The following is a 72,089-nucleotide window of genomic DNA, read 5'->3' on the forward strand; positions in this document are numbered from 1 at the left end:
TGGTCTTAAGTTATATGGATCTGACCCACCCAGGTCTAACCCAGGTCCATATAAGTATATAACCCATATAAACCCTTCGCAAGAAAAAAAAATCGAGAAGGAGGAGACCACACCAGAAAAAAAAGAAAAGAAAGGAGAATAGAAGAAGAAGAAGTAGAAGAAGAAGAAGAAGTGTATGAAAACGTACCTGGTAAGTTCTCTAATTTCTTTCTATCTTCTATCTTCTTCTTTCTTCTTTCTATCTTCTATTTTCTATTTTCTTCTTTTCTTGTTCTGTACTGTTGCTGTTTTTTTGGATCGAAGGAATCATTATTATTTCCGATTCCTATGATTTTGCGATTCGAATCCCGATTTTTTACCGATTACTGTCATTAACAATTTCCTGGTACGATTCTAATCTATTGAATTACGACTCAACTCGAGTGACTTTGATAACACTGGTTGTAGTAGATGTCACGAAACAAACAGACTCTGAATATATAAGGAGATATGTTTTGCTAGAAAGAGCTTTTACTTTGTAGGTCAGGAAGTACGTAAGGTTTGTCTAATGCGCATTGCAAAATGCACGACTGCTAAGTTAAAATACTTAATAGATGTTTTTTGGTTGTAATAAGGCTTAGGCTTATATTAGGCAGACCCCTTCCTGCAGCTGTATTTGCTTCTCTATATACACATGTAAAGTGACTACAGTGAAGCAGCTCACTAAATCATGAATAGCAGCTGTGACATTGTGGCAGTACCATGGTGAATTCTCATGTTTATTCAGGCTCTGAACAGCTCTTTGACAATCTGTATCTACCACCACCTTCTTCTGTTTAATCAGTTTGCAATTTGTAGGCCTGCTAGGTTAGCTTTTAGTTCTTGAATAGGACAGACCTTGTATCACCGTCACATGTCAGTAATATGTCTCCACACCTTGAGTTGGACATTGCTCCATCACTAGGAAGCTTAACTGTTCCCTTCTTTGGACCTGGTCCACACACATTGTGTTTGTGGTTTTATAATGAAACGTTTTTGGTCCATACTCTTTTTCCTCGTTTCATTTTATTTGGATTGCAATAACTAAGGTCTGTTAATATCTCAAAGCATGTAGGGTCTGTTAATATCTCAAAGGATGGCTGAAGTCCTTTTGTTAAACTTTGGCTTCTTGTGAGCTGCATATATTGAAACTGGTATGTTGTCAGTCTAATTTGATTGTACTGATGGATTCTTTTTGTAACTTATCAGTACATTAGATTGGATTGGAATGTTAGTTGCTGTGTGATTCTTAAACAAATATATCAAGTAGGAAACTGAATATATAGTATCTGATTGCACTCTTGCTTGGTAGACCTAGTTAAGCACTCTTGGAATATATAGTGTTCCTATATGTTTATGTGCTTAGTGGTTTTTTGCTCTGTAAAGGAGATACATTTGAGACAAATAATTTATTGTTCCATAACAACTTAGTTTGCAGAATTTAAACCCTTGCTTATAGAGAACGTGCTACCAGCACAATTCTAACTTTAAATGGCATGTTAATTAGCTAGCTGTATAAATAATTGTTTGTTATAGTAGTTCGAGTGTAGCCTTGTGTGGTGCTGATTTCATGAACAGGTTTCATAGCAAAAGAAGTTAAAACTAAAACTGATACAATTTACAACAAATAATCATGTAATAGATACTGCTACACATGATTGTATGTGCACTTCCAAAATCACAGGAAACAAACATGTACATAGAGAAAGGGACCTTCTTCGTAGCTAGATTAGAATTTAAAATCAGCTAGTTTTTTTAAATTTAGCCTTGTCATCTGTACCAATGATATTCATTATTGACTTTCGTTACTGTAACGAACTTGTTTTAAAAACCTTCAGAGGGGGAAACTGGAAATCACATGGTATTAGATACCCAAGACCTTGGTCATGTGAAAACAGGTCATATTATGTATGCTTTGCTTATGTGAATACATTGTTGAATGTGATGGATTCTTTAACTTATCAGTATATTAGATTGGATTGGACTGTGGGTTCACAAGTTGACTGTGGAGTGAGTTCAAACATAAAAGAAGGCACGGTTAAAGGTAGCAAGTAGGAACTGTTATAGAGTGTGGCACAAAGTTGAATGACATGTCAAGGCATGTTTTATTATATGGATATTTGATACAGTAGGTAGCATTTTTTCCATGATTGTATTTTTTTTACCTTTCTTTTGTTCTTCTCATAACTTCTTACTTACCGTTGCATATATTAGTGTCAAGGGTTATTATTTGTGACTATTTAAAGAACTTGGGCATTGTTCCTGACGAGTTAGAACATTTAGAATTACCATCAATAGTAGAAGTTATGAAAGAAAGAGTTGAGTTTTTGCAAAAGATTGGATTGACCATTGATGATATTAATGAGTATCCATTAATGTTAGGGTGTAGGGTTAGGAAAAATATTATTCCTGTTTTAGGCTATTGAGAGAAAATTGGGATTAAAAGGTCAAATATGGGTGAGTTTGTTAAGAACTATCCACAAGTTTTACATGCTAGTGTGGTTGTTGAACTTGTTCCTGTTGTTAAGTTTCTTCGAGGTCTTGATGTCGATAAGCAGAATATTGGTTATGTTTTACAGAAGTATCCTGAGCTTTTAGGGTTTAAGCTCAACGGTACGATGAGTACTTCAGTTGTGTGCGTATCTTGTGAGTATTGGTGTTAGCCTAGGGATATTGGACCGATGGTCACGCAATATCCTTATTTGCTTGGAATGAGAGTGGGGACTGTTATTAAGCCGATTGTGGATTACTTGGTTTCTTTAGGGATTCCAAAGAAGATTTTGGCTCAGATGTTTGAGAAACGAGCTTATGTTCTCGGGTATGATTTAGAAGAAACTATTAAACGAAATGTGGATTGTTTGAGAAGGCTTTCATGGCAACAAAGTCTTCAACTTTCTTTATTAGTCATCATAGTTGGCGTGGTCTTAGCTATAACCATTCAAATGAACGCTTGCCCACTTCTTCTCCTCGGTTAATACTCACTTCTTGCAAGATGCGGCAGAGAAATTTGAGGTACTTCTTGTTTTTTTATTTATTTTGTTGCAATTAAAGATTTGTTTTTGATTGATTGTAATAAGCAATGGGGCTGTTTTGTTTTGTGCATTTGGTAGTTAGAAATTGTTGATTGAATGTTATATACTTTATACACAATGGGTTAATAGGCATTCTTTGTTTTTGTTAGAAATCTATTGGTTCTTTTTGTACTTTAGTCTCAAGAACTTAATGGGGTTGTTATTATTACTCAAAGTGATTAAAAGTGAACTGAAAATACTTGTGTTCCTATGTGGAATTGCAGAATTTATCTTTTAGATATGCTTTTTACTTGATAAAAGTGGTCATTATCAGTTATGAACAGATTTTAGCAGAAATCCCGACTGCATCCTAAACTTAAGAGCATAATGGTTCCATGGTTTTGTAAAATGTGACGTCTCTGTGTTTCTTTATTATGGTTCAAGTGGGATGAATTTGGGATACAAATTTGCCTTGTACAATGTCTAACATTGGTACTGGTAGGAACTCTTTCACTAGATCATTCAGGAACTTGTGGTGTCTCTCATCAGATCTGTTTTAAGTTTAGAGATCTCGACTATGCGGTACATTGTTCACTTTGGAGGTGCTTTAGTTACCTCAATAAAGATTTCAGCCTTTAGGTTATTCCTTTATTGTTAAATGGGGAATTTACGTTATATAGAATTTACTGGACTTTGCTGAAGATTTATGGAAGAAAATTTTGGTCGACATATTGCCATAGTCAGCTTAGTTGCGAAGCACATCATTCATGACCACGAAGCTTCTTATGGAGCTCAAATGCTCTAGTAGCAAACCTTATTAGCCTGCTATTGTAAGGAAATTTACAGATTAACAAGTGGATTGGGTTTACTCCGAAGACAGGGAGTGCACGTTGGTGCCTGGGCAATCTCATTTCTTTTGTATATCAGTAGTAATGAACAAATTACTAGGCCTATCAATGCATTCTTAAAATTTTACCATAAAGTAAATGTTGTTTAGAAAGTTAGATGTAGTAGCAGTAGGGGCTACGGTTTCAAGATGGATGGAACACTTTGGAAAAGATGGTTAGTCTATATGGCCTGATGCAACGGCTTCACAATTTCCAAGCTGCAGATTAAAAAGATTAAGGAAATACTTAAAAAATTGAGCAACACAAAAGATAGAAAGATTAACAAGATTTGGTGAATCAGCACTTAAAGGCAAACTCCAGAGGTGGTTATAGTGGGACTGAGAAGTCATTGATTTTGCGTTCTGCAAAACAGAGTATGCTTCAATGGAACCTATCTTTTCAAAATGAAAATAAGTTAGTCATCCTGTTCAAAGAACTTCTTGAAGTCTCTATATATTTTCGCAGCTTTGACATGAAAGAACTGGCTTGTACGTATACTTTTTATTTGGATTCAGTGGGTTCCTGGCTTCTTTTAGCTTCTCATCTATCTGTTTTTTATATCCGTCTCACTATTTATGACTTTTGGTTGTTCGAAGCAAAGTAGAATGTTTGTATAAATTGTATTTTGATGTTTTTGTGCTTTTAGAATTTTAGTTCATCTATTTTTCTTTTATGTGCTCAATTGGTGAAATATTACAATTTTTTCAGCTTCCGAAATAAGACGCAACAGGCAAAGAAAGTCTCTCCTGGACAACTACCAGTGAATGAGAGTTTCCAGTCAAGTTGTGATGAGAATAATACTGATGCAGACGGTGAAACTGCAGATTCACCCTGTGAAAACATTGGCGATGAAAGCACTGAAGTTAAAAGTGACATAGAATGTACAAGTTCATATAGAGAAATTTCGATTGATGAAGAATTCCAGTCAAATGATAGGAGCCTCAATGTTAAGAGTTCTACAGTAGACCATACCTCAAGTTCACAACAGGAACGGATGGAGCAGATCAGACATTTCCATTAATCATGGCTAAGTAGTTCTTAAAACCAGTCAATACAGTCTGTTAGGTGTCCTAAGTTTCTGTTTGGCAATTAAAGCACATGATATACTACTACTTGGTTGGACCTGAAGTCAACTCTTTGAAATAATTGATCCGTCCCTCGAAATCATTTTGAGCGAGACGTCTAAACTCTTATATATAGAACCTGGAGTGAAGCATTCTTACCATACTGCAAAATATTATTGAATTGTGCAGGATTAACATCATCATGAGTTAGTGGATGGAATTAATATTCTTTGTACCTTAGTTTTACAGTGTATCTGTGTGCACATAGGCTTTCCAATTTTAGTATACTGATAAACCATACCACGTTGAAGCCTAGTATATCAGAAATTGAAATGATTTTTTGCATGTTCTGCCCTCTTATAATGTGCTTTTGTTAATTACTGCTACCTGATTGTTCCCTGAAGTGGGTTTCATTGAATTAATGGGAGTTTTGTTCTGTTCAGATTGAGAATGCTCACAATGGAGAACATGTTCAACTTGGGGATTTGATAAGAATGATAAAAGTAGCCATTCTTCTCTGCTAGGCTACTAGAGGGTTATTAAAGTTTGTCTTTCTGTTGAAATTTATTTTCTTTCATTGAGAAACTAATTTCTATATTTTTTTTTGGAATATTGTTAGATATTTTACTTCTCAAATAAGCAAGGGTTTGTACACTAGGAAGATCTTGATAAGATTCTTATTGAAAAGGAGGCTTTGCAAGAAGATGTTAACACCTTGGAGATGAGGTTGGCAGAAACCGATGCACGAATTAAGGTCGCAGCACAAGAAAAGATACATGTGGAACTCCTTGAAAGTCAATTGGAGAAATTGAAGAGTGAATTGTCTGAAAAGGGAGCTACTGAGGGTAGTAAGGAGGGTATCGATGAGAAGAACATAGTTTCGAATAAGGATAATGGTAGCTTCAATTCTCTAAGTAAGGAACTCAGGTTATTAAGAAAAGAAAACATGTCCCTGAAGGATGATATATGACTACTTCAAGAGCAATTAAGTAACGTCAATGAAACAGATCAGCGCGTTATAGCATTAGAGAGTGAATGTGTGTCTTTGCAGGCTACCCTAAAGAACTTGGAATCTAGACTTGTAGTTGCTCAGGTTGATCTGTTAAAACTCTCTCCCCTAAAACTTGAATGCAAGGACCTGTGGGTAAAGGTTGGAAGTCTACAAGAACTGATTAATAAGGCTGCGAAACAAGCTGATGAAGCTATTTCCGTTCTGCAACAAAATCACGAGTTCCGGAAGAAGGTTGATAGTTTGGAAGAATCTTTGGAAGAAGCAAAGTTGCATCTATCATCATCTACAAAAATGCAACAGAAAATAAGACATTTAGAAGAGAGCCTCCAAAGATCTGATGAAGAGATACATTCTCATGTTCAGTTATACCAGGAATTGGTTCAGGAATTTCAAGATGTACTTAATAATCTGAAAGAGGAAAGCAAGAGAAAGGCGTCGGATGAACCTGTTATTGATATGCCGTGGGAGTTTTGGAGTCGTATATTGCTTATGATTGATGGTTGGTTTCTTGAGAAGAAAATATCATCCAATGATGCAGAGTTGTTGGGAGAAATGGCATGGAAAAGAGACACGGATTTACGATGCCTACTTGGCTTGCAAAAAAAAAAACGAAACTGAAATCGTGGCAACCTTTCTTAGGTTGATAGCATCACCAACAAGGTATGCAGTATTTATTTCTTTTCAATGCAAGCAATAAATATAAAGCTTTTATAAGGATGCATATACACATATCTGGCGTTTTTCATGCTTTGTGTTGGTATATGCAGTCAAGGATTGCATATTATTCATATTGCAGCAGAGATGGCACCTGTAGCAAAGGTAAATTTAGTCTCACTTTATTTTCTAACAGATAGGCGCAATACGATTTTGCAATGATGTTCTATTAGTTTTGGGTATCCAACTTAAAACCGATTGACAATGAGTGGAGCAACCCCAGGTCTTATATTGTTTGTTATACGGAGCTCTAGATACCCTATACGGGATCATAGATCTTTCTTATAGAATTCAATTTTATAGGACCTTCTTTGATGATAATAATTTTCATAAAATTTACTATTTTTATAGTATTAGTTAGCAAATATTTTGAATTCATTAGCTGGTTAATATTACTTGGATTGTTTTTTCCAAATTATAATCTGTTGATTGCCTCTTCAATAGGTTGGAGGTTTAGGGGATGTTGTGTCTGGTCTTGGTAAAGCATTACAAAAGAAGGGACATCTTGTGGAAATTGTTATCCCCAAATATGACTGCATGGAATATGACCGTGTTACTGACTTGAGGGTATGACACGCAGGTTTTTGTTTCTTCTGAATAATGATTTTCACGCAAAACAGTGACATGGTTACTTTTTCTTTTTTAATTTGGAAGGTTTAGATTAGAGATTGAACTGTTCATGCAGGCCTTGGATATGGTGCTAGTCTTATTTTGATGGATGATTCTTTAAAAATAAAGTTTGGGTTGGAGTTGTTGAAGGTATTCACTATATCCTAGATTCCAACTCGTATTACTGAGTGCTGAACACTTCATTTTTATTTTTGTTTTTTAGTTTTAGTTTTTTCGTTTTTGGAATTTGGTGTGCATGACTGGTCTCATTTGGAAGGTCTTTGTTGATAACCAACTTACCAATGGAACGTTATGATATTGCGAATTTGAAACACAAAAAAGTACGATAAAGCCTCTATTTTCCCGCCTTTCCTTCTTTAACATTTTGATATCTGTCTTTTGTTGTCCCCTTTCAAACTCCCTTTATTTACACTCTATTTATGCGACCATGCCATCTGCCCCTCTATTACTGCACACATTTTCCTTCCAAAGGAACCAATTATAGTATGTATGTACTTGTATGCTAATTTAATATACCTACCAATTAGTATGCTATTGAATGCTATATGCAAAGAACATGTATATTCTGGATGGATTATAAATATAGCTAATATGCACGCCCTCTGGGCGTCAAAATCTCAAAGTCTTGGGATGTGTTTGTTCAATGTTAACATTCAACTTATCTAAGATACTTGTAATTGCCTAGTAACTGTACCATCTTCTTAGCACTTAGTATGGGAGAAAATTTTGAAACAACATAATTAATTTATCAGTTAAAACAAAATCATTTATTTTGTCTACACATTCAATGTCTTTTTTTTATCGCTATAATTTTAAGTGATAATATGGATATATGAACAATAAACTACTACAATATTCATATGCAAATGGATATATAATATAATAAAAAAATTCATAGTATTCCAGTTTAATACACATTAGACTATATGCATGCGGGTCAAATAATCCCATCAACAGTGACCTTCTCTCTTCTATAGTCATCAACAAACTCTTCGGGTTCACGTCCCTAACACTTCAAGATTACATAATATTTCCGCAGTACACAAATTGTAGTACACTATGTGCATGTAGTGCACACAAATAAGAGCGAGACTTTGTGCATTTGTCTAATGTATAGTAACTAAAGAATCCAAAGTCTAAGCAAGGCAGAAGTGGTGGTGTTGAGTTTTATGTTGCAACTCCATAACGTTTGGAAACCTGCAGTTCATATAAAAGTTGGATTTAGATAGTGACCTCCAATCTATCAACACATTAACACAAAGATTCTACTTGTGATGGACTCACTCTTTTATTTGTCCAAAGAATTTTGATAAAAGTTCTTGACTCACTCTGTTAATGAAATTTCTTTTAAGGATCTTTAGTTCCGCAATCTGCATAACTAAAAAAAAATTCTCTCAAATAAATGTTGGATTTAATAAAACAAAAAAAATATCAGGATTTGCAGTCATGTAAAAAAAAAATGGGGTGGGCATGCACATAAATTTTAGTTACATGCATCATTCAATTGGAACAGAAGAAAAAATAATTAGTTACATATAAAATGATACATAATTACCCCTATCGGAATGATGTTTTCTAGTTTCTACTTTCTACTCAGTACCACCAGAAATTATCAATCTTCAAAAGGTTTCCGTTTCAATTCTTACAATCCTATTCCTAGCCAAGTGTTGGGCATCACCGTTGTAATTGTTTACGAAAATTGGTTTACATAAATGCTGTGGAGAATATGACGTTGTGGAAGCCATTTGCCGTCCCTTATGTATGACCACCAATACTGCAGAACTTTAAAATTGCATCAATAAAAACATTCCCAACCAAAAGAAGCAGAGGAAGGAGAGGAATGAAACACCACCAATTTGACAAATTTTAGAAAATCAAGTTGAAACCTCACAAAATGTTTAGTGCCTAATCCTAAATAATACAGTAACAATATTAGACCAACATAAAAACAGCAAAAGGGTAATTCCACCATAGTAATTAATCCAAGGAAACAGTGCATCCTCACCACAAATTAAGCTGGTTCAAATTAAATGGCTAAAGGAAACATCAAGGTGATGGCAAAGGCCAAGCCCAACTAAAAATAGTCATCATCCTCCGCGGCAATGTGCTTTGCAAGTTCCTGTTCCTTTTGTTGTCTCTCTTTCCTCTTCTCAGCACTTTCCTTCTCCTTCTTTTGGTTGTTCGGCAGGAACCTCAGGGCACACACGGCCTCATTGTGCATGTTGAGGCAGAAGGCAATCCTCGAGTTGAATGCAAACTGAGGCTCATTTGTAGAGTATACATCTCCAGTTTCCTTTGATACCATCTACCCATTTGCATGATCTATTGTAGCATCAATTGCACCGTCTCGAATCGCCTTAGCCACAATGCTCCCAGCATCGGCAACAGGATTCTCAGAATTCAACCTCAATTTTTCAGCAACATCTTTTAGTGAGATACGCGAATAAGAGATGCTGATGTTACGTAACCCTGTCCTTATGACATTATGTCGCAGCCTAACAATCAAGTTGTGGGTTCGATCTGAATTGAAAGTGCTTGCAAACTTGTCTGCAACATTTCTGAACAGCTCCAAGTCTCCCACACGAACAGCCTGAAAAATACATTCCACATCGGTTAGCTCCACAACAATATTAGACCAACATAAAAACAGCAAAAGGGTAATTCCACCATAGTAATTAATCCAAGGAAACAGTGCATCCTCACCACAAATTAAGCTGGTTCAAATTAAATGGCTAAAGGAAACATCAAGGTGATGGCAAAGGCCAAGCCCAACTAAAAATAGTCATCATCCTCCGCGGCAATGTGCTTTGCAAGTTCCTGTTCCTTTTGTTGTCTCTCTTTCCTCTTCTCAGCACTTTCCTTCTCCTTCTTTTGGTTGTTCGGCAGGAACCTCAGGGCACACACGGCCTCATTGTGCATGTTGAGGCAGAAGGCAATCCTCGAGTTGAATGCAAACTGAGGCTCATTTGTAGAGTATACATCTCCAGTTTCCTTTGATACCATCTACCCATTTGCATGATCTATTGTAGCATCAATTGCACCGTCTCGAATCGCCTTAGCCACAATGCTCCCAGCATCGGCAACAGGATTCTCAGAATTCAACCTCAATTTTTCAGCAACATCTTTTAGTGAGATACGCGAATAAGAGATGCTGATGTTACGTAACCCTGTCCTTATGACATTATGTCGCAGCCTAACAATCAAGTTGTGGGTTCGATCTGAATTGAAAGTGCTTGCAAACTTGTCTGCAACATTTCTGAACAGCTCCAAGTCTCCCACACGAACAGCCTGAAAAATACATTCCACATCGGTTAGCTCCACAACAATATTAGACCAACATAAAACAGCAAAAGGGTAATTCCACCATAGTAATTAATCCAAGGAAACAGTGCATCCTCACCACAAATTAAGCTGGTTCAAATTAAATGGCTAAAGGAAACATCAAGGTGATGGCAAAGGCCAAGCCCAACTAAAAATAGTCATCATCCTCCGCGGCAATGTGCTTTGCAAGTTCCTGTTCCTTTTGTTGTCTCTCTTTCCTCTTCTCAGCACTTTCCTTCTCCTTCTTTTGGTTGTTCGGCGGGAACCTCAGGGCACGCACGGCCTCATTGTGCATGTTGAGGCAGAAGGCAATCCTCGAGTTGAATGCAAACTGAGGCTCATTTGTAGAGTATACATCTCCAGTTTCCTTTGATACCATCTACCCATTTGCATGATCTATTGTAGCATCAATTGCACCGTCTCGAATCGCCTTAGCCACAATGCTCTCAGCATCGGCAACAGGATTCTCAGAATTCAACCTCAATTTTTCAGCAACATCTTTTAGTGAGATACGCGAATAAGAGATGCTGATGTTACGTAACCCTGTCCTTATGACATTATGTCGCAGCCTAACAATCAAGTTGTGGGTTCGATCTGAATTGAAAGTGCTTGCAAACTTGTCTGCAACATTTCTGAACAGCTCCAAGTCTCCCACACGAACAGCCTGAAAAATACATTCCACATCGGTTAGCTCCACAAGAATCACACTTATAAAGGTAAGGCATATAACTAATGACTCCTCAGCAGACACACTAAACTCTTACAAACAATTGAAGGGTTCAGATCCAGGGTATAATATGTCAAGATCCTAACTAAGACAGTACATGTCATCCATTTGCCAATATGGATATGTTCTTTTAAATTTTAGAAAAGTTGGAAAAATGAAAAGGCAAACACATCCCATCGACCAGAAGGAATCAATGCATGCCAGGACTTGAAGTTACTCTTTTGGAAGGGGGGAGTCCCCAGACCTCTCCAAACTCCAATATCACAAGGCAGAAAGTTTTTTAGAATACACAAAAAATTAATAATAATAAATAATAAGCCTTTAGACCACTCGAGTGACTTAATGCTTAGAAATACAGAATAGAATTAAGCATGTTTGTGTTTAAGAGGAAAGAATATCTTAAATGACCCCCGACTTACATTTGTAAGCTCAAAGTATGGCCTCAAAGCCTTCTTCATTCCTTTCTGCATGAACACAATCCTCTCAGGAATTTCCCCCAACAGTAGCTGTACTATCACAGCCCATTTGTTGCACTGGACTCGGAAGCCAAGTGCTTTGCGAGCTGCTTGCAGAAGACTTTCTTTTGCATCTGTGTACTCTAACTGAATGATGCAAATCTTCCCCAGATAGAACATGTACCGGCAGAATTGCAAAAGGAAAATTGGGTGGGGGGTATTAACACACTCCACATAAAAGAAACCAGTTATCGCAAGTCACATAAATGCTATAACACTACCAATTCAACAATAACGTTAATGAAAATAAGAACCATTACAAAAAAGATCAATTCCAATAAGAGATCACAAATACAATGATTGATTGATTAAAACCCACTAAATAGAAGCCCCATTTTTCCTCTACCACTAAACAATTTGAAAAAGATGAGGAGAATATCACTTTCCTTGCTTTCTCATTCTTCAGTAGCAACAGTCCCTTCTCACACTCACATAGATATCGCCTAGAAACTCCCTTATATCCTAGTTCTTGACATGACATTTATGTTTCATAGAAACACATAAATCATATGCCTGGAAGAAAAACAGAAACCGTAAACTTGTAAATACATCGCTGGCATTTTCTCGCGTTCTCGATTTTCCACTCCAATAAATAATTACACAAAAATCTGCCTAATCTCATATATGTTTTGAGCGTAATAATTTAGTTAGGTTTAAAAAACACAAAATTCAATGTTCTTCACCATACAAACGTAGAAAGTAAAGCCACCAATTTAATTTACCGTCAACTCACTTTTAATTTTCATTATTCAACTTCATTCTCGCCTAAGCTATTTAACGGATTATGTATACCATTTCAATTTCCAGTCCTTAATTGAACAGGGGACACAAATAAATTCATCAAGCCAAAATAAGAAACTCACCTAAGCACCCATTGCTCCATTTCTTTGTGCCTAGAAATGGGTATGATTCAGTGTTCTTGCGATCTCATCCCATTATACTTTGGGAAAAAAACCTTGCGCTTCCTACTCTACTTTCAGCATACATAATGCCATTCAGTCTTGGATCATGTATAGTTTTACAACAGACAACATTAGAATTATCCAAGCCTGAATTCAGTATCAAATATGCTTCAAAACATTCTAGCAATTTCAGACTTCAGAAATCCAAAGGTATACTAAAATGCTAATGATGAAAGAATACATTGAGGACGGTACGAAAACATTAAGATGTCCTAAAATCATACCATGATTGAGCCAGTTGACTCGCAATTGCCGAGTCCATGATTCATCTTCTTCAACCATCCTCTAAGAGAGCCAAAGTCCAATTATAGTAGGGACAAAATTCAAAGCACCTGAAAGGATTGAGTAACTTCTTCCTCAGCAAATGTAGAACTTCAATTCTACTATACATCTCAACAAAAAAAAAATCAAAAAGAAAATAAAAACTTCTCAAGATTTATCAAACTCATTTCAGAATGTTCGGACAATCAGAACACTTCAATCAAATCAAGCTTCATGTCATATTCTCGATTATCATTTTTTTTTATGATACCCAATTTCCAACTTTAAAGCAGCAAGATCATCTTCATGATTGTGGAAATAGTAGAAAGAAGAAAAATCAAAAATAAAAATTGACACTTAGAGTGTTTTCTATAATATAAAAAACGTGTTCATCAATCAAAGATTGATAAAATGTAAGGAAGAGAATATGCAACTTGACAAAGTAGAAAATAGTGCATTCCTTTCAATGCGCATGTGCTCTGCTGATTTAACTCAATGCTTCTAATCCATTCGGATCACCAGCGATAGATGGTTACTTTTTTTTTTTCCTTTGGTCTTATGTAGGAGTGCAAACGGATAGGTTCGGATGCGGATATGGCTGTATCCGAATCCGATTTCGGATATCCGAAACGGATATCGGATAATATCCGATCAAAAAATTAAAATTAATTAAAATTTTATTTGTTTTGAATAATTCATTTTACCACTATAAAAACTAGTATAAATATTATATTTGTCATTTATTATTATTATTTTGTTATTATAGTTTTATATTATTAGTTTATGATTTTATATAATATTTTGTACAATAAAAAATGAATAAATTAATTATATATAATAACTATTAATTTTTTAAATCGGATCGGATATTATCGGATGCGGATATGTCAGTATCCGAATCCGAATATGAAATTTTCGGATAATATTCGATTTTTCGAATACGAATTCGAATCGGATTCGAATATTTGGATATCCACTTGCACCCCTAGTCTTACGGGGAGAAACCCAAAATTAAAAGAATGAGAGTAGAAAAAAATATGAGAAACAGAAGAGATGGGAGAGAAAGGAAAAGAATCGCTTAGTATTCTCTCCGTTAGACTTTTCCTTTTCTTAACGGTCTTATTAAATAACCAAATTATTACTAATTAAATGACATTTATAGTAAGACGTACAATTTAAAATGGCGTGTAATTGGTTTTTTAATATACCGCCATATGAAAAGACTGATTGCTCCTATTCAAAGGTGTTAAGCAATATTTTTATTTAAGGACAATATCGGTACTGAAAATTTATAAAGGCATAAAAAGACAAAGTAGTCCTCATTAATAAATATCTGGGCATCTGATTTTATTATTCATCCAGGAGTATTATGCGTAAGAAAATAACCCGGATGAATTTAAGAGGCCACGATCATTATAGGCTATACTAGTTGTAGAGATATGGATAGTTACATATTTAAACAAATGGTGTATCCATTAAAGGGGTTGTTGTTGATTACAGTAGCGTGTGCCCGACCTATTGGATATGACTTTATCCTATGTGTATGTGTGTGCCTGAAAATGCTCCGTTTTGAGAAAAGTTTGACAATGCAGGCCTTCCTGTCTGCTTTATTGAGCCTCAACATCCAGCTAAGTTCTTTTGGAGGAGGTCAAATTTATGGGGAACATGATGATTTTAAACACTTCTCATATTTTAGCCATGCAGCACTTGAGTTGATTCTTCAAGCTGGAAAAAAAACCAGACATACTCCATTGCCATGATTGGCAGACTGCTTTTGTTGTAAGGGCTGACAAAATTTAGTATCATAATTATGTTTTATATTTTATTTTTTACTACAAATATCATATTCTGTTTTGATGTTTTTCTTAAAAATTTGTCTTGCTTTCCTAGGCACCACTTTATTGGGATATATATGCACCCAAGGGTCTATAAATTCGGCAAGAATTTGCTTTACGTGCCACAATTTTGAATATCAAGGGAGTGCACCGGCTTCAGAGTTGGCTTCTTGTGGGCTCGATGTTTCACAGCTAAATAGACCAGATAGGATGCAAGATAATTCAGCACATGACAGAGTTAATCCTGTGAAGGTAAAAGAATCTTTAGATGTTACAGACTGATAAAACAAATCCTTTTGGCTGAGGGATATCATTAGAAACTTGAATTGAGAGTCCAAGACATACGTCGAGCGTCTTATACCATCTCCCTTTTTGGCTGAGAGATTCTGAGACCAAATATAATTTTCATGCTACTAGAATATATTATTCAATCTATTAAAGTCAAGGACTTCAAAGATTCCTTTGTAAAGACGTGGTGCTGACTTTTTTTATTCTCTCCTTATTGTCAGTATATGGCAGGGTGCAGTGGTGTTCTCTAATATAGTAACTACAATCTCTCCTACATATGCTCAAGAGGTGCAGACTGCAGAGGTATGAATGATGTAGCAGTTTGTAAATTATGTTCAGTTTTTGCTTTTATTTATTCTAGTTTTTAACTTCCAATTTGCTGCATGCTATAATGTGATTGAAATGACTATTCTCCAAGACTTTAATATATTGATACTATGAGCCTTTGTGCTTCTAAGGCTCAAAGAATATACAAGTTGCTCCAGAATTTGAAAATAGTCACAGAAGAGATTCTAGAGCTTATATTGGGTGGATATTTTTTGCTCAGACTTCCGAAGTTCATTTTTTATTCTCATTTGACCAACAAATAACCTTAATTGTATCAACTACAAATTGAGATAAAGCACTTTCTGTTTACCCTGATATGAATCCATTAAGAGATGAAGTAGCTTCTAGTCTAAAGTGGTAATGTCAATCAGAGTGATGTTCCAGATTGGTGCATAATGTTAAAATTTCAAGCTATTGGTCATTGGATCATAGATTATTATAGAGGTGCATACCTCAGATGTTAGAAGTTTGATTCTGCAGCCAATGATAGATTTTAGATGCAGTATATGTTTAGCATCCTTTTCATTAGATTTATGAATCATACTGACTACAAATTTGGTAATGGTTTGATGCCAGTCACTATCAAATTCCCACGATTTTCCAGGCATCAACTTTGCAATAGTAATGAATTGTTTGCATAAAATAGTTTGAGGACACGCATGGTTTTACACTTTTACCTTTATGTAATCATACACTTCTTTTAAAATAGGGTGGACGTGGCCTTCATACAACATTGAATTCTTACTCCAAAAAGTTTGTTGGTGTTCTTAATGGAATTGATACTAATTCATGGGACCCGTTGACTGATGATTTTCTTAAAGTCCAATACAATGCCGATGATCTTCAAGGGAAAATGGAAAATAAAGAAACTTTGAGAAAGAATCTAAAACTTTCCTCTGCTGACTCCACACAGCCACTGGTAAGTATCATTCTTCAGCATCCTACTACAATATATCATTTATCTTTTTGGTGTCCGATAAGGTATGCAATATATCAACATCAGTATCGTAATAACTCATTCTAAATTTTTAATGGACTTGGTTGATCTTCATATCAGGAAAGAGGGACAGTATTGTAACATCTTAAGTTGTCCATGAAAATCATAAAAAGATTACTGTAAGAAGTTTTGTCTAGATTTTTTATTAATTTCTTTATTGCCAAGTCATGGTATCTTCTTGTCCATTTTTTTTTCTACTTGGTAAAGTGTAAAATATCTTTTAGTCCACCATTATGTGCAATTCAACTATTGTTGCTAAAGACGTTCTTTTTTATATGTAACCATAGTAAAACTGTAAATCTCTTCCTAAGTATATGATTTAGTATCCTTATTATATTCTGATTTTTTTGGATTAAAAAATTCGTTGTAGTGTTCCCACCTGAGTTCTTTGATCTATTTCAAACTAGGTTGGTTGCATAACAAGGTTAGTGGCACAGAAGGGTGTACATCTTATTAGACATTCAATATATCGTACGCTGGAGTTAGGGGGACAATTTGTACTTTTGGGTTCAAGCCCTGTGGAACATATTCAAGTAAGTTTCCTTCTGTCTCAAGGTATATACATACATACATTTTACTTGGTATGCAAATTTTAAACACCGGAGCTACGGGAGGAGTTTGTAGAATTGCTCTCCACCTAGTAAAAGCATATTTGGAGTGTTTTGTAGCTTGATTGCAACTTTATGGGCATCCTTTGTGACCCCCACCACTCACCACATGTCAATACTGTCCCCACTTACGTCACCCAAAGGCCCAGGTCGAAAGCCTGCCCATCCATGGGTATGGGGCTTTTCAACCTGGGCCTTTGGGCGTAAGTGGGGACAATATCGACATGTGGTGAGTGGCGAGGCGTTGCATCCTTCCAGCACTCGGCAGCGTAATCAACACGAAAGTATAGCTGTTAAATGCAAAGCTTTTCGTAATATGGTTATCGTAGAAATTTAATGTACTTATCTTTTACTCTCAACACGACTACTTTCTTTTGTAGAGGGAGTTCGAGGGTATTGCAAAACAGTTTCAGAGTCACCCTCACATTTGATTAATACTGAAGTATGATGAGGCTCTCTCCCACTCCATATATGCAGCGTCTGACATGTTCATTATCCCATCAATTTTTGAGCCATGTGGTCTTACACAGGTATAATCCATGGCTCTTTGCACTCTTTGGCTAAATTTTCGATAGGTTGAAACTGTATGGGTAAAGAACAAACAATGATAACAGTTGATGCGTCATATCCTATGTGGAGGTGACCACTTCTCTTTGAAACAGAGAGTTTATTGGCGATCTGCACAAATAGTGAAATAGGTATTGTCCAGAAAAATATAATCCCATTTTGTTTTCACTGGTGACCATTAAGCACCAATGGTGAGTGGATCCTATGCTCCGCACCGTGTTTCTCGATTAATTTGTGTGTAGACGTGCAAAAACAAGAATGCCACTTTTTGCACTGGTGAGTTGTCTTTGCTTTTACATGAGATATAATTTATCTAGAGTATCTTGGAAATCCTTTTGTAGATGATTTCCATGAGATATGGAGCTGTACCTATTGCGAGAAAAACCGGTGGCTTGAATGACAGGTATATAATCATTGTGGCGCTCCCATTTATTCTGTTGTTGAATACTTTGAACATTTTTTTCCTCTATAATCTAGATAAATCTTCTTCATTTTTCCATTTTGTAGTGTTTTTGATGTTGACGATGATGCCATTCCGCTTCATTTTCGCAATGGTTTTACCTTTGTGACGGCTGATGAGCAAGTATCGTTTATCATTGGTAGATAAGTCTATATTTGACCTCTAGAAATGCCAAGCTGTTCTTCTTGTTTCCCAAGTGCATATAATTTCCTTACTCCATCTACCAGTCTGACCATTATCCACACTTCTTTAGGGAGCAAACAGTGCCTTGGAAAGGGCATTCAATCACTACAGAAAAAGCAGTGAGAGTTGGCAGCAGCTTGTACAGAGGAACATGAAGATAGATTTCAGTTGGGATTCTTCAGCTTCACAGTATATAGATCTATATGAGAAATCTGTGGCAAGAGCGAAGTCATCAAAACGGGCTTGATTCCTTTATATATGCTGAGTTCTCTTAATCCCTCAAAAACTAACTCATTTGGCAAGTACTTGTTATATCTGACTTATCTCCCAAGCTGGACTACAAGCTGCCTTCTTCAAAAAATTTTGCAAGTAGGGGCCGGAAAGTTAAAGGGAATTTGAGAATGGAGACTCTGGAAGCTATGTGCTTTAAGAACTTCGTATCGACTTACCCTTGGATCCTTTCCACTTTGTAAATCGTTACATGTATCCACTATCGCAACTCTTCTGATGTACTCGATGCTTTTTACTGCGAAGCAATCAAATGTATCCTTTGTATTTTTTTCATACAAATGAGACATGACAAGAAATTATTGTAACAGTTCAGTTTGGTATACATGTAAACTTTCGTGTACTTTGAATAAAATTTCTCCCCTCTAGCTTCATATCATGATATTATTTCACATTGGCAAAAACAGGCTTTATTTATTGGCTAAAACAGGACGTATGGTTTGAAATTTATTGATCAAAGGCCCAAAATTTACAGGCACTGAAGAACAGCTCTTATTTATTATCGGCCAAAATTTCAGGTATACGAGTTGTTAATGCATATACTGTAGGTCCGAAATTCAACTGCACAATAATAAGTATGAAAAGCCAGTTACCTTCTTTGCAATACCGCAGAGATCTTCCAGTGACCGTATATGAACGTGAATTGCGTGTAATATATGGAATTCCGGCCCACAGCTAACTTTTGTTCGTTCGAGCTAAGCTACTGGGATTGATCAAGCTGTTTTAAGATGTTTACCAGCTATTGAGTCTGGAAAATTTCAAGATCATTTAAGATACAGTGAGGCCCGACTGGTTATCTGTTTGAAGATGATCACAACGCTTAGTCTCATTCTAAATTCAAGCACTGTGAACATAGACCAAGTTGCCTATGCCAGGGATAATAATTCGGAATTCCATACCCCGTTTCTCTGTTCTTTATCACACACTTTTTTTAGCCATATGTTAAAGAATCAAAGTATTTTCCTATTTTTTTCGAATTTTTTATGCACTTCTAACATCCCTAGCTAGGCTGAATTAATGCTCCATCCCAAACTGCTAATACTGGAAGACATAACAATTTGAACTTAGTAATGAAAAAATGAGGAAATTGCTATTAGCTGGAGTGGTCAACATAGTTCACATTTTAATCATCATCACAACCATTTACATCACAAACGCGAATATTATCTGAGATCCACAATAAGAACGAAATTTAGGACTAATCACTTGCCGGGAACAAAGTTTGTGGCAAATGCCCAAGCATTGTTGTTAACTGGGTCAGCCAGGTGGTCAGCTAGATTCTCCAAAGGTCCCTTGCCAGTTACAATTGCTTGAACAAAAAATCCAAACCTAGAGAACATAGCTAATCTCCCATTCTTGAGCTCCTTTACCTTCAATTCAGCAAAAGCCTCAGGATTGTCGGCCAGTCCTAGAGGGTCGAAACTGGCACCAGGGTACAATGGGTCGACTACCTCACCTAGTGGTCCACCAGCAATGCGGTAGCCCTCAACAGCACCCATCAGTATAACTTGTGTAGCCGAGATGGCTAGAATACTTTGAGCATGAACCAAGCCGGGATTACCCAAGTAGTCCAATCCACCCTCACTGAAAATTTGTGCACCGACCTTGAACCAGACTGCTTCACCGAACTTGGGCGTGCAAGAAGTTCAGGGCAGACGCAACCGAGGGTCCCAAGCATTGCCCATCTTGAGTGAATGACCTCAAGTTCACGGTTCTTGGAGAATGTCTCAGGGTCAGCAGAGAGGCCAGTGGTGTCCCAACCATAGTCATCAGGGAATTCACCGGTTAGATAAGATTGTGACTCACCAGAAAATGGTCCCAAGTACTTGACTCTATCTGGACCATACCATGGGCTAGATGAGACTGTCTTTGGCTTGCCTACTGTCTTTCTCATTGTAATCCTTCCCTCACCTAGAAGCTCAGATGTTGATGGAGCAATCTTCACTGCCTTTCCAGCAAAAGAGGGAGATGATAGAGCCATGGTACTGGAATTGGAGGGATAGACGAGTAAGGAACTAAGAGCACCATGTGCTTTGTAGTTTGTACTTTGTACACTGAGTAGGACTCCCTAGTTATCAACATGGTATTTATTTTATGTTTTTCAGACTTCTTATATTTCTGTGTTATACATGTTTTATGATTCTAGTAATGGCAAGCAAACACGGGGCAGACCAAGGGTGCAGCACCACTTTCTTTTAGCTGATAACAGCCTGATACCATGTACGCAAGCATTTCATCCTGTCTCAATCCCATCCCTCCCAAGTAAAGGCTGTTGCAGTGTTATCAAGAATCGAAGAGACTGTCCTCGTGAATGGAATACTAATATGCGGTGTTGATCATATGGTGATATAGCCCTGCAAACTCCAATGATTTTGCAAACCCAATTTCGCACCATGTAACATAGTCAGATAGTCTTAACCGTGATCTTATTCCAAATCTGTTGCTGTATCTAGCTCATGACTAGTCTGAAAGATTTTGTTTGTTTCCTGCGCAGTTCATGTATTTAGTTTGAGATTGATACCCATCGTCACTACCAGAAAACAAGCATTACTTAAACATTTTGCTAGTAGCGGCTTCAGTGGTGATGTCTGCAGCTGCAGTGGTGAGTTTCCAGCACCTACATATGGTTCCACCACGATAAAGTATTTTCTTTTTCCAAGCAATAGATAAACATAATAAAATCACATTAACATACGAGACATTTATATCACTATTGAAAGAAGGCATTTGAATCCTTTACAGAGAATATTAAATTTGAGGTCGATCTTCTTATAAATGATATCTAGTCACTTGTAACTGGCTGAATGATGACCATGCCAAATCATACACATTTGAATTTCTTACAAAACCCTTTTATTCATAAAAAATAATTGAAATTATTGATACAAGAATGAACTACAATTCCTTAACTCTTCAAAATCTTGGTATCTATTTGGTCACAAGGAACAAGTGCCGTTTGCCATGTTGTGAGGGCTCTCCTTTTGTACAAGTAACTGAGTAGTGTTTATGGGATCAAAATGAGAGTATATTACATTTCTGACTTGCGGTTTCCTCTTAGCAATTCGAAGGGCAAGAAGACTTCACTCATCATTGAGCTTTCTGATCACTCGTAGTAATGACATTCTCTGAATCCTCCAAGCAATGTTTCAAATATATATTATACCTATCATAATCGTAAACAGTAGCCTTGCGCAAGTACTTAGCAGTTTCCTCCTTTTGGCCTTCATTAATAAGAGCACTGTCCAAGAAAAAGATTCAACAATTTATCAAATTAAATTTCATTTGAATAAAGATTCCAACAATGTAAGAAACCCTCAGAAATGGAAAATGATGATCAAATGTATGCATACAAACCTTGCTAATACGAGCAACCCATCATAGTAATGAGATTTTCCATTGGAATCCTCAGGTTCCCTCATCTGTCCAATTCTTTGCAAGTGTTCCAATCCCTGTAGAATCTTCCCCTGCAAAAGAAGATACAATCTAATAAAATTTCACATGGGATTAGAATTCAAAGTGAGTAGGGTGCCCCACCCCACCCCACCCTAAAAAAAAAATGACACCAACACAAGAAGCAATCCCAGCCATTGTTCTCTGAAATGTGGAAAGTCATATAATTAGCCACCTATTGGGTTCACAACCTACACATGAATGTTTAAGAAACCAACCATATGACCAGTCAATGTATCACAATCTATGAGCACAGAAAGGCAGGGTTGGATGGAGAACACTGACATCATTGGTGATGCCACAGTTCAATCATGTTTTAAAAAAAATCATACAGGGTTTATCTTTGTGTAGACACGTGTTTTAGGGAATGGAGACAATCCAAAGTACATATTCCTCTATCAACTTGAACTGCCATCAAACCATAAAATGGACTTATACCGAACCTCACTTGTCGAATACAAGTAACACCTGCCCCTGCCCATGTAGAAGCAAGAATTAACAGATCAATATCTTCATCTTTAGTTGGATGGCCAAAATGCAATAGCTGTTCAGAATAGCATCACAAGTTCTGGTAACTGAAGATTAAAGGATAATAGATTCACCATAATCAACTAAACAAGTTTATAACAACTCATAAACGGTTGGAAAAATAACTGACCTTGGTAACTGTTGGATTACTTTAATCCTATATCTTTAACATGCTAATCTAGTATTGATCAAAAAAATAATTAAAAGAAAAATACCTTCAAAGCCGCCAAAATTGGAGATTGACAGTAAATAGAAACTTTCCAAAGCTGAATCCAAATCACGTAGTCTTCAGCCTTCTAGTAGTATTTACCACACAACACACCACAAAACACTTTTGCTTTTCCCCTACTTTTAGTTGTACTTTTTCTGGAAAGACTAATGGTCGCTTTCTCTAAAAAGTCATTCTCTTATATAGAGAAACTTTGAGAATACGTAGATGTGTGTGTAGTGGGATCCACTTAGGATTCCAAGTCTTATCTTAAGAAGACAAGTCCTTGTCATACAAGTACTTATACTTGATATATTAAAACCCTTTTAATATATATCTCTTTAATATGGAAAATGCCCATTAACAAATCCATATTTACAATAAGACCCTTGGAACTTTCAAGAAAGTCATTTCCTACCATTAATTATATCTAAGTCCCTCCACCTTACTTGTATTTACAATTAGACTATTGGGAATTTGTTCTTTACTGTCTCACCCATGTCTAATTGACCCAATTTGACATTTAACATCAATTGAGCATTAAGAAACTATTTTTATACCGGCTGGGTTTGAGCTCAATTAGTTATGTCATAATTTCCTAATACATAACTCCGTAAAGTGGTGGATCCTTTATTAGAATTCGTGATTCAAAACGTCTTACATTCATTACCCAAAATGTCAAGTCTAGTCTATGAATAGACATTATTTTTTAACATCTCAAAGTAATAAATTTGAGACACAATGAATTTTCACAATTCTTCAAGTCTAGGGATTAATTGGTAGAATGAGATTTGCACACTAACCTTAACAACGAATTTATAGTGTGTTCTCACTTTGATCCCCTCAATGTCAGTCATGTGACTACACCAATATACAAACTTAGAGTCATACTCAAATGATTGAGATATCATCATCCTATCATATAGCAATTATGTATATTACAGTCTTATAAATGAAGCGTCCGACTTCACCCCTAACTGTGAGCATTCTAGGTAAATAGATACAATCAAATCTCCCGCACATGACTCTTCATATGTTTGATTGTTCTAATTCTATTACCTATGGAACTTATGGTTTCATCATATGATATTAGTTCACCCATATGCATAATAATAAGATCCGTGTATTTAATTAAACATCATCATGTATAAACAATAAATGTTCATTGGCTTTGTAAAGGCCAAATATCCCAACAGGAACAACATGCTCAAGATATACAGTAACCTCCGTTAGCGTTTTCAGTTGCATTAGAGCCTGCCCAAGAATAACCAAAGCTCTTGCGTGTTCAGGGTCCTTAAGTGCTAACCTGTATCAAAAATTTCTTCTGAGGTTTAATAAGAACCTGACTTTGTATAAAATATTTGAGACTATATTGTTACCGTAGCAAAGTAACTGCTGTATCCTTATTCCCTTTTCCTAAAAACTTGACTGAGAGCTGTAAGAATCCTTAACCCCAAACATCAGGAAAGCCAAGATGGTCTTTATCATTCAAACGTGCTCATAACCAACAACTCACAGGAAGCAGTTTGTCAGGGGAAAGGTTATGCACCAAGACTTTATGCTCCATCTCTTCGTCCGAAAAATTTATGCAGGTGTAACAAAATTTGTAGTCTCGTCACTCTTCACTGCATTTTTATCAGGAAGCACCAATTTCTCACGAATGGGGGGATCAGTGGCGGAGCCAGGGGGGGCCAGGGTACACCCTGGCTCACCCTAAAATTTGGCAAAAAACAGTACTTTGAGTTGGTACTTAGTGCGTCTATTATGCTTTGAATTTTCTCTTTGTGCCATTGAATAAAGAGGGTCTTTAGCTAGTTGTAAAAAAGTGAACTATGAAGGGTTATTTGGTGAAGGTAATATTTCATTTGTTGAGCTGATGGATTCATCCGACCGTTAAAATGAAAAGTTAGAGGAGTACTCAAGTTAGAAACAATAAGCTGATCATATCATATGATTCCATGCTTCTTTAAATTTAATTTTGTTGGAAACCATGTAGAATTTTTGACTGACTTATCATAATTGGTGAAAAAAAACAAGATACATGACTTATTAATAAATAAATACTAAGGATCTCATTTTGTCCAATTTACTAAGGCTAAACTTGATTAACTAGTTGCAATGAGTTGTGACTCGTAACCAAATTCAACACTACTTACGAATTAGGAAATCTCCATTACCTAAATATATTAACATAGTTATTTTATTTTCAAATATTGACTAAATAAATTAAGAAGTGCTTGTTTACGTAAAATATTTATATATATTGATGAACAATGTTGAACTAAAATAAAACAAACTAAGTTCATGTAGTTGTGTACACACAAATTGAGTTGAGTTGAAAACTTTTAGTGCTCACCGGCTCACCCTGAAACAAATTCCTGGCTCACCACTGGGGGGATGGTTAAGAGATAATTTCTGTGGAAATAAGAGTACAATTAGAATAAGTTTCAATCTAGAGAACTCGGGGGTGAAAAATCAGAGTCCATTAATTAAAAAAAAATAGGAACATAAAAAGATACAGAAATAAAAACTTATCACTTCCCTCATTCACATTCCACCAATCAAAAGGAAAAAAATACATGGACAAAATTGAAAGTAATTCCCAAAGTGCCTAACAGCAATTGAGGGCTGAACAGAAAATGTCTATGTGGAGTAACCATTAGAGCTCTAACTTCTCTAACTACTAGATGCCTATTTTATAGATCAAATTAACCTGCAATTGCACGCGTAAAACATTGGCAGATTATTGATAAGAACTTACAGATTCTACTGATCAAAATTGCCCAGGTTAACCACTTGTTAAACAAAAGTAAGATAAATTAGGACGATTTTGGAGGGAAAATTGAATGATATGGGGCATACTCGAAATGTGATGATAATTTCACTAATGAACCGTGGAATGCGATGATAATTTCTTAAATGAAGTGAAAGAATAGGATTACGAGGTTGGGCTAAACTATGAGAGAGGGGCAAGGAAAAAAGTAACATGTGTGTGGAGGAGAGAGAGTTAGTGGTAAAGAGAGGCTGTTACTAATAAGTTCATTTGGAAAAGTCTAGACCAGATATTCCAGTAGTGACTACGAATTTATCAAATGCTAAAAAGGGGAAATATATAAGCAAATCCTCCCTTCTTTTAGGGCTTTCAGTTTTTTGGTTTTTTTTCACAAGGGAAGCAGTTCCATTTATACACCTAACTCGTTGTGCATGTAGCTAAGTAAGGACTAAGGAGCTTGTTGGATGGAAGAACAGATACAGGTGGTAATTTTCCATTTGCTTTCTCTTTAGTATCACTTTCTCTTTTTCTGTTTTCCCTTGGATTATTTTCTACCCACACCACGTGTCATGCACTACAGAACTCTACTGATAACAAGAACAAACCGATGTTGCAAGTAACCTGGATATCTTAAAAGTCAATATAATCTAAAATACTTTAAAGATCGCACCTCTCATCTACAGTGGGGCAATAATGTTTTAATATTTTTTATGTATCTCTTGGTTACTTTGTCAGTTGTTATTTGCCTCTCTATTTTTTAGTTATTTACCTAATTTAACCCTATCTAAAAGAGAGAAAGAGAAATTGTTGGGCTTTTGGTGGACATGTGTAAGAGAGATAAATGGTAAGATGAGAGGAGATAGAAAAACGTGCGTAGCACGTGCACCATTCTAGTGTTTATATATGACCACTATGTTTCAATTCCACAAGGCATGCCTTCATGAATGGTATAACAAAGGAACAACGACTAGGAATTAAAGAAATGGCAGCTGAGATGGTACGTCGTCAAGTAACTGCTGCTAGTAATAGACTTATAGCTACAAAGCCTGGTGAAATCTCGCATTGAGTTCCTGTGAACCTTTCTACCAAGATACCAACTGACATTTCAAACAAGGTTTCAACCTAGAATTTACCGTGAATTTTTTTTGTAAACCAAGAAGAGCCTAAAATAAAAAGGTAATAAGTCATGGACAAACCTGAACAAGAGTGAGAGAACTGTTAGTCACCCAGTAGAATAGACTGCCCTGTGGGATCACGAAACAAACACTAGCATTATTCTCCAAGTTGTCATGAATCGAATTAGGGATCCTCAACTAAATTGGATAAGATACCGAGCAAAAAAATAACTAAATTGGATAAGATACAAGCATGCGTGCGTGTGTGTGTCAGAATCTGAGAGAGAGAGAGCTACCTGAGGTATACATAACCCAATTAGACATAAAGGGACTGTTAATATGTCCAGATAGTGCTTGTAGTACTGCAAAAGAATTGTAACAACTTTGTCATAAACACTGTCACTACAAAACAAGGAGAAATCAAATAGTACACTCTAAAACCAACTAGGATTCAATTCAATTCAGTGTATATTTACTTGATTGAATTCTAAGATATTAGAATTTGGCTTTATATAGAGGTTACAACAAATAGAAACAAAACAGTCGGTGGCTTGAGAAACTGTGGGTGGCGTTCGGTTTTGTATCGAGACGCAGCGGTGGTCGCTCAAGTTTCTTTGGAACTTCGCTCACCACCCCTCGAGGCCGTGTCGCGCTCCATTTTGTTGGGATTTATACCAATGCCAATCGATTCCCCCACTACACAGATAACTTGTATTTGAATACAATCCAACTCCAGACAAATTCTAAATATCAACTACAACCTATACTAACATGCCCAACTCACTAAACAACTATTAACAACAGATAATAATGTAAAGCAGTAAAAGCAAAACCATAACACAAAGATTTACCGTGGTTCGGCCAATGGTGTCTACTTCCACAAGAGCTTGTTCTTTATATAAAGTGGAAAGGAAGATTACAATTTCTCCTTTCAGTCTCTCACCTTACTAGATCACTCTTATCTCTTTACAGAGTTGTATCTCTGTAAAGGTTATCTCTCAATCTTGATAGCTTTTACGATTGGGTTTTCTCTGACTTTTGTGCTGCCTCTCATGTATTTTCTGGGTGTTAGGTTTTGCCAAAAACTCTAACTCTTATATTGCAAACTCGCGGTCCCAATTTTCTTATGAAAATAGACTTTGGGCGAGGTCACGGGCAAGCAAGCACAAGTCGAATGGTCGCTAGTTGAAAAGTACTAGAAGTCTTCTATAGCATGTGGGCATGGCGGTCACTCGACATTTCCACTTGAGATGAAATCCTTTCCTCCTCATGTGAAGGATAAAGCCAACAATCTCCCCCTCCCGAACAGTGAGGGGACTTCCTCCATGCAATTTCCAAATCAGCGGAGGAGTGTGTCGCCATTAGGCAATAGACAACAAACATCAAACTTACCTTTCGGTAAGACTTTGGTCATCATATCCGACCCGTTCTTGTCGGTATGGATCTTCTCGATACACAAATGTTTGTCTTTGAGTACTTCTCTAATCCAATGATAACGCACGTGTATGTGCTTGGATCTAGAATGAAAACTCGAATTCTTGCTCAAATGGATGGCGCTCTGACTGTCACATAGAACTACAAACTGTTTCTGCTTTAGCCCTAGTTCGTCGAAGAACCTCTTCATCCATAGCAACTCTTTGCAACACTTTCGATGGCTGCAATATACTTTCGGCTTTTTTGTAGTGGAAATGGCAACACACTTTTGCAACTTTGATTGCCAAGAAACTGTTCCCCCTGCAAAAGTAACCAGATAACCGGAGGTGGACTTCATCGAGTCAACATCACCTGCCATGTCTGCATCAGTGTAGCATTCAAGTAAGGGCTTACTTCTATCAAAGCACAAACACGATTTGGAAGTGCCCTTGAGATATCTCAATATCCACTTAACACCTTCCCAATGTTCCTTACCCGGATTTGATATAAAACGGCTTACAACGCCCACGGTGAAAGCTATATCTGGTCTTGTACACACCATTGCATACATCAAGCTGCCCACTGCGGATGCATAAGGAATCTTTTCCATCTGACTCTGCTCATGCTCACCCTTTGGACACATCTCTTTGGTCATGCGGGCCGGCCAAGCGGATTAACCGGACGGGGCTTGATCCATATTGAATCTCTTCAACACCTTCCCAATGTAGCTTTCTTGAGAAAGCCACAACTTTCCACTCTTTCTGTCACGAGTGATCCACATCCCAAGTATCTGCTTTGCTTAACCAAAATCCTTCATCTCAAAGGACTTACTCAAGTCTTTCTTCAGCTTGGATATCTTGTTGATGTTTGGGCCAACTATCAACATATCATCCACATACAGCAATAACACTATGAAATCCCCATTTGGAAATCTCTGAACAAACACACAATGATCGGAAGCAGACTTCTTGTATCATTGCTTCGCCATAAAGGAATCAAACTTTATGTACCACTGTCTCGATGCTTGCTCCAACCCATACAAGCTCTTTATCAGCTTGCATACTAGGTGCTCCTTGCCTTTGACATCAAACCCCTCTGGCTGGTCCAAGTAGACATCTTCTTCAAGGTCTCCATAAAAAAAGTTGTCTTAACATCTAGCTGCTCAACCTCTAGGTTCATACTTGCGGTCATACCCAATACCACCCGAATAGAAGTCATCTTCACTACAAGAGAGAAAATCTCATCAAAGTCAATCTCTTTCCTTTGACTGAATCCCTTCACAACAAGGCGAGCTTTGCGCCTTGGGTGAGGATTGTTCTCCTCATACTTGATTTTGTATATCCACTTATTCTTGAGAATTTTTCGTCCTTGCGGTTTCTCAACTAACTCATAAGTGTGATTCTTATGCAAAAAATCCATCTCGTCATGCATGACCTTCAACCACTTCTCCTTGTCTGTACCCTCAAGTGCCTCTTGATAGTACATAGGTTCTCCACCATCCGATAGTAGCACGTACGTATGTGGTGGATACCTGGTTGAAGCTAGTCTCTCTCTGTCCGACCTCCTTGCCTCATATGTTGGTGCCTCAGGAGGATGCACTTCTGCTTGCTCTGGTGGTGGCTCATGCATCTCAGCTACATCTTCTATACCAATAGGTTCTATCCCATCATGAGCAATAGGATTTTCATCATGAGCTTCAAACTCATGGTTATCAATGCCTTCTGCACGTTCCATAGTAGGAACTTCTGATTATGAATCAACAAGATCATTGGTGAACGCCTGTAGCTTCTCACCCTCCTCAAAGTCTGCTATGGTTTGGTCTTCCAGGAACACAACATCTCGACTTCGGATTACCTTCTTGTTAATTGGATCATAGAGTTTGTAACAAAACTTTTCATCTCCATAACCCAGAAAAATGCACTGCTTGGATCTCTCATCCTTCCAAATATGCACAAATGCCTTGCACCCAAATACCCTCAAGTATCCATAATCAACATCTTTGCCTGACCATACTCTCTCTGGATAATCACTATTTAGAGGCTTTGACGGCGATAGGTTGATCACATGCACGGCTGCACGCATTGCTTCTACCCAGTAGGTTCTAGGTAGCTTAGAGTGAGATAGCATGCATCTTATCCTCTCTACAATGGTACGGTTCATTCTCTCTGCTATTCTATTCTGTTGCGGTGTTTTGGGAACGGTCTGCTCATGAAGAATCCCATGACTCTGGCAATACTCTTCAAACGGCCCATTGTACTCACCCCCATTATCTGAGCGAATACACTTCAACAACTTCCCAGTCTCTCTTTCCACCATGCTGTGGAATTTCTTAAACACGCCAAGTACTTCATCCTTGGTCTTCAGACTATAGGCCCATATCTTTCTTGACGCATCATCAATGAAGGTCACGAAGTATGAAGCTCCCCCATGGGATTTCACTTTTATAGGACCACATAAGTTTGTGTGCACTAGTTCAAGGACATTGTCCTTTCTGTGAGACAAGAATATTTGCAAAGACACCCTGTGTTGCTTTCCTACCAAATAGTGAGTACATGTATTTAATTGTGTACCTTTGATGTCTGGCAAGGCCTTTTGCTTAGCAAGTACTTCCATCCCTTTTATGCCCATATGACACAGTCTCTTGTGCCACAGTTCGGAGGAAGCTTCTTCTTCTGCCACATTCACTTCTGCTTCACATAAACTAGCCTATGTTTTGTAAAGAGAGCAAGTTTTCTTCCCTCTGGCTGCTACAATGGAACCTCTGCTTAGTTTCCATTCCCCGTTACTAAATGAGTTTACAAAGCCATCGTCATCTAATTTCCCAGCCAAAATTAGGCTTAACCGTATGTCAGGGACATGTCTTACATCCTTGAGTGTCAAGGTGTAGCCGACATTGGTTTCTACATGAACATCTCCAATGCCTATAATCTTCAAGACTCCACTGTTGCCCATCTTTACCTCACCAAAATCACCAGATTTGTAGGTAGTGAAGAAACTATCATGGGGTGTGACGTGGTAGGATGCACCTGTATCTACCACCTACTACGTACCCTGGCCTGAAGTGCTCAAGCATAACTCATCACCATCTGACACAATTCCTACTTCACCATGTGAAGCGATATCTGTGGTGTCTCTACCGGTGGTGCTTTCTTTCAACTCTAACTTGTCTTCATGTACGATACTAGTCTTCTCATCCCTCTTCAATTCTATGCATTCATATTTGAAGTGGCCATAGATACCGCAATAATTGCACGACAAGTTTTTCTTAGGAGGTCTGCTTGCGCTCCTAGATTTTCTTTTGTCCTCACCTCTAGAATGAGATGGTTTTCTACTTTTGCCTCTCTCTTACTTTTCTGTAACAAGGATCTCTAAGTGACAGGAGCTATTATATGCGTCCTTTCTTGTCTTCTCGTAGAGGTCTTCTAAAGTCTTCCACAAGCTGAAAGTTGTGGTCTCTTGGGATACAAGGCGGATTACATTGTTGTCAATCCGTTGTCTAATGCACCCAATCGCTTTTTCATCAAGCGTCTTCCAATTGGCATCGGATACTGTATCCGGTTTTACTCCCCATTCTCAATGGGTTGTGCCAGGTCCTCGCAATAGAGTAAGTCTTCCATCCTGGTTTTCCAAATGGTGTAGTTCTTCCTATTCAGACTCGTCATGCGAGTGTTCACAGAATGGTCCATTTCTACAAGTTATTTAAACTCAAATCTTCTCTCAGGAATTTTGTCAAACACCTTCCGACCAAGATTTGGATAACACCCTAGGCTAATATAACCAAGGCTCTGATACCACTTATTGGGGTTTATACCAATGCCAATCGATTTCCCCACTACACAGATAACTTGTATTTGAACATAATCCAACTCCAGACAAATTCTAAATATCAACTACAACCTATACTAACATGCCCAACTCGCTAAACAACTATTAACAATAGATAATAATGTAAAGCAGTAAAAGCAAACCACAACACAAAGATTTACCGTGGTTCGGCCAATGGTGCCTACTTCCACAAGAGCTTGTTCTTTATATAAAGTAGGAAGGAAGATTACAATCTCTCCTTTCAGTCTCTTACCTTACTAGATCACTCTTATCTCTTTACAGGGTTGTATCTCTGTAAAGGTTATCTCTTAATCTTGATAGCTTTCAAGATTGGGTTTTCTTTGACTTTTGTGCTGCCTCTCGTGTATTTTCTAGGTGTTAGGTTTTGCCAAAAACTCTAACTCTTATTGCAAACTCGCGGTCCCAATTTTCTTCTGAAAATAAACTTGGGTAGTCGCTGTGGGCAAGCACAAAGTCGAAAGCGCTGGTCGCTACCGAAAAATCTTGGAAGTCTTCTACGGCATGGGCGTGGGTCGCGCCTTGGTCAAGGCCAATCTGAGCGTGGGTCGCGCTCTGACATTTCCACGCAGAATGAAATCCTTTCCTCCTTATGTGAGGGATAAAGCCAACACATTTGTACTTCATTTGAGCGCATGTCGCGCTCTATACATGAAAACTAATATACAACTTTCTACACTCCCCCTCACGTTGGTGCATAGATGTCAATCATGCCTAACTTGACAACTGAGCTGTCAAACACATTATGAGATACACCTTTGGTAAGAACATCAGTTAATTGCTCCTCTGAGATTACGAACGGAAAATGAATAACCTTTTTGTCAAGATTTTCTTTAATAAAATGACGATCAACCTCCACATACTTTGTTCGATCATGCTGAACTGGGTTATGTGCAATTTGAATGGCGGCTTGATTATCACAATGTAAATCCATAGGCTTTCGAAGCTCGAATTCCAATTCCATCAAGACAGTATGGATCCATAGCAATTCACATACTCCCTGTGCCAGACCTCAAAATTCAGCTTCTACACTCGATCTGGCAACAACTTTCTGCTTCTTATTATGCCAAGTTACAAGATTTCCATCGACAAAAGTAAAATATCCTGATATAGAATGTCTATCAGTTTTATCACCAGCCCAATCTGCATCTGTGTATCCGACAATATCCAATACATCAGACTTTCCAAACAGTAAACCTTTGCCAGTGTCATACTTCAAGATACGAGAGACTGCATCCATATGTTCTTCGCTAGGACAATGCATAAACTGACTAACCACACTCATAGCATAAGCAATATCAGGTCTAGTATGAGAGAGATAAATTAACCTTCCTACAAGACGCTGATACCTTCTTTTATTAGTAGGAACTTGATCAGGACACTACACCATAACAGACTATTTGCAACGGCAAAAAACCGTTGCTAATAATTTTTACAACGCTTTTTAAGCGTTGCAAATATGGCGTGGGTAAAGTGTTGGAAAATTTTGCAACGGTTAATAAGTGTTGCAAACAGAAATTTCCAACGGTTATTAACCATTGCAAACTGAAATTTCCAACGCTTATTAACCATTGCAAAAAAAACTTTTTAACGGTTTTTAAGCTTTGCAAATATTATTTGTAACATTATTTGTAACGCTTGTTTATGCTTGTTTCGTACAAAATTTTAGCAACGTTTTTAAATTTATAACGGTTATGAACCGTTGCTGATGGGTTGCAAATAAAAAAAAAAAATCTCATATTTTGTAGTAACTAGCTAAACCTGCCCAATTTTATTATGACTATATCTCATTTCCATATTGAAACAAACATTTCAATTCCATGATAAAGTCCCCATTGCATTTTCATACCATTTGACAAGTAAATAATAGCAAATACAAGCAAAAGACTGAAAAAATAGGATATTCGCTAAACCATTTATGCAATATAACTTCAAAATATTTTCTAAGAATTACAAATTCATATTTACAAATAAGGGTAACATATTCAATACGATTTTCCAAGCAATCTTGAATCATTGCAATACCAAGTATTGGTGATGGCTTCACTCACTATAAATCCTAGTGCGGCTCCACAAAGTCCACCTAATTCCTAAAAATTCACAAAACAAATAATAAACTTAGAAATACCATAGTACTAATTAAACTCATGCAATTAATTAAATATTTGAAAATTCACCTAAAGGAAGTAAGAAGTTGAACAAATGAGAAAATGGAGGGTGGAATTTTAAGCTTTTACCTTGACGAAGAGCTTGAGGTGAGCATGATCATTTGATTGGGGAGAAATTATTTTGGTATGCTTTTTGCTTTTCCCTCCATCAAATTGATACCCTACACAACACACTGAGATGACCTCATGACGATTCTATAAGAATTTAAAAGCTAAGGTTTCTTTTTCGATGCTAAGTTTTTGATGCAAGGTGTATAATTTGTGCTTCTTCTCGCAATCTAAAATGGTTATTAGAGTTATTCACCAACCAGCATGTGAATTCAATAATTGCTATTATTCCTTCTTCTTGATTGAATTTTCTCAAGGCATCATTTCTTCTAATACCAACTGTTAGTCTTTCAAAATACATAACAATCCAACAAAATCTAGCACTATGTTAACTGGTTTGGGCTAATTATCTAAGAGAAACGGTTACTCTCACCTCACCTTCAGAACAAATAGATTCAAAGACGAGAAAACTTGAAGGACAACACCTAGGACCTATCTCGAGACGTCACACTTTAATTCTAATGTCTACGAGAGCATGGGTTGTAAACTTATAACGTAAAGTGATAAGAACTTGGAACCTTAACTATGGGCGTACAAAAAAAATGTATGTTTAAGGGCTAACTAATCAATCTTTAAACTTTTCTATATCTACTATAACTCAATCCAAAAAAGACCACAGCTATTACTCTTTGACAATTTTCTAAGTTCGAACTATATCTGAAAAGGAATCCTTGTAATTGCAAAAAACAAATATATGCATAAAAAAAAACTTAAAAAGCGAGAGATTGCGGAATCCTTCCAACTTGGTTAGTTGGCCACCTTCAACAAATTTGAAGAAGACCCGCATAATGAAAAGTGCTAGGACTTGCAGTACATAAACTATTTTTTCTTCATAAAATTGGCTTTATGCTCTCTAATTCTTATAAGTACTAAGGACTTCTCGATATTGATTTAACTAATATTAACAAAACTTTTGAAAAAATAAATTGGTAAATATTTAAAAGAGTGGAACACATAAGATTTGGATCTCATTACTCACGGAGGACCTTGCAGCTTCTACTTCACTATCGAATAGCCTAAGATATATATACCTGCAAGCAAGTGTCATATTCTCAACGATGATAACACGGTTTCCATGCATACATACTGTGTCCAAGAACCAAACAACCCCACAACTAGAATATAGCAACTCAATTTTAAGAGCAAGCAGTCTCAAAATTAGGCCTAACAGCTACATTCAGACATTATGTAAATGTATGGCTAAGTCGAGTCGAAGATTTCTTACTTCTTGCCTAGGAACTGTCCCATACGAGCTTCCCAATGACCGCATTTGTGATGTGTGACACCTCTGTATTTGGAGCTCCCCCTTGCGAATCCAGTGCTATGGCGGCAAAGAATGTGGACAAACTCTTCCTTGGTCAAGTTCCTCATTTGTTAATGATCAAATCGAGTTAAAATAATTTGCTAATTACAAAACCCTATGGTAAATGAAAACAATACTTAGCTTACAGATTATTCTATTCATGTCACAAAACACTCAAACAAACCACAAGAAAAAATAGCAGATAACATAATTTGACCCTTAAGAGGAAAAAATAGTTTAAGTACATAGTGCATGTGTGTGCATGTGTATTCGAACACAGAACTTAACATAAAGCTTAGCAACTAAATTGAATTGGAAATTACTAATTTTAACCATTCACAATAGATACCAATTCCAATCGAACTAGCAATAAGGAATTGCATTCACCTGTGACCACATCCATGCATGTGTGCCTTCTTCTCTTATAAGGAGTTGCAGCCATAACAGTGGTCTTGGAGACACAACTATGGAAGCTTTGTAACGACCATTTCCACTAACTCCAAAGACCTACACACATTTTTTATCCCCATTATGAATATTTTTAGCAAACTATAAAATAAACTCATATAAAGTACAAAAGAAATATAAAAAAAACACACCTCTGCTGTTGCCTGTTTGCTTCCTCCTTTTTCAACCCATCTCAAACATTTAGGCTTGTAAACTACCAACATGTTGCATTTGCAACACATAAATTTCTACACTTCAAAAGAAACGTGATCGATCCCACAAGAATCAAAATAATGATAAAATGGCAGTTAATTTGGGGCCCAAATTATGGATTCAAAACCATAGACTGCATCACGTGAGGTGAACTTTATAGGTTGACATCTCCCTATTTGGACCTTCGCTAGTTGTACTATATGATGTAAGGATCACATCTTAAGAGCTTCTATTGTTTGCTTTGTGCAGCTAGATGTACAATAGCAAGATTGCAATATTACAATGAAGAGATAAGCAAATGCACACATTAGTTATATAAAAGGTGCATGGTCATTTAGTTGAATCATTAAGTTCTTTAATAGGTCTACTTTGTCTTTAGATGATAAAGAGGCAGTAGTCATGACATCATTTTGAGATTCAGTTAGGACTTCTATCTCCTGTCATATCAAGATTCTATTTAAGCTCATTGACCATAAAAGAAATAAATATTGCTCCACACATATATACAAACGCAGTCGCACACAAAACCACCACACCATTTAACATCCAAAGATCATCAAACCATTGATAAAATCATACAATTTTATATTTATCTTTGAAGAAGTAAACAGTCAAATAGATATGTAAGCACAAAAAATCAATGCATACTAGGTAGGATGAACTATCCACTTACAACCAAAACCAAGTTGGAAGAAAAACGAAAGATAGAACGAAACAACCAATTAGAATAGTAAGTACAATACACCATTCCCCTCGGATTATAGAATCCTAAGAGAAACCATAGATACTCTAAATAGCAGAAGAAGATCTTAACACCAGCAAATAAAAACAATTTTTTTCTATCGGAGATCAAATGGATTGTAAAACTATGCCAAAGAGGTCTGAGTACCTTGAATAACAATGAACGATGATGACCCAAACCAATTATCAAATATCTAAAAGGCAGCACCATATTATTTAGAATTGCTCTTAAAATGTTGCTAAGCTCTCTATAGGATTTTAGCATGCTTTATGGATTTCCAACTGGTCCGCCCATGTAACCAGCAACCAAAGCAGCAAGGTCTCGCACCAAATCTCTATCTTCGTATCCCTGAGATCCTGATTTTGATTCAATAGTCATCCAAAAAAAAAAAAAAAAGGATCACACGTGCAGATCGAGAAAAAAAAAAATGCAAGATAACTAAACAAACAATTCAAGAGAAACTAAGTAAATTAATGAACATATATTATATAACTTACAACATCCCCACGAGAAATACCAAGTTGGGTAAGAGTAGAAACAAGTCTTAGATATCTTTCAAGCGTTTCCTTCCAAGTGTAGTTGACAAAACCATAAATAACATACACTCTATCTTTGTATACAATACCAGCTCTTTGTAAAAAGCTTTTGGGTGATAATGGAACATAGTTTGTAAGGCATTGGAATAGACCCTCCATTGGTTTCTCCGAAGAGAAATGTATTACTTGTGTTCTTTAACTCGAAGTTTGATGTAGTCGTCTAATAACAGATAGAAACCGAGTTGGTCGGAACATTTTGAAAGCAAAATTTTGAGCAAGATCAAGAGCAATAGTGATGACTCTAGTGTGGTTCAGAAACAAACGTTTTCATGTCCATATCATCCCTTTGCTTATCCAGGGACGAGGATTGTCTTTGTTCTTAAACTCTTGTGATTGCAAATTTATAGTCTTAACTCGTAATTGCTGGAAATTACAGTTTACAAACGAACAGATCAAATGACAGAAAATAGAACGCTCTGAATCCAAAAATAAACAAGAAAGAAGTTGTGGCTAGAGAAATAGTACTAAAAGAGGTTCAAGTTTCATCAAGTTGACATCAGCAAATAGTTAAAGATGTTACCTTTGGATGTACCAAGTCATCTCCTTCTTCATAACAAAATTCAGATCAATAATAGTAAGGAAGTTTCCTCATTTATTACCAAAATTGTCAAAACACTAACAACATACAAAAAATCATAGAAAAATATCAAATCTATTGAGGAAAAATGCGTATGAGAAGGTATTAAGGAAAAATGTCAGATATTCTGGATCTTTTGATGATATAAAACTGGATCTGGATCGAGATGATAATTTTGAGGAAAAAGAATTTCAATTTTAGGGATTTTGAAATGCGTGTGAGAAGGTATTGAGCCTTGCGCTCTTTGAATTGAATAGAGAGAGGGAGAGCGACAGAAGAGTGTAGCGGTGGTGAGAGAGAGGGATGAGACTGGAGAGTGTAGCGGCGGTGAGAGAGAGGAGAGAAAGTAAAGATATGTTTTATATTTTAATTTGTAACACTTCTCAAATGGTTTTTAAGTGTTAGCAATTAATTTATGAAATTCACCAATATAAAGTAACGCTTTACAACATTGCTAATGCTTATATAGCGTTGGAAACTTGCTAACGAGAAATAACCGTTGCAAAACAAAAAAGGTGCGTGTTGCAAATATCCTATTATGATGTAGTGGGATGAATGACAAGTTCATGATTCATCTCAATGGGTGTCTCCATTGGTTTGCAATCCAACATTCCTGTTTCAGCAAGCAAATCTAGGACATACTTCCTCTGTGAGAGTGAAATCCCCTTTTTAGACCTTGCAACTTCAATACCCAGAAAATACTTCAGTTGTCCTAGATCCTTCATTTCAAATTCTTTCGACAAATACTTCTGCAATTCATTTATTTCCTTCGGATCATCCCCTGTAACGATCATGTCATCAACATACACAATTAGAGTTGTAACCTTGTGTTTGATAAACAAGGTATGGTCAGAATTGCTCTGTTTGTACCCAAAAACTCTCATTAACTGTGTAAGTCTTCCAAACCAAGCCTTTGGGGACTGTTTCAGGTCATACAAAGCCTTCTTCAGTTTATACACCTTCCCAACATCTTTGGGATGGTTCTTCACACCTGGAGGCATATCCATGTATACTTCTTCATCCAAATTCCCATTTAGGAATGCATTCTTCACATCAAGCTGGTGCAAGGGCCAATCTTTATTTGCTGCAAGCGAAATTAAAATTCAGACCTTATTGATTTTTGCCACAAGTACGAAAGTCTCCTCAGAATCAATTCCATAACGCTGTGTGTATCCCTTGGCAACCAATCTCGCCTTATATCTATTAATAGTTCCATCTGTATTAAGCTTCACAATAAACATCCAATGACATCCAACAGTCTTCATTCCAACAGGCATATCAACTACCTCCCATGTTACATTCTTTTGAAGGGCTTCCAATTCTTCATTAATTACTTTCTTCCATTTTGGATCTTTCAAAGCATCATGCACGTTACTAGGAATAGATACAGTAAATAATTGATTTATGACAAGTACATGTGACTCAGAAAGGCTATGGTTAGACATAGAGTTAGCTATAGGGTATTTGGTAGTGGCTTTGATGTCTGGTTCATATTGTTTCTTAGGAACTCCCTTACTAGTTCTTTGTGATTGTCTAGGTTCGAGACTTTCTAACCCAACAGATTCATTAATGGTTATAGGAGGTACCTAGGGCGGATCATTCTGATCGAGATCTTTAGTTATTGATGTAGAAGGGGAAATGTCTTGTACTATAGTTTCAGATACATCCAGATCATGTGCTTCTGTCTCTACTGCTGCTACAGGATCAATTTCTACTTCAGGAACTTCAAATCGTTCCTCTAAGTGTTCCAATTCCCCAAAGACATCAGGATTCCTTCACCGGCACTCTCCCCCTAAAGGGAAGACTGGGAAACTCCCCCTGAGTAATACGGGTCGGATTCATAGAATGAGACATCAAGAGATATATGCATCTTGTCAGTAATTGGATCATAACACCTATACCCTTTCTGAAACTTGGCATAACCCACAAAAATACACTTCTTTGCACGAGGATCAAGTTTAATTCGATCTGGTTGTGGGATATGGACATAAGTTGTACATCCAAACACCCGAGGCTCCAAGTTAGGCATGGATGGGATGGACAAAAATGTATGGAGTTTCTGATAAGGATTCTGGAACTCAATTATCTGTGAGGGAGTACAGTTTATAACATAGGCTGTTGATTTCACTGCTTCACCCCAATAGGATCGAGGTACATTCATGCCAAACAAGGAAGCACGAACAACTTCCCACAACTGCCTGTTCTTCCGTTATGCTAAACCATTTTGTTGGGGGGGGGGGTACCAGAATTGGAGGTTTGATGATGAATTCCAATTGATCGGCAAAATTCAGACATGAGACCATTCACAAATTCGCTACCATTATCAGACTGAAAAACCCTAATAGATTGTTGATATTGTGTCGCCACCAATTTATAAAACCCAATAAACATCTCATATACATCACTTTTGTTTTTCAATAATGACACCCAAGTCATGCGAGTGCAATCATCAATAAAAGTCACATAATAGCGAACTCCAGAAAAAGAAGAAACTTTGGCAGGACCCCAAACATCAGAGTGAATTTTCATAAAAGGAACAGGACATCTATTAAGACTTGGTGAATATGAAATACGGTGGCTCTTGGCCAGTTCACAAATGTCACAATGAAACTCAGAATCACTAACAACTGAAAATAATTGAGGTTGCAACCTCTTAAGATAACTAAACGAAAGATGACTTAACCTACGATGCCATAACCACACAACTTCTTTTGCATTCTCGACCTTATTGACCTGATTAGTTTGCCCTAGAGAATTCTTCTGTTTCTCTCCAGTTTCTGTCAAATCCAGATAGTACAGTTTCCCCCTTCTAACACCATAACCAAGGACTTGTCGAGTCAGAATGTCCTGAAAAGCACAGAAGGATGGATAGAACGTCACAGTACATGTAAGTGCTAGAATGATTTGACAAACAGACAATAGATTATAAGCAAGGGATGGAACAACTAAGACAGATTCAAGAGTGAAGGTTTTAGATAACACAATATAACCTTCTCTGCTAACCGGAGTTGGAGTGCTATCTGCAGTAGAAACAGCAGTTTGAGATGAAGCTCTAAGACTTTCCACAAGGCTAGGGTCATTTGTCATATGGTCAGATGCACCCAAATCAATTATCCATGTACTATTCGAAATAACCTTACCATTCATACCTAATTGGGTTACATTAGCCGAAGCATGGTCTGGATGTCCATGCACAACATTAGCAATAGCAGCCTTGCTTATATTCTTTCATGGCCTCTTTGCGAAGTCCCACCAATCAGGATAGCCAATCACTTCATAACATCTCTCCTTGCTATGACCCAATTCCCTACAAACACTGCACTTTTTATCTGCATAAGGATTGGATTTACCTTTAGGGTTGCGTGAAGAACCAGAGAAACAGGGTGGAGTAATCGTCTTGCTATGAACAGCCAAGACAAATGATTCAGTGGATACAGAGTGCCCCATAGCCTGTTTCTCCGATTGCACCTTGCGAATGTAAGCATAGCTTTGCTCCAAGGAAAATTTAGGGTCCTTGCGAAGAATCTCTCCTTTTTGATCATACTCGAATCGAGTCCACACAAAACATAGAACCCTTAATCCGGACATTGTTGACATGTCCTGGACTACAGCTGCAACATTGTTATTCTGGGAGGTCACCCTTTGATCAATCTCCTGGAACATGGCCACCAATTCGTTGTAATAGGAAGGAATCGGTCTCCCATTCTGCTTCGCTTCAAATCACTTCGTATTCAATTCAAAAATTCAAGTTTCATCAGAGTAATCATAGAAGGTCTTCTCCACAGCCTCCCAAATGTCTTTTACAGTAGGAAGACGAATATATCGATTCATAAGAGAAATCTCCATAGAATCAATAAGCCAACTTTTCACATTTTCATTATCTGTTGCCTAACCTTCATATTCGGTCGAATTCATATCCGGTTCAATCTTTGTGCTAGTTAAAAAACCAATCTTTCCCCTTGCTCCAATACGCATCCGTATGAGAGGAGCCCATATGGTATAGTTGGACTCATCTAATGAAATAGATTTTGGGAACACGGAGTTCTCTTGTGGGGTGTAATGGTGATGAATGACGTTGGAAGAATTGTTGTCAGATTCAGCCATTGCAAAAAAAAAACGAAAAATTTGGGTTTTAGGTTTAGGGTTTGGAAAAAATTTGGGTTTGATTCAAGGATTCAAGGATGGTTTGATTAATGGTTGTAATACGCAGCGGATTTCAATAGTTTGGCTCCGATACCATGTAGAACCAGAGGATTCAATTCAATTCAGTGTATATTTACTTGATTGAATTCTAAGAGATTACAATTTAGTTTATATAGAGGTTACAACAAATAGAAACAAAATAGTCAGTGACTTGAGAAACACGGTCCTTTCAAAGTTACTAGAACTCGCTCCTTTGAAAGGCAGGTCGCACTCCATTTGTACTTCATCTGAGCGCATGTCGCGCTCTATACATGAAAACTAATATAGAGCTTTCTACATGCTCAATTCCAACAAAGTCAATTTAGATGATCTAAGACGATCTAAAATGGAATGAATGCAATAAGACCAACTATTCCAGACTCGCATAAAACGAGAGGAATCCCAAATCAAAAATAAAAATGGACCCAATTAGGCCGAGTGAGCAGTACAAGTTGTAAATGGGTGTTTTGGTTTTCCTTTAGATGTAATGAAGAGAGGAGAATGGGTTGAGGTTTTTTTGGAGAGACCGAGTTCGCTGATGAGCGAACTGCCTACATATCTTCTCTTAGTTTTTTCAGGGGAGAGAAGAATCAGGTCTCACGTAGTTCAAGTAGGTGGTATTTATAGGCCTAAGGGAGTGTTGATCTCTGAGACACGTGTACCCTCTTGTACATGTGTAGGGTGGAGATTGTGAATGTGTGTTGGGCTGGTTTTAGTATGAGTTGTGGGCTAATTGGAAGTTGGTGCGGTAGTCCCTATTTTCCGGTGGTGGGAAGTACGAGTAAGATTTTGGTAATGATTACACCTGGTGGTGTTTTTAACTGAGGCGTTCTGTCTCCAGCCGTTTATTCGTCCTGAGATATCCTTGAACGAGCTCGAGCGTACCACCTACATGAAGGGAGCTGCTCACAGATAAGTCTTGGAGGTCGATGTCCTGAGTTCGCTTATGCTTCGTGCGTACGCAATATTCCTTAATGAAGATATTGCTCCCGATCGGTCTTGGAGGTCGATGTCCTGAGTTCGCTTATGCTTCGTGCGTGTGCAATATTCCTTAATGAGGGTATTTCTCCCCTACACAGCCCCCTCTCAGTAGATTGTCTATGTCCATGGAAACGATCTACTGAGAGAAAAATGGAAGTACGTGTAGAGCATGAGCGAGCTGGGGTGGACGATCCGACTGAGATGCCGTAAAGCTTGAATCATGCGGCATGATGATTTGGCGGGAAAGGGAAATTGGCGCGTGACAGAATCGTAGCAGTTGGTAAAGAAAAGTGTCGCAGCGTTATTCGGAACTTTGAGAAGACAGGTCCTTGGAACACGTGTGCGGGCTAGAGCATAGGATGTAATCATAACTTCTTGGTAATTGAACGGGCGGTTGTACAAAATCAAATTTGGGACATTCGAAAAAGTATTTCCTATTTCCTTCTCCAACAAAAACGCAAGCTAGGGTTTCTCAGGTTAGTGCTTCTGCTGCTGCTGCCTTTTCATTTTCAATTTGCTTTCCTCTTGTTCAAGTGCGATTTGTTGAGTAAGTAGGTCAATGTTAGGGTGTAGGGTTTAAGCTTGGGTAGTTGATAAAAAGGAGACGTCATAATGTCTGATTCTGGCGATACTCGATCGGAAGAGGTTCAGGAGGTTTCATTAAGCTGTGGTGAGTATGAGGATGATAATGAAGAATCGGTGAGTGTTGGCATTCAGGTTGAGTTGGATGAGGAAGTTAGGGTAGACGAGGGTAATACATGATTTGGGTCGGAAGGTGCTGTGGCCAGTACGTCAGGTCGAGGGGAGAGTTCGTCATCAAGTAAGTTGCCCCCTAGGACGGTGGATCGTCGTGCTGCGAGCTCGTTCCCCGAACTGAGGGCAGCTTATGGGATCAACGTTCCCGATCTAGAGATATACGAACCACGGTTGAGTGAAAATGTACGTAGTGAAGAGTACAACCCGCCGAATGGTGGGGTAATCATCTGTGAGGGCCAGTTGAGAGCGTATATGCAAATACCGTTCTCGAAACTGGTTTGTGACTTCTTGGCTCATTGTTGGAAGTCTCCTTGTCAGTTTGTTGGTAACACCTGGCGACTGTTTAGGGTGTTCGACCTATTGAATGCGAGTGGGGAATACCACATAGGGGTATCTGACATAATTGAGCATTATGTCATGAGGCGATCTGGTAATCTGAACTTTAGTTTGCAAACGATGGCGATGCGTTCTACTGTGATTGACGGTGTAAGCAATAAGGCCTGGACAAAGAGGCCGTTGCTGCTAGTTGGCAACTACTGTGCTAGTGGATGTAGGTTGCAAACTAGGATTTGTAACATATCCAGTGGGTAGGAATGTCTTTCTTTTGTCGCTTTACTTGGTGATTTACTGTTGTTCTAACTGGCCCATGTCTTTGCTTTGCTTGTAGATTTTTCTGTGAAAACACGAACTGATCGGGGGGAGATAGAGAGGTTCGCGCGGCTGACTCGAGCAAAAAAACAAGCGAAGTTGCCCGAATTTGCTCATTTCTTTGTGGAAAAGGGGGGGCCTGCGATCCGGGAAAAAAAAGGTGCAAAAGGACCGAGCTCGAGGTCAGACTAGGCGAGGGGTGATGGAGATGCGCGCGAGTGATTTGGTAACGCGGGAAGATAGGAACCGGGCTCGTGGTGGCTTGAGACGACCCTCTAGAGGTGGTGCTTCAGGGGCTGGTGGGTCGAGCTCCCGACCTGAAGGGTGATGCTCCTTTAGAGCTGGAGACGGTGGTCTTCAATCCTCGTGTAAGGAGCAGGTCGGAGAAGAGAAGAAATGATGCCTCCGAGCAAGATGCTGCCCGAGTTGCCAAAGTTGCGCGACATGCTCTTGGGGAAAGCTCCAGTAGCGGGTTTCGGTGGTGGTGGTGGTCGGGTGTTACGTTTGCTCACGGTGTCAGTCGCGACCGAGCGAGTCATGGACTTGGCCAGCTTTGGGGCGGGGTCTAGTCCGTCTCCTGCGATCGCGAGAACCCGATCTACCGGGCGAAGCCGAAGGGTCCCCACAAAGCGAGTGGAAAATCTGATATGGTTGCTGATGACTTAGAGTCACAGTTTGTGTATCTAGATGACAACGGGGTTCAACAAACTGTGAGGCGAACTGATTGTAGCTTCAAGTCGAGTAAGGTATCGACTTGTCTGTTAGAACAGATAGCTCTAGACGGCAACCGTAATGATTTGGATAATGGATGACGAGGGCTAATTTGATAACCCTGAAGCGGATGGAAATCGCACAATGTCTGGTATGTGGATCTGTCCCCCTTTGATGTATCTGTTCGCTTATGTACGCTACTGTGACCTGGTTATTAACATTTGTGTGCAATTGCAGCTTGTAAGTGGGTTTCAGAAGTTGAAGGAGATTGCTCAGTTCACGGAGGCAGATAGAGAAGCTGTGGTGAAGCTGTCAGATGAGCTGAAAAACGTTCAAGACGCCGCTAAGATGGAACGTGAGGAGCTTGAAGACCTGAAGAAAGCACACCAAGCTTTGAGTCTGGCAAAGATGTTGAAGGATACCAAGGTAGAAGATCTGAGGCTAAACTATAGGGTGCTGAAGAGAACGTCATTGCAGCGACTGTGGAAATTGGTAGGCTGAACGATTATGCCTTGCACTGCAAGAAGGTTACTCAGACGCCTTCGGAAGCCTATGATGACCGGATGCCTGACTTTGTTGATTTTGGAAGCGGACTATAAAGCTTTGAAGGAGGAGCATGCACGCGAGATGTCTCGTACCGCAGTGGAATAGGTGCAGGGAGATGTCGGTAGTGTTCTCGCTTCTTCAGTGATCATTCCAAAAGCTGTGGTACCGCGTGCTGAAGCTGTTGCGTCTGACGTGCTTATGAGTTTGGATTTGGATGGAGGTAATGCATTATGGTTGATGGGAGGGATGCTGAAATTGACGAGTCACTTGTGGCTGGAGAGCTAGTTGTCAGCCTAGAGATGGCGAGTTGTAAGTTCGTCTTGTTAATCTGTTTGCTTGTAAGCTGTGATACAATAGAGCTGGTTTGCTGGGGTGACCTGGGCAGTTCTCCTTTCTTGCTTTTATGTGCTACCACTTTGAACGATCTGGTATCCCGTACTGGTTTGGGGTAACCATGTGATGATGAATATTGCTTAGCGGGTTGGATTTCCGAGTAGCTCAAAGAACTCGGCTAAAGGAACGAATCGTGGTTGTGGACAATGCCCGAACAGTCATTTCTTGCTTATATGCTATGCTCGTTGCTTGTTTCCCTGTTGTGTGTGTCGCTTATTTGATTGAATGTATGAACGGTGATACTGCTTTAACTATGCATGTCAGATGGATTATGGTGATAACTGACCGCAAGTGACCTGTAGGCTTGAATGAGCGTCCTATCGTTAAATTGTCTTTAGCTTCAGGTGCCGCCTGGAATGAGGTTACTAGATCGCTGTGATCTGCACATAGAGTAGGACGCATGGTGTTCTGTTCATTACCGAGAATGGGAGTATTTCCTCACGTGTGTGACACGTGTAGGAAAATGAGCGGTTCAAGGAGCGTAATGATGGCGGGCAGGTGGCCCGGACGTTTACGCCTCAAGGTAATTATGATGTGCTTAGGAAAAGACGTTACCTAATAAGTAAAACTGTTCGTAGAATATCAAAGGTATTTGCTTGGCTTCTTGTCTTAGCTCCTTTCTGCCTTATCGCTGTGCACTACCTTCATCGCTGCTTTTACAGGTACGTTTGTTTTCATTTTTGAATGTGATCTCTTTGAGAAGGAGTTGGTGTATAGTTTTAACTCATGCGGTGTTATCTCTGTTCGTAGGTTTGATCATGGCAAGGTGCCGCCCATATGTGAGAGGAGAAGGGAGTATGAGAGAGACTTCGCCTCTGATAATGGAGGAGATGGAGTTCGATCCTCATGTTCATGGTGATCATGGTAAGAGGAAGGTTGTTTCTGTAGGAGCCAAAGGCAACAAGCGACCTAGGAGAGCTGGTCGTCCGGCTGGTGGCATTGTGTTTAGGTCGCCATAGCATGTAGGCGACACCGATCGTCATGCTGCGGAGCGTAACGACCTGAGGCAAGGTCGCCAAGTCGCTGGTGAGAATTCGTCTCCACGCTGCGGGGATGTGGGGAGCGAATTCTACTACCTGGGGAAGACAGGGAAGAAGCGTACAGTGAAACGCTCAGACTGTAGCTTCCACTTGGCACCTATAGCGACTAGCCTTCTAAAGGGGATCGCGTTGGACGGCGACAAGGCGGAGGTGAAAGATGAAGATATGGAGACGTTATTAGGGATGATGGATATGGTCCCTTGTTTGGTGAGCTCCTTATGTGCTAAGTTGTTGTGTATGTTTCCAGGGTAATTTTGATCTTTAACTTCGTACGCGCAGTTTCTTGCAGGGTATGATAAATTGAAAGATGCTATGCAAAACGTTGAGACTGATGATAACCCTCACGTCGAGCTAGGGATGTATGCAAGCTGCGTGGGGGGCTGACAAGAGGAAGCTAGAAGTGATGACCACAAAGTATCAGAATGCTATTACCGAGAACGTTACGTTGGTTACGAATATGACTGATCTAAAGGGGGAGTTAGCTGAAGTGACTGCATATGCCAAAAAATGTCAAATGGTAGCAGCAAAAGCACGTAAGGCGATACCACGGCCCGCGGTCGCGATATGCCGCTCGACCGAATCATATCATGTCAAGAAAGCGAATCGGGCGCGAGGGAGCAAGGACAAGGTATGCGCGTGATGCTGAGATCTGCGCGACACACTACTTCTACTAGTGCTGCTCCAGAAGATAAGCATGTCTTGACTGATATTTGATGATGCAATCTATCTTTGTCTATTTTAGCGAAAAATTGTGAGTGTTGTTTACGTTCTCCTCTCTTATATGAGAGTTAACAATAGAGCTGTGTCGTCCCAGGCTTGCCTGAGCAGTTCGCTAATTTGGTACAGAGAACTGGTTTCCACGGAAGTGGCAGTTCGATGCTTTGTTAAATTTGTAATAGATGCCGATCTAGATTTCCTGGGTAGTCCCAGCAGATCGGTGGATCTAGTTGTTATGGCGTTGGCCAAGTATTGCTACTGATTGTGTTTAAAATGCATGTTTCTGCTTAATTGCTTGTAGTTAGCATCCTGCTTATTATGCATGTGGCTTGAAATAACTGAGGAGCTTGAGACTTAGATTAGAGACACGTTTTGCCTGTGATTAGTGTTTTCTTCCTTGTTCATCATGTTATAAGAAACGCTGGGAGTATTCTAGATAATCTGAATCGAGAATTAAGAGTTCTCCACTAGGTGCATTGATCTGAGCTTAGAAGTAATACTCAAGAGAGTGTTTTGCTCAGGCAGAGCGTGTTGGCGTATAGAAGCGTAATGCTCACGGAGAACATTCTCGTATGGTCGACCCTAGAAATATAGGTTCTTCGACGAGCGAGGTTCGGAGAGGCTATAGAGCCTGTAAGCTCCAAAGGGCTGTTGCTCACGGAGAGCGTTCTCGTCCGGTCGATCCTAGAAATATAGGTCCTCGACTTGACAAGAGTTGGAGAGGTTGTGGAGCCTGTAAGCTCCAGAGAGCTGTCTGCTCATGGAGAGCGTTCTCGTTTGGCCGATCCTAGAAATATAGGTCCTCGACTTGACAAGAGTTGGAGAGGTTGTAGAGCCTGTAAGCTCCAGAGAGCTGTCTGCTCACGGAGAGCGTTCTCGTTTGGTCGATCCTAGAAATATAGGTCCTCGACTTGACAAGAGTTGAGAGGTCGTAGAGCCCGTGAAGCTCCGAGAGAGTCGCTTCGCTGGGAGGCGTTCTCGTTTGGTCGATTCTAGAAATATAGGTCCTCGACTTGACAAGAGTTGGAGAGGCTGTAGAGCCTGTGAAGCTCAGAGAGTCGCAGCGCTTTCGCGAGCGCGTTCTAGCTTATGACAAACAGTATGGCTTTCGGAGAGAGTGTTGGACGAGTGTAAGTGTAATCGTCGCGGTTTCCGTGCTTAACCGTATGACTTTTCGATGCAAGTAAATAGAGTAGGTTGTAATAGGCAACATAAGACATTTAACCTTGAGTTTACACTAAATGAAAAATGGAATATACAATATCAGTGGTTTTATTGATAAAATTTTTCAGCAGATAAGTATTCCAAGGGCGAGGCAACAATTTCCCCTCTTGGGTTTTTATCCAGTATGCTCCATTGCCTATAACGCGTTCAACGATGTATGGGCCTTCCCATGTAGGTGCTAATTTGGAGTCGTCTTGCATCTTTTTTAGCACTAGATCGCCAGGCTGGAAAGATCTAGGATGCACTCGTTTATTGTAGGAGTTCTTCAGAGTTTGTTGATAAGATGCGATTCTGATGGCGGCTAAGTCATGCCGTTCTTCTAGCAAGTCGACCTCTCGCTAAAACAGAATCATTGTGTCCCGTCTCGACGAGCTCTGACCGAGTCGTAGTGACTGTCAGTTTGGTGGGAATTACGACTTCTGTGCCATAACACAAGGAGAATGGAGATTCGCCTGTACTGGACCGAGCTGTGGTGTGATGAGCCGACAAAATGTTCTCCAACTGATTTGGCCATTGGCTCTTGTTCCTTTCAATCTTTTTCTTCAAATTTTCTAAGATGGCCTTGTTGCTGGCTTCTGCTTGACCATTACTCTGAGCGTATTGTGGAGTAGAAAATGCATGAACGATCTTCCACTTAACTAGAAATTCTTTAACTGTTCTGCCTTTGAATTGGGGGCCATTGTCCATCACTAGTGTATGTGGCAAACCAAATCTGGTGATGATGTGAGTCCAGATGAAGTTTCTGACATGTGATTCTTTGACATGCGCTAAAGGAATGGTTTCGACCTACTTAGTGAAATAGTCGGTTGCAGCTAAGACGAAGCAAAAACCAGTGCTTTTCTGTGGGATGAATGGTCCCATGATGTCCATGCCCCACATGTGAAATGGTCATGGGCACGCTATACTGATCAGCTCGCAAGCGGGCTGGATGATGTTGTGACCGAATGTTTGGCATTTTATACACTTGAGGACGTATGCTTTGGTATCGATCTGCATACGGGGCCAAAAGTATCCTTGGGAAATTACTTTGTGGGCTAAAGAGCGACCTCCGGCATGGTTTCCACATTCTCCTTCATGGATTTCTGCAAAAATCAATTGACCCTGCTCTGGAATAATGCATCGCAAGTGTGGTCCACCAGCAGATTTCCTGAATAACTTGTTATGAAATAAGCAATAACGACGTGCTTGATATGATATTTGCCTGGCCTTGGTACGTACTTCAGGGAGTGTGCCATACTGGATGTAGTCTATGATGGGCTGCATCCATGTCTGACTCAACTGATTGGCGGAGAGAGGGAACAGATCGCTTATAACTAGGGCGTGCTCGACCTGGTACGCAGGTCGGCCGATTACTTCAATGAGTTGTCTTGGGACACAATTCGGTGTTTGAGTGGCTAAGTAAGCTAAACTGTCTGCGTGACGGTTCTCGTCACGCAAAAAATGATGTATGGTAGCTTTCTTAAAAGAAGGCAATAAATGATAAACGACTTGAATATATTTCGAAAGGTTACCTTCATGGGTAGTGTACTCTTTTGCAACCTAGCGAACGACCAGTTGCGAGTCACTAAAGACTTGAAGCTCTTGTACCCCCTTGCCAGAAGCGCCATCTGAAGTCCCATGATCAATCGTGCTCAGACTCGTTGTTGGAAGTTGCAAAGTCGATTCGAACTGACTTCTCTACCATAGTTCCATCGGGTGACACTAAGACGACCCCGATGCCACTCCCTCCAGGGTTGCTAGAGCCATATACAAAGAGAGACCAGATTGATTTGATACGTTCCTTTGTGTCTGCGAGCTCCGTTTCTAGTTCCCAATTTGGGTCATCGACAGGGAAATCTGCTAGGAAATCTGTGACGACCTGACCTTTCTGAGAAGTTCGAGGTACAAACTCCATGTGGTGTTCACCGAGCTCTTCGGCCCATACTGCCATTCGAGTAGTCTTGTTTTCTTTGTGGAAGATTTTCTTCAAGGGGAGGTCGGTAAGTACTTTGATCGGATGTGCTTGAAAGTATGGCCTGAACTTTCTTGCCGAATACAACAAAGCAAGTACGGCTCTTTCAAGGAAAGAATAATTCCTTTCAGCTGGCATGAGCATCTTACTTGTAAAGTAGATCGGTTTTTCTGAGTTGTTCTCTTCTTTGAAGAGAACTGAGCTGATGGCGAAGTCTGATACTGCTAGATAGAGCCCCAGTGTTTCTCTATCTGTTGGTTTAGCTAAGACGGGAGGCGTGGTGAGGTACTCTTTGAGAGTGGCGAATGCTTAGTGGCATTGATCGTTCCATGAGAACGCTTCGCCTTTTGAGGAGTTGTAGGAACGGGTCGGCACTTGTCGGACATACGGATATGAATCGGTTGAGTCACGGTGACCATGCCCGACAACTTCGTATCGTTTTTTGTGCGTGGATCGGGCATGTCTAAGAACGCTAGGATTTGGTCTGGATTTGCTTCGATCCCTCGCTGTGACACCTGATATCCTAGAAACTTTCCGGAGGATGCTCCAAAGAAGCATTTCTCTGGATTCGCTTCATTCGAGTTCGGCGTAATCTAAAGAACGCTTGCTTAAGGTGAGTGAGGTGGTCGCCTGCTTTCTTGCTTTTGACGACCATGTCGTTGATGTAAACCTCTATGGTATCTCCTAACATGTCCTGGAACATGTCAGTTACCAGAGGTTGATACGTCGCTCCAGCATTCTTAAGGCCGAACGGGAGGACGTTGTAGCAATAAATTCCTTGCTCGGTAATGAACGAGGTCTTCTCTTGATCCTCCTCAGCAAGTGGGATTTGGTTGTATCCGTTGTACGCATCCATGAAGGAGAGAAGTTCATGACCACAGGTTTGGTCGACAAGTCGGTCAATGCGAGGTAGGGGAAAACTATCTTTTGGTGTTTCTTGATTGACATTCGTGAAATCGAAACATAGGCGAACTGTTCCATTCTTTTTGGGGACCGCGACGATGTTGGTGATCCAGTCTAGATAGTCTACCTTTCTGATGAAACCGACTTGCTTGAGTTTGTCGACCTCATTGTTGATAGCTTTCTGAAATCGCAGGGATAGTCGGCGAGGCCGTTGGCGAACTGGTCTAGCATTGGCGAACTGATCTATGCCTAGCACATCTATATACGACCAAGCAAAAACATCTTTATTCATAGATAAGAAGTTTACAAGGTGGGCCTTGACTGTGGGGTCAAGATTAGCCCCTACATAGACGAACTTGGGGTGGTGCGTCTGATGGCGATGTGTCTTTTGGTGATTCGATCTCTGCAGTTGAGGTTGGAGCGACCTCTGTGGCGACGACAGTAGGGGTCGGCATGATCTCTGGAACCGGGGCTGGTTGCATGATATTTGATGGTGCGGCTTCCGGGGTCATAAATGGTGGCACGACAACATCTGATGCGACCTCTGGGGCTTTGATCGATGGAACGACGGATACTGGATTAACGTCTAAGGCCTTGGCTTGTGAAGTATCGACTACTGGAGTGACTGCGGGTATCTGAATAGGAGAAAAGGTCTTCTTGCTGGAGCCCCCAGCGTTCTGCGGTATAGTTTGGACTTTGACTCTGGCAACTAGGTCGTTTGCCATTGTATAACTGGTGGGCTCGTGCTTTGTGTGGATTGGTACACTGTCGGTCTTACTTGCTGATAGGATTTGATTACAATGATACGCTTCAAGTTGATTGCTGCGAAGTTCCATCATTCCTCTAGGGCCTGGAAAACAGAGAACTTGATGCAATGTTGACGGTACAGCTTGCATTTGATGGATCCAACGCCGACTTAGTATGGCGTTGTAAGATGACTTGATGTCTAAAACGCTGAAGCGTGTATTGCAGGTGACTTTGTCTTCTTTAGACCCTACCGATATTGGGAGTATGATGTCACCGACGGGGTTGGCCCTGGAGCCATTGAACCCGTAAAGGGGGGCAATCGGATCTATGAGGACTGATTTGGGTAAACTCATTTCTTGAATGGTGTGATAGAATAAAATGTCGCACGAGCTCCTGTGGTCGATCGGACGGCGCTTTTTATCGTCGATCGCTAATCTTGGCGTGGACGACAAGTCGTCGTTGTTGACGGAGGGAGGCGTGACCTTTGTTGAGGTCGGCCTCGCGGAAAATGATATCTCCCCGTTCGCTGACTGAAGCCCGGAGCATGTGCTTCCTGTGAAGTGAAATGATACACTTCCTGAAGAGCGCCAACACGACGTCTTTTCTCTCTGGAGGAGGTTATAGAATCATCGGGGAAAGTAATCATATGAATGGTTCTAGCATTGTCACGATCTAACGAGTGTTGTCTTCGCTCGTGGCGAGAACGGTCTCTGGGACGTCCTCTGTTTTGAGGGCGAGCTTGAACCTCTTGGTGGTTACGGCGAGGCGGAGATCGACTGCGTACCCGGCGAGCCATAAGTTTATGGCGCAAGTCTCCGTCAGGAATATTGGTGTACTGTTTAATATGACCAGCTTCCACAAGGTCATGGAGATAGTGCTTAATCCCCCAACACGCATTGGTTTCATGGCATTTTGCTTTGTGGAATGTGCAGTAGGGCTTGTCAGGTCGATCTATTGGTTGCCTCACATCTGGTCGGAAATATGAAGCTCGGCATTTGGATCTTGTCCAAGATGTATGGCGGGGGCGTGTCAAGGCGAAAAACTCTCTTTGTTTTGTTGTCTGTTTCGGTACCGCCTTTGGTGCAAGCGAATGGATCGCTTTTGGCAGATAATGGAAGGGTGTGATAAGAGATCGCTGCCACCTCCTGGTCTTCGGCTAAGCCATGGAACTTCAAACTTTCTTGTAACTTAATATACTTGTCTACCCGAGTTTACAGTTCGGACAGCGTTTCTGGGCGTTCTTTCATCAATGATCTGGAGAGGTCGGTATTACGCACTCGACAGGCGTTAGAAAATGCCAGTGTGGCAAAAGACTCTTTCAGGCCGCTTTCCATACATAACAGCTTGGCCTTGAACCGTCCTAAGAATTGGCGAATGGTTTCATCTTTCCTAAACGATAGCTAGAACAGTGAGTCAAGATCTGCTTTTTCGCCTATCAGGCATGTATTGACCGCAAAAGAGCGAGAGAAGTCGTTCAAAGGTTTTGATAGAATCAGACTCCAGTGAGAAGAATCAATCAAGAGCGCCATCCTTGAGACTGGCTGGAAATAATCGACAGTGAAGGTGATCAAACTCGGGTGAACTATAGAGCGCCAGACTTTGAATGTATCGAGCCACATCTTGGCCGGGCACGCGTGATGCCAATGAAATACATTGGGAAACGTGGCTGGATAAAATCTTGAGGAGAGGGTTTATTGAGGACCTCAGCACTGAACGGAGACGCGCTTTATGTCTTGAGCATTTTTTGAACAATCTAGGTCGCATCCTTTCTTACTGCACTCTGGCCGATCCTTTGTGATAATTCGTTAATCTGTTGATTAACTTCGTTGATGCCGTTCTCAGCGACGTTACCGACTGGTTGCTGTTGGTAAGCATCTACTTGTGCTCGTAAAGCAGTATTTTCTTGCCTGAGCAAGGAAATGCTCTCGTTTGTTAAACCCAGCTGGTTTGCGAGGTTTTGAACTTGAGCTTCGAGGCTTGCCATGCTTCGTGGGCTTGAGAATTGTTGGTTTTTGAGTTGTGTGAAAGTGGTTTCTCAAGTAATCGAGACCACAGACGGCGCCAATGTAAAGGGGTGTTTTGGTTTTCCTTTAGATGCAATGAAGAGAGGAGAATGGGTTGAGGTTTTTTTGGAGAGACCGAGTTCGCTGATGAGCGAGCTGCCTATGTATCTTCTCTTGGTTTTTTCAGGGGAGAGAAGAATCAGGTCTCACGTAATTCAAGTAGGTGGTATTTATAGGCCTAAGGGAGTGTTGATCTCTGAGACACGTGTACCCTCTTGTACATGTGTAGGGTGGAGATTGTGAATGTGTGTTGGGCTGGTTTTAGTATGAGTCGTGGGCTGATTGGAAGTTGGTGCGGTAGTCCTTATTTCCCGGTGGTGGGAAGTACGAGTAAAATTTTGGTAATGATTACACTTGGTGGTGTTTTTAACTGAGGCGTTCTGTCTCCAGCCGTTTATCCGTCCTGAGATATCCTTGAACGAGCTCGAGCGTACCACCTACATGAAGGGAGCTGCTCACAGATCGGTCTTGGAGGTCGATGTCCTGAGTTAGCTTATGCTTCGTGCGTGCGCAATATTCCTTAATGAGGATATTGCTCCCGATCGGTCTTGGAGGTCGATGTACTGAGTTCGCTTATGCTTTGCGCGTGCCCAATATTCCTTAATGAGGGTATTGCTCCCCTACACAAGTCAACAAACTGGGAAAAAACCAATTCAGTTGTGTCCTGATTCCTGAAACTTGAAACCCTGAGTTAAGCACTTAATTTTTACAGGTTGAGATTTCCCCTTCGAGTAAGAAATTGGATTAAGCACAATGCACATCAGCTCAACCTTTAACATTCAATGAGATGGTGACGATGAAAAGACCCAACAGACTGCAAAATGCAAATACAAGCTTGAAATTTGTCAACTGACTTTGGCTAGTATGCTCAGCAGGCCTGTGTCTTTGCCATCACTCCCCATCCGGAAAGATATTATCTGAGATCACAGGAAACTCATGTTAAGCATAATAGTTATCTAAAAGCACCTGAAAATTTAGACAGAAAAATAGGACATTATATTTTGGTTTATCCAAGTTCCTTGTGGTAACCTCATAGTTCCTTTTTTATAAAAAAATAAAAAAATAATAAAAAAACCAAATAAATAAATAACTGACTTAATTAAATATATAATCTATTGTCAAGTGTCGCAGAAGAAGGCACAAATAATCAGAAAGTAACACTCAATCTAATGTGTGTGAAATGGGGACGTACTGTAAGATATTTTCACGAATCATTTTCTTGGAGACTTTTCTATTTTTGTTTAATCGACGCACTTAATTAAACTAAGAGTACGTTTGGGAACCTTGAGAATTCTCACCTTAACTATATTTGATGGGAATTCTAATTCTATTGCATGTTTGGATGTCTATAACCGCCGAGACTCGGAATTCTAGCAAGAAATGTAACTCCCATTATGGTAGGAATTTGATTCTCGCCTAAAACCATGTCAATTGGGAATTCTTATGGTTGTTATGGCCGTTAAGCAGTAATGTAAATAAGCAAAGTGTTATCAGTTATGTCATTTGATGACATGTGTACTTAAATTTGAAAGAAAGAATTCTTATGGGATACCAAACAACTCATATATGACTTCAATGCTTAGAATTCTATTTCTCAGAGAATTCTATTTCTCACTAGAATTTCATTTCTCATTCCCAAACGCGCACCCTAATAGAAAACAAATTCATATAAGGAATTTCAAAAGAAGCATAGAATTGTGTTTAGACTTCCAAAAAATATGGAGATGAACAGTCACATACCTGAACAATAGTGAAATGCAAACCAGCAATCAGAAATGGAAAGATAGAGCCTAGAATACCATGAGGCGTGTCAGTCAGATTCTGGAACCACAAAGTTCCACCCTGAAATGAATTTTACATGAACTTCAAATCAATGAAATTCAATGCAGTATAAGGAAATTTTTTGTACCAAAGACACAATGTTAAGGTATAACATTCTGTGTCTTATCAATCATATTCTGGGGTCTGGACATATGATATCATAAAATGTACTTCCTGTAGTGACTACTTATGAAAAATAGCAATTAATGCAAGCCACTTAACCCCATAGTCACACTCTTTCTACAGAGATCTCATAGGACTGCAGAACAACATTTTCTTTTACCGGTTCTTTTACACCCCCACCCCCAAATCACTATATAATAATTTGCTATGTTACATGGACACCTTATATTTTAGAAAAAATCTATGTCAGATACATATCCACATGTCCGTGTTGGACACATATCATACACATTTTGTATGTGATTTACCTCAATTTTTTATATTTCACCGTGTCAAACACATCGTATCCGTGTCGGATATGGACACACCTACGTGTGTAAATGTAACTTAGAGAATTTGACACCCCCTCCCCCCTCCAACCCAAACCCCAAAAAAATGACGAAATGGACCAATCAATGTGTACTGACCTTCATCTGGCCGGTCGTAGGACTGAATTTCTTTTCTTTTCTTTTCTTTTCAAAGGAGGGTACCAAATTCTCATATTTATGTGTGTGCCAGAGAAATGATGGTAAATACACATGGAATACTTCATTTCGTCATTTAGGAAACTCTTCAAATTATTGATAAAGAAAATATATTAATTAAACAATTAGAAACTATAACTGAGAAATTTTGTTAGTGCCTTACACAATCAAACCCAAGGTCATGATCCAGTGACACCTTCCGTATAGATGTCATCAACAGGAGAAAGCATGGAATCTGTAAACCGCAATCTGTCAATAACTCAAGAACGAAAGAACGATATAGATGAAATAATTTATTTACATAGATATTGCATGCTAGTTCATTGCACAAACACAAAGACACACAAGATTCACATATTTGCCGGGGTGTCTCACCTTCAACTCTTACTTTAATATAGCCTTATGAATGGAAAAACCAAAACCCATTTCAGAAAAAACTAAATAGAAATCGAATGAAAAAAGTGACATTTGGCAATTTGGGAAAAGCTTTATTGAGATGTTTGGTCTTTAAAATACATTGTAAAGGATTATGCAATTATGAAATACTGATGAGGCACTTTTCTGCTTCATCTTACTGCTATGTTCTTTCTGAAAATTAAAGAGAACGTTTTTTTACGAAAAAAAAAGGAAAATTTTGGTCTGAAATGCTTGGATTAATGACAGGATGAAGACTCGAGTTTAGACAAGAAAGATATCGAAGAATTCTTACGGAAGAGTGGAAACAAAAGCCACACAAATCGAAAGAGGTTGCAGTAAATGGTAGTATACTGTTACGTACACTATTGGTTGTGGAGGACTGGAATAAATGGATAATGATTCGTTAAAAATGCAGGGAATATATTAGCATTGTTTCTGTCTTTAACAACATACTAATACTTTGAAATGCATATCTTCCTTTTTTCCAGTGAAGCTCAAGTAGATATTTTACCTGCACTGAAACGGATGCAAGTCCCCATAAAGCTGATAATAGTGGCGGGAATGGAGGAGGCACTTTGAGAAATGCATATGAAAGTCAGGTAAAGAATTCTCAAACTATGTTAAAAATGACGAATGATAGTCATAATATAATGGCTCCATCCAGTAGCATCAAATTAAAAATAACGAGCTATAAACTCATAGGGACAACGAAATCATGGTTCACGTACGCATCACATGGCTATAAGACAATCTCTGGGACAATTTGAAACAAGAGGATATACTATTCTCGTAGCAGTATCATTTTTGCATAACCATAGCTTATTCAATTAACAGATATCGGACAGTGACTAGCATTTTTAGAGGGAAAGGATTTTGGGAGGCACTTGTAGAGTGGGTAATGAACACTTGGTAAACCCTTACCAAAAGTCACAATATCGGAATCAATCTGATGAGAAGACCATGCTTCAAGGAACTGCAAGACTTCTGTCATATACCTCAATGAAGTGTGATAAACCCATAGAGAGGATGATTCCTTAGCTCATCAAGGTCTCTACAAAACAAACATTCAACAAATTGTCAGTGATTGTAAAAATAAAGTGCAAAATTATATCACTACATCATAAGTTATCACATTATACCTCTTTCCTCCCAGAATGAGTATAAATTCTGCAACTTCAGGAGAGAACTGTTCTTTTGGAATGGAACTTTCTACAATAATCTCTTGAAGAATGGTTCTTAAATTTGTGAAGGAACTAGGGCAAAAGTTCTGCGCACTTTCCTTTAGTTCTTTCTATATTCTAAAGAGATGGAACTTTTTCTAATACAATTTTGGGATATTCAAAAGTGGGGTCTGAAGCAAAAAATACTATATATATATTTTTTTGTTGTTGCCGAGATATTGCAGAAAAATTCATCTTGTAAAAGAAAATTAAACGTGATGAGAAGCTTCTGGATAATCTCCTTTAGAAGAGGAGAAAAAACATACACATATTTTGTCTCACCATCCAAATGGACTTCGACTCTCACAAAAAAAATTTGCTTCTCAAACTTCTTTCTACCACTAACGGATGTATTTCTCAACTGAAAAAGTCTAACTTCTCCAATTCATTGTTCTATTCTAAAGGTATTGAAAAACAAGTTGTTTAGGAAGGTGAAAATATTTAAATATTGAGGTTGATGGAATGGAAAAAAACTTTAAATGAAAAGAGGAAGAAAATGAGATGACTTTGTTAACAAGTCACCCTCATTTGATGTCTTCAAAAATGAGTGGGCAACTTGTTTTCTTTGATCAAATGAGTGTAACTTCTTTTCTTTGATTGAAATGACAAGGAAAGTTTAGAAACAAGTATGATTGAAATGAGAAGATTAAAAACAAGTATTGAATACAATGAAAGACTTGAAATTGAACACGCCCGTTATATGAACTCTACCTTATATGAACTCCAAATAAACTCCACTACCAAAAGTGGATTTATAAGATGAATTGAGGGTTGATGTTTGGTGAAGATAGTCTTCTCATAATAGAGAATCGTCCTACAAACAATCAGCCCAAACAAAAATGTTTAACCTTGTCAAATGTTGTTTTGAAATTTGAAAAATCTAGACCATTGGATAATTTTATAACACTGTAAACAAATTTTGATACGTCTAGACATCTTCAAAAGTGCTGATTTTCTCTAAGGATGACCTATATTGTGGGAAGAACATCTCCACCAAAAATCAGCTTCTAATTCATTGTTTTTCATAGTGGAGTTTCTTTGGAGTTCGTTTAAGTGGAATTCATATAACATTAAACAGGAATGAACGAGCCCGTTATATGAACTCCACCTTATATGAACTCCAAATAAACTTCACCACCAAAGTGGATTTATAAGATGAATTGAGGGTTGATATTTGGTGAATATAGTCTTCTCATAATAGAGAATCTTCCTACAAGCAATCAGCCCAAACGAAAATGTTTAACCTTGTCAAATGTTGTTTTGAAATTTGAAAAATCTAGACCGTTGGATAATTTTATAACACTGTAAACAAATTTTGATACGTCTAGACATCTTCAAAAGTGCTGATTTTCTCTAAAGATGATCTATATTGTGGGAATAACATCTCCACCAAAAATCAGTTTCTAATTCATTGTTTTTCATGGTAGAGTTTCTTTGGAGTTCGTTTAAGTAGAGTTCATATAACGGGCAAGACTATTTTTACTATAGTTGTGAAAATTTTGGGGGTGCGGTAGTGGAAGTTTGCTAAAAAAATTGGGGATACGAGTTCTTTAGTTTAAAATTTTTTCTAGGCAATTATTAGTTATGTGGTAGTGGAGCTTTTCTAATCTCAGGGAGTGCGACCACCACCACACGCACCCTTCCTATATCCATCTATGGGTATTGAGATATTAATGACGTCTTCAACATGAGGATCATTCTCGTCATTGGTTAAAGAAATCTTCACCGCACTTTTGTCATACCTTACCAATAAGTTTTGGATGAGTTTGCATTTTGTTTTGAATTGGTCAAACCATCTGGACGACATTTTTTTGTGAAAGAAAAAATGAAGAAGACGAAGTAAGAGAACGAGAGTAGAACGAGGAGTGAAAAGTTAGTCCGAAAGTTAATTGGTTTTCCTTGTTACTCTTACGTTGCATACATACTTTTAGCCATAACCATGCTGTACATCCAAAAATCAAAAAGTATGTATACAACGTAAGAGTAACAAGGAAAACCAATTAACGATCGGACCCATTAACTTTTCACTCTTCGTTATACTCTCGCTCTCTTACTTCATCTTCTTCATTTCTTCTTTCACAAAAAAATGTCGTCTAGATGGTTTGACCAGTTCGAGACAAAACGCAAACCCATCCAAAACTTATTGGTAAGGTATGACGAAAATGCACCGAAGATTTCTTTAACCAATGACGAAAATGATTCTTATGTTGAAGACGACATTAATATCCAAATACCCATAGATGGATATAGGGGGGTGCGTGTGGGGGTGGTCACACTCTTTGAGATTAGAAAAGTTCCACTAACACATAACTAATTGTCTAGAAAAATCTTCAAAATATAAGGACTCGCATCCCCAAAAATTTTAGCAAACTTCCACTATTGCACCCCCTAAAATTTTCACAACTATAAAAAAAATATTATCAAAAAAACTAATAATAAACTTTATAATAAACCAACTTGTTTTTTACTTCTCTTTTTGCCCTTACAAAATTATCATTTATCATTTATTTTGAGTTAAAAACCATTAAAGATAGACAAATGTATCTTTGAATGTTTGATGGATTGATGAAACTAAAACAAATAGCCAAAGGCCCAAAGCCTAACAGGTCAGCTTGTATAATTATAATCACCCATAACAAACTCGTGTGCTTTCCTTCCTTTCTTTCACTCTTAATTCTTAAACAACCGGTCAGACCTCAACCCAAAAAATAAATAAATAAATAAATAACAAAAAACAACAAACAAAAATTCATAAAGGACTTGTGGTGCAGCTTGTTGCATGCTTGTCCTAATTATTTGTAAAACTCATTATCATTATCAATATCAATAAAATTTCCAAAAAAAAAAAACAAAAACAAAAACAAAATAAGGTAATTTTTTATTTTCAATGTTAATCTTTTAAAGTCTATATAACATTATACATTATATATAATGTTATATTGTTATTTTACTCTCAATTCTTAAACAAATGGTTAGACCTCAACCAATAATAATAATAAAAATAAAAAACGAAAAACACAAATTCGGAAAGGACTTGCGGCGTAGCTTAGTGCACGTTTTTCCTAATTATTTATAAAACTCATTATCATTATCAATAAAATTTTCACTTAAAAAAAACAAAACAAAACAAGGTAATTTTTTATTTTCAATGTTAATCTTTTCAGTGTCAATCTTTTATAAGTCATATATATATATAGCTTAAGTGCTTAAGTAGTTAACTTCATCAGTCCATATTATATTCTTAGTAGTCAACGCACTATAGTTCTGTGAATTGAAATAAATCCATAATTTTGTTGATCTTTATTGTTTAGACCGTTTGACCAAAAAAATAAAAAAAATTGAATATTTTTTTTTTTTGTCGGGTGGGGGTGTACACATAATCTCGCACCCCCTGGCTTTGTATCCTGGCTCCGTCCCTGTCAATACTAGAGGATTACATTCAAGATTTTCGCGGTGCATGTTTTAAAGCTTGAAAGGTTCCAACAGTGATAAGTATATTATACGCCGATTCGAAGCAGAACCAACTTTTACTTGAGGGGTTAATCGTGAATTTGGCAAAATTAGTGGTAGACACAAGTTTGAGAAGCAAGTTTTTTGAGAGAGTTGAAGTCCGGTTGAATGGTCAGACAAAATATGTTTATGTTTTTTCTTCTCTTTTGAAGGAGATTATCCAAAAACTTCTCATTACATTTTATTTTCTTTTACAAGATGATTTTTTCTACAATATCTCAACAAGTATTTTTTGCTTCAGACCGCAATTTTGAATATCCGAAAATTGTATTAGGAAAGGTTCCATCTCTTGAAAATATAGAAAGAAATAAAGGAAAGCAGACCTTTTGCCCTAGTTCCTTCTCAAATTTAGGAACCATTCTTAATGAGATTATTATAGAAAGTTCCATTCCAAAAGAACAGTTCTCTTCTGAAGTTACAAAATTCATACTCATTCTGGGAGGAAATATGTTACACCCCAAATTTCTAGAATATTTAAAATAAGGAATTATCCAAGATATAATTATCTCAATCGTCACCCTATTCAATCATCTGAAAACCCAAGATGAAACGAAACCCTAATAACATATTATCAACCACGATATTAAAATCTGAGATCAAATTTAAAACTAAAAGGAGCAATCCTTCAATCACATTATTAAACTATAAAGAAACTAACCAAATCTATTACATATGTCTCAAAAACAAAACCGTACAATTCAGAAAAACTTAAACCAGAAGACTCCAAGAGCAAATCCAAATCACGTGTCCTCATCCACTGCACTCCACCATCTATGTTTCCAAGAACACACCCACATTGTAAAACAAATCAAACATGGGTCAGCAAATTGAATTTGTTGTTATGAGTAAGACTAAAATAAAAACAACATGTTCAATATTTCAAATAAAGGAATATACTATTACAATCATTTCAACTTGGAAGACAAGTTAGTTCCGTTTTCTCAAAACGGCATATAGTTTCTTTCCAAGTAATAATTCACCCCCAATATACAATTTCAAAAATCACATATAATAGTACTCATCATTCCCACTTTACAAAATAACTCACAACATAAATACCACTTACATTCCACTTATTAAATGTACATATGATAACCTAATTAAATATGAGTTTGATACACTTTACCTTTAAACCAACACGTCATCTTAGAGTAGGATATTTACATCCCTGCATAAAAAATTAATAGATCATACCCTCCTGCAAAACAGAGTTAGACATCACAATAAAATGATTTATCTCAGCCAGTCAAATTTCCATTCATAATCAAACCTCATTTAAGACATTTAACTCTAATTGATGCAACCTGGTTCATCCCGCATATTCGGGGAATATCATTTATCATAATACATATATCAAGAGTAGTCATTTACATGACATCATTACGTCATAAAGTTTCTGCGTGCATAACCATAGATCTCAGACTATCACAAGTCATTAATATTTTCGTAATAACATATCAAGTTATAGTCATTTCGCAATCACATAAAAGATCACAAGCATTCACTAATATTATTCACAGTCACACTTCACATCCATAACATCACACAAATTCACATATTTTTAGTTCATTCAATTCCACAATGTATCTTGTTTATTAATCACTTATTTACTGACCTCACCTTTAGTTCCTACTCCACGATTTACACTTCACATAGTTGCCAAATCACACATACCCGTGTGCCTCTCTCACACCTAGTACCACTACAAGACATATGTCCCAAGCGGGGATATCCCCTCCAAGAACATATTTACATCTTGCAAAGTCGTAACTTGTGAGTCATAGCCATCTCTGGGGTTTCCATTAACATAATCACAGCCTCTTATGGGCATTCAATACCTTAGGTCATTCATAGCACATTCAATGAATACCTTGGGTAATTCTCGCCACATTCAAGGAATACCACTATAACACTAACGGGTCATTCATGGAACATTCAATGAATACCTTCCTATCACATGACATCTCAAGTCGATCATAATATATCATTACCAAATCCTGAGGTGTGGAGAGTTCTAAAGGTGTGGTCGACTTGTTGAAAATATTATTCTCAACTCACTTATTATTTGATAAGCACCCAAAACTGTAATATTAAACCCCGAGAGACATAGCATTTTGGTCGATTATGTGTTTAATAATCATGTAATAATTATATTTTTCATACTTTGCGGGTTTCCGCAATTAAAATGAATATAGTGATAAAACATGCATCGAAAGTCTGAGGAATCTGGAATATTTGGAGTTTCCCACTCGACCCGTGAAGCCGAAGTTTCCAAAAGAACGTAACCGGTCGGAACGGGCCCACATATGAAGAAGAAAACAAATTTCGAAGCTCAAATCGAATAAATCTAGATGCCGACGTTGGCTAGTGGTTTCGCCAAAATCTGAAGGAATCTGGGAATATTTGGAATTCCCACTCAATCCCGTGAAGCCCAACAAAGCCGACTAGAGCGAAGTTCCCAAAAGAACCGGTCGCGAGCGGGCCCACATATAAAGCGAGGAAACTTCCGAAGCTCAAATCGATAAATCTAGGTGCCGATGTTGGCTAGTGAAGCTACCAAGTACAAGAATCGGGGAATATTTGGAATTCCCACTCAATCCGTGAAGCCCAACAAAGCGACTAGAGCGAAGTTTCCAAAAAACGAGAACCGGTCGGGGCCGGGCCCACATATAAAGAGGCAGAAACTTCCAAGCTCAAATCGGATAAATCTAGGTGCCGAAGCGTTGGCTAGTGAAGCTGCCATAGCGACCGGCGACAAACTCGCGCAAGGACAAAAAGTCGTAAAATGCCAAAATCGGTTTACCACATTAGACACACTAAGTGGACACACCCGGGCCCAAAAGGCATGATGAGTCGGCATAGGCGGGTGGCAAATGATGGTTTCAAATTGATACCACCCGGCAAGAAAGAAGATTATCGCACTCAATTCAAACGGTGGTTTGAATTGAAATTAGCTAACAAATGAAACTTAAAAGCGGCTAAAAGGCGAAAAAGATAAACATATCAAAACAAAACTTTGATTCTCAAAGTTTTGAACAAATAAATCAGCCTACCGCCAAAAGCAAATTAAAATCATTCACGGATGGTCATCCTATGATGCCTATAAATATGAAGGGGTCGCCTTCAATATGAGGCCTTCAAAGATATTAATGCTTTAGCTACGTTTAGTTTTTTTCTTTCAAGACTTACCTTTCGCCATTTTTATTTTCAGGCTTAATAATAGAAGTTATTTTACCCTCAATAATAGTTAATTCTTTTCTTGTTTAATTTCTGTCCTGCATTTATTTACTTAATGTATACAACAAGTTTTATTATTCCTTCTATGATGATGAGCTAATCCCCTCGGGGAGGGAGTGGTTTGCTTCGTGTGAAAATCCGGATTGACTCGTTAATATTCTAGAATCACTACTTAGGAATTAGGCATAGAATTAACATCCGGTCCCAAAATGACTGAGACTGTACAAAGTTGGAGTGCTGATGCTCGAAAGCGGTCTAGCGACCAAAAATGTTCTCGCGACTCTCAGTGTCGGGCATACTCTCAATTCGTCCAAACTGATGTGAACTTGTGCCAGGAGCTGAAATAATATACCAGAGATGAGGTATTATCGAAACTCCTTATGCTAGTGAAATGCGACCTAGAGATGTGGGCATGCACTAGGGATCAATACTCGACGTCGTCTCCGAAACGAGACGAATTAGAGATGTAGTGATTTAGTAATAAAAACTGTTGAAAAATGATTCTTGCATGAGCATGATTAACTCTCTCCCTGTTTCTCTACATTTTGTTTACCTATATATAATCGCCGTAGTAATTTATTTTATTTGCATTACCGTTATTTTAATTAAAAACCAACTAAAAAGAAACCTAAAAATCCTACTCACTTAAAGTTGTAATTTCCAGTTGTGAACCTATCCGAGCCCTAAGGTTTGGACGATCCCTTACTCGACCTATCCTACCAAACCCACGTGAGTAAGGTAACTTGACTAAAACGTATGACTATACGGACGTTGGAATTTGGACTTTGGACTGTAGACTTTGGACTTTGGACTGTGGACCTCGGACTTAAGAAAATAAGTAACTGAAAACCAATAAACAAACGTGTGTAAAGAGCGTTTTATCAAATGGCGCCGCTGCACGCCGAAGGACTCTGGACTTAACGTAATAACTGGAATTATTTTCATTTCTGTTACAATACTAACTCTTTACCGTAATTTTTTCTACTAACAAATAACTGTGAGCCAAGTTTGTTTATTTTCATTAGCACAGTCTAAGTACTAAACAGACAAAAGACTCTCGGACGAGACTGAATTAGTAAGTGTTTAAACTAACACGAGTATCAACACTCGGTTTTCTGCTGAGCCACTTTCCTTTTCAATTACTCTTTTGGGCTCTTTGGTCCCTGTTTTTTTCTAGTAAGCATAAGCTTGGGAGTAGTCGACCGCATATATCAGAGGAATCGCGGGGCTTGGGGTTTCAAACTCTTAAACTCCTCAAACTTTGTTGAGGATATTATTTGCTATAACCTGTTTTACCTCAGATATTTGTATGTTGGCATGAGAACTCGTGCATGTAAAGGTGGTTCGTCATCACATATTCACGTAACACAATTAATATGATTCAATATATTTTGATATATGCGTGGCGTCAAAACCACCGCTTAGAATATTTTTGTATGTGTATGTTACATCAATTCACGCGGTATTCAATTGCATGAGTTCGTTCTCGACATTCCCTAGCTCACGATAACTTACACATAATAATTGCACGATAGGTAATATAGATTTGCATGGGTAGACTTTCTGCAGTAACTAGTATATGTTAGTTAGTTTCTATTTTAGCATCTATCGCTTTTAATTGCATATTTCGTAATCACGTCTCCATAATACACTAATTATTAAAATTAAAATAATAAAAAAAATCATAGTAATTAAAAATTTCATCTAAATCATCTTAATAACACCCGCGATAATACACCATCATAAATCATCATCCTATTCCATCGATTGCCTAGGAAACTTGAGAAAAAAAAATTGACGTTGCCTAATTAAGGAACGCTAGCACGAACAACCTCCCTCAATTCTCTCGGTTAACCTCGGCTCTTTGGAATATTCACACGCTATCCTAGCTTCCCCGCCGAAGTTAGCAAAGCTCGGGAAGGAAGGTTTCAACTCCCTCCTTCCTAACTTCTAAAAACTCCAATCATTATTCGTTTCCTTATGAGCACTAAATTAAAATTCATATTTGTATGAGACTACGGTCCGGTAAACATAAGGAATTAGAAGAACTTACATATCATCGTCGAAAATACAAGAAACAACTGTTTATGTTATCTCCTAGGCATAGTTCCTCCTCCGTAAATCAACCTCGTCAAACATCTCCCGTTTCCATTATCTCCTTTAATTATGGCTGAAGAAAATCTCACGGTCGAGAAACCCCTTTCGGATTTCTATATCGCTTCCTACTGAAAGGACTCCGCTTCCCGCATTAAACTCAATGCGATTGTAGGTGATTTTCGATTCCGCCAAACATTTTCGGTTTGTTACCTGTTTACCATGGGTTAGACCATGAAAACCGTATAATCATCTTCGCCGGATGCAACAAGTAGTCACCACTTTCCGCCATCCGACCGTTACCAACGAACAAGTCTTGCTTAGGTTGTTTCCCTTCACCTTAGTCGATAAAGCTTCAGTTTGGCTCGCCCGGACAAGCCGCAGCAATCCATTGACACATGGGCCAAACTTGTTCAAGCATTCATGATAAAGTTCTATACTCGGAAGAAAACTACATAAATGCTTCAAAAGATTCAATTCTTTTCAAGACACCCGTGAATCCTTTTCGAAGCGTGGAGCAGATTTACTGATCTACTTCTCGAATGTCCTCATCATCAACTCGACACCGTGGTATTAGTCCGTTTCATTCTTTAATGGTCTCTCCGACCATCAAAAGGAAACATTAGATATCATGAACGGCGGTTGTTTCATGGACAAGGGCTTACCGAAGCATACACTTTTCTTGAGAAACAGGCCTCAATGGCACCCATCGGGGAAACACTCGATTCTTCTAGATCTTCTAAAGACACTCCTACCAAAGCTACGCCTATGTTTGAGGTCAAACCCGATCCGAATTAAAAACTTTAATCGAGTCCCTAAACAAAAGGTTGATGCTCTTTCAAGACAAGTAAATGAACAAAAACCCAAACAGTCATGGTCGCCAACGCTTCCCCATGCCCTCTTTGCTTAAGTCCCGAAAGCACGATTCTTATTGTCCTTTGGTATACGAAAGTGTCCTCCCCAACCTTTTCAAGAGGTTTTGCTTTCAACATCCCTAATGCACCTTTGGCGACAACATCCGAATTTAGCTTGGGCACCCCTCGGTCCAACAACAAGCTCCTTGGTGGTGGCAACAACGTTCTCGCATTTCGACCACCGCGAACTACAATTCCTATCGTCAAGGAAATCCTCTACAATTTCAGCAAGGGCAAAGTAATTTTCCCAACAACGCAAATATGGGATACCAAAACAAATCAGAACCTTGTTCCCCGCTTAACCAAGGATATGGCTACCAAAATCAACCCCGTGAATAATAACCGTGAACTAGTTCCGCCGCTCCTTGGTACAATCCATACCGATAAAATGGTCAAACTTTCTCGACATACATGAATCAATAGAATCAAATCCTAGCTTCTATCCACAGTCTCTTCACCGTTAGCTCGGGGATAAAAGTCAAAAGGGCGGTTCCTGGCCAAGCAATTCCAAACCCTAAGCCTACAAACACTGCCTTTGAACTCAACAATGCACGGGACCTAGTAATCCAAGCCAGGGTGAGGTAAATGCCATTACCACTCTTCGTTCTAGCCGAACCATCAACAATAATATACGTATGCCAGACGAGGAATCGACGGAAGCCACGACTAACGTCCTTCCAACTCCTACCTCACAACCTATAACGGACTAAGTGAAGTGGTGCCATCAAAATCTACACCTACGCCCCTAGGAAAAGATACCATTGATCCTTGTACGCCGATTCCGTCCAAAAGCTCCGTTCCTCGCCCGTTTGGTAAAGAACAAACATGACGAACATTTTGATGAGATCCGTGAAACCTTCAAAAAATTTGACCATAAACTTACCTTTCCTAGATCGCTTAAAGCATTTGCCCAAGCATGCCAAGTTTTTGAAAGACATGTGCACCACCAAACGACGCATTAATGTACCTCAACAAGCGTTCCTCACTCGAGCGGTTTCCCTCGATTACCACTACCAATGGTGTGGTAGCATACAAGGACCCGTGTCGACTAACCGTACCATGCACGTTAGGCGACAAGTATACCGCTACTGCACTTTTAGACCTAGGTGCTAGTGTTAACCTACTTCCTTACTACTTATTTAAGCAGTTAGGTCTTCATGAATTGAAACCTACCAATATGACTCGCGAACTCATGGATCGCTTCCATCAAGTACCCAAAAGGCATAGTAGAGAACGTTATAGTAAAAGTCCAAGATTTTTACTATCCAGTTGATTTTGTCATTCTAGATACTAAAGTGGCCTGTGACTCCATCCCTATCATCTTGGGACGTCCTTTCCTTGCAACTGCCAACGCTCTCATAAATTGTCGGGACGGTTCAATGACATTGTCTTTTCGAACCTTTTCGTCGAACTTAACGTGTTCAAATTAATGAAACAGTTTCCCGATCCTATAATGGAGGGCGAGATTAGCTTGGTTGATAGTCTGGAACATGATTATTTCACTAACTCTTTTCCCCCAGACGAGATACACCAATTTCTTTCTTTTGATAATCCGGAGTTTGACGATGACTCGTACATAAGGGATGTCCATGCGTTATTAGAGTCAGTACCACTATTTGACCCTAATGCTTCGGTGCAAACTGATTCAGAAGAGCCGGATTCGCTCTTTTCCATTGAAGATATGATCCCTCACGAATCCTTGATCCCCAATCCTCCAACTCCGGATTTAAAACCTCTACCCCCTGATTTGAAGTACGTACATCTCGATCCCGATGGTAGTCACCCTATAATAATTTCGCCACTTGACTACGCACGGTAAGAGACGCGTTTGATTCATGTCATTCGTGAACACCGCCCGCTATCGGATGGTCCTTAGATGATATCAAGGGAATAGACCCTAGCATATGCACGCATCGTGATACATCTTGATGACGCACAAAGACATCACGAGAACCACAACGCCGCCTTTAATCCCGCCATGAAGGAAGTAGTGAGAGAGGAAGTTCTCGTTTACTTGATGCGGGTATCATATACCCTATCTCGGATAGTGACTGGTTAGTCCCGTCCACGTTGTTCCTAAAAAGTCCCGCATTCAAGTTGTGCAAAATGAAAGTGGTGAGTGCATCTCCACTCGCGATTCCTATGAAATGGAGAATTTGCATTGACTATCGCGAAACTTAATGCCGAGAACCCGTGAAGATCACTTCCCTCTCCCATTCATTGACCGGATGCTAGAACGTTTAATGGTCATGCTTACTATCGTTTTCTTGATGGCTATTCGGATACTTCCAAATTGTCATTGATCCCGCCCGATCAAGAAAAGACAACTTTCACGGTCCCTTTGAACCTTTGCATACGCATCGAATGCCTTTTGGTCTTTGTAATGCCCCGTGCACTTTCCAACGCTGCATGCTTCACATTTTAGTGATATGGTGGAACGTTATATGGAAGTATTCATGGACGACTTTTCCATTTACGGAAATTCCTTTAACGACTGTTTATCCAACCTTTCCAAAGTTTTAATATGGTACTCAATTGGTACCATATGGTACTCAATTGGGAGAAGTGTCATTTCATGGTTACCAAAGGACTTGTTCTAGGTCATATTGTTTCAAAAGACGGGATAGAGGTTGATAAGGCTAAAATTGTTAAAATTTCTTCGCTACCCTTCCCACGCATAGATTCGGGATATCCGTGCTTTTTAGGCCACTGGTTTTACAGAGATTCATTCAGATTTTTCTAAAGTTGCTTTCGACCTTTTAACCAATCTCCTTTAAGGATGTAAGGATGCGATTCGACTTTAATTTCTAAAACCGCCCGACTACCACCTCCTATTATTCAACCCCCGATTGGTCTCAACCATTCGAATCGATGTGTGACGCTTAGCGACTTTGCTATTGGTGTCGTGTTAGGCCAACGACGTGACGACAAACCCCGTTGTCATTTACTACACTAGTAAAACTCTTAACGACGCCAATGTAATTATACCACAACCGGAGAAAGAGTTCCTAGCTGTTGTCTATGCTTTGGATAAGTTTAAGCCCTCTACCTAGTTGGAACATCGACCATAGTATATACCGACCATGCCGCATTCGGTACTTACTTACTCGCGAAAAAGGACGAAAACAACGATTGTTCCATTTGGATCCTTCTCTTACAAGAATTCACCCGGAAATCAAAGACAAGAAAGGAACCGAAAATGTCATAG

The 72,089-nt window shown here is 38.8% G+C and overlaps 4 protein-coding genes and 1 pseudogene across 7 annotated transcripts; 1 reads left to right on the plus strand and 4 right to left on the minus strand.

Annotated features, from left to right (window-relative positions):
- The first annotated feature begins 2,471 nt into the window (after positions 1-2,471).
- Positions 2,472-19,049, plus strand: LOC147474531 (putative starch synthase 4, chloroplastic/amyloplastic; annotated as a pseudogene). Its single transcript, XR_015209660.1, has 16 exons — positions 2,472-2,631; positions 2,782-2,836; positions 4,625-4,877; positions 5,639-6,652; positions 6,760-6,811; positions 7,151-7,273; positions 7,392-7,465; positions 14,715-14,901; positions 15,013-15,209; positions 15,477-15,548; positions 16,282-16,491; positions 16,977-17,102; positions 17,558-17,707; positions 18,086-18,147; positions 18,252-18,327; positions 18,458-19,049. The product of XR_015209660.1 is annotated as a putative starch synthase 4, chloroplastic/amyloplastic (transcript).
- On the minus strand, positions 9,192-13,717 carry LOC147474532 (putative 26S proteasome non-ATPase regulatory subunit 3). 3 transcript variants are annotated; one of them, XM_086581726.1, is made up of 4 exons: positions 11,804-13,717; positions 10,737-11,321; positions 10,040-10,624; positions 9,192-9,926 (listed from the first exon to the last, which is right to left on the minus strand). In XM_086581726.1, exons 1-2 carry the CDS (start codon positions 12,017-12,019, stop codon positions 11,037-11,039), a joined length of 501 nt encoding a protein of 166 aa, XP_086437852.1. In that variant the 5' UTR covers positions 12,020-13,717; the 3' UTR covers positions 9,192-9,926; positions 10,040-10,624; positions 10,737-11,036. The 3 variants fall into 3 exon arrangements, with proteins under 3 accessions (XP_086437852.1, XP_086437853.1, XP_086437851.1); XM_086581727.1 differs by lacking the exon at positions 9,192-9,926 and having other exon boundaries at positions 10,202-10,624; positions 11,804-12,412; positions 13,086-13,717; XM_086581725.1 differs by lacking the exon at positions 9,192-9,926 and having other exon boundaries at positions 10,202-10,624; positions 11,804-12,412; positions 12,763-13,717.
- Positions 19,050-19,773: 724 nt separating the features above from the next.
- On the minus strand, positions 19,774-20,222 carry LOC147474533 (chlorophyll a-b binding protein 1D). The gene has a single exon (XM_086582295.1). It carries the CDS (start codon positions 20,172-20,174, stop codon positions 19,878-19,880), a length of 297 nt encoding a protein of 98 aa, XP_086438421.1. The 5' UTR covers positions 20,175-20,222; the 3' UTR covers positions 19,774-19,877.
- On the minus strand, positions 20,201-20,656 carry LOC147474534 (chlorophyll a-b binding protein, chloroplastic-like). The gene has a single exon (XM_086585107.1). It carries the CDS (start codon positions 20,654-20,656, stop codon positions 20,201-20,203), a length of 456 nt encoding a protein of 151 aa, XP_086441233.1.
- An 855-nt stretch (positions 20,657-21,511) lies between these two features.
- LOC147474535 (ALBINO3-like protein 2, chloroplastic) lies at positions 21,512-58,897 on the minus strand. The gene is made up of 10 exons (XM_086585109.1): positions 58,828-58,897; positions 58,418-58,479; positions 57,653-57,724; positions 56,762-56,863; positions 55,876-55,938; positions 27,046-27,111; positions 26,831-26,878; positions 25,226-25,276; positions 22,030-22,139; positions 21,512-21,913 (listed from the first exon to the last, which is right to left on the minus strand). Exons 1-10 carry the CDS (start codon positions 58,895-58,897, stop codon positions 21,763-21,765), a joined length of 795 nt encoding a protein of 264 aa, XP_086441235.1. The 3' UTR covers positions 21,512-21,762.
- Between the last annotated feature and the right edge of the window lie 13,192 nt (positions 58,898-72,089).

The sequence above is a fragment of the Coptis chinensis genome, chromosome 9 (genome assembly GCF_015680905.1).
Source record: "Coptis chinensis isolate HL-2020 chromosome 9, ASM1568090v1, whole genome shotgun sequence".
In the NCBI taxonomy this organism is placed as follows: domain Eukaryota; kingdom Viridiplantae; phylum Streptophyta; class Magnoliopsida; order Ranunculales; family Ranunculaceae; genus Coptis; species Coptis chinensis.

What these genes read in the sequence shown, in the direction of transcription:
- LOC147474532 (XM_086581726.1), bottom strand. Translation starts at nt 12,019, where the DNA reads ATGTTCTATCTGGGGAAGATTTGCATCATTCAGTTAGAGTACACAGAT. An exon ending in CATACTTTGAGCTTACAAAT is followed by an intron (nt 11,322 to 11,803) that starts GTAAGTCGGGGG and finishes TGTATTTTTCAG; the next exon opens with GCTGTTCGTGTGGGAGACTT.
- LOC147474533 (XM_086582295.1), bottom strand. Translation starts at nt 20,174, where the DNA reads ATGGGTGCTGTTGAGGGCTACCGCATTGCTGGTGGACCACTAGGTGAG.
- LOC147474534 (XM_086585107.1), bottom strand. Translation starts at nt 20,656, where the DNA reads ATGGCTCTATCATCTCCCTCTTTTGCTGGAAAGGCAGTGAAGATTGCT.
- LOC147474535 (XM_086585109.1), bottom strand. Translation starts at nt 58,897, where the DNA reads ATGACAGAAGTCTTGCAGTTCCTTGAAGCATGGTCTTCTCATCAGATT. An exon ending in GTTCTCTCACTCTTGTTCAG is followed by an intron (nt 25,277 to 26,830) that starts GTTTGTCCATGA and finishes TTATTTCCACAG; the next exon opens with AAATTATCTCTTAACCATCC. An exon ending in GGGTTGCTCGTATTAGCAAG is followed by an intron (nt 21,914 to 22,029) that starts GTTTGTATGCAT and finishes TTTCTTGGACAG; the next exon opens with TGCTCTTATTAATGAAGGCC.